This window comes from Ovis aries, chromosome X, assembly GCF_016772045.2.
Source record: "Ovis aries strain OAR_USU_Benz2616 breed Rambouillet chromosome X, ARS-UI_Ramb_v3.0, whole genome shotgun sequence".
In the NCBI taxonomy this organism is placed as follows: Eukaryota; Metazoa; Chordata; class Mammalia; order Artiodactyla; family Bovidae; genus Ovis; species Ovis aries.
The window spans coordinates 82,580,904-82,652,269 of NC_056080.1; the positions used below are offsets into that span (position 1 = coordinate 82,580,904).

The 71,366-nt window shown below is 45.8% G+C and overlaps 3 protein-coding genes and 1 pseudogene across 3 annotated transcripts; all 4 read left to right on the forward strand.

Moving 5' to 3' along the window:
- Positions 1–5,483: 5,483 nt before the first annotated feature.
- LOC114111354 (spermatid nuclear transition protein 3-like) lies at positions 5,484–5,982 on the forward strand. The gene is made up of 2 exons (XM_027963126.3): positions 5,484–5,626; positions 5,808–5,982. The coding sequence occupies exons 1-2, from the start codon at positions 5,510–5,512 to the stop codon at positions 5,979–5,981; spliced, it is 291 nt and encodes a 96-aa protein (XP_027818927.1). The 5' UTR covers positions 5,484–5,509; the 3' UTR covers position 5,982.
- A 10,558-nt stretch (positions 5,983–16,540) lies between these two features.
- On the forward strand, positions 16,541–17,039 carry LOC114111241 (spermatid nuclear transition protein 3). The gene is made up of 2 exons (XM_042242216.2): positions 16,541–16,683; positions 16,865–17,039. The coding sequence occupies exons 1-2, from the start codon at positions 16,567–16,569 to the stop codon at positions 17,036–17,038; spliced, it is 291 nt and encodes a 96-aa protein (XP_042098150.1). The 5' UTR covers positions 16,541–16,566; the 3' UTR covers position 17,039.
- Positions 17,040–27,601: 10,562 nt separating this feature from the next.
- Positions 27,602–28,138, forward strand: LOC121818316 (spermatid nuclear transition protein 3-like; annotated as a pseudogene).
- Positions 28,139–33,150: 5,012 nt separating this feature from the next.
- LOC114108607 (spermatid nuclear transition protein 3-like) lies at positions 33,151–33,690 on the forward strand. The gene is made up of 2 exons (XM_027962786.2): positions 33,151–33,293; positions 33,475–33,690. Exons 1-2 carry the CDS (start codon positions 33,177–33,179, stop codon positions 33,688–33,690), a joined length of 333 nt encoding a protein of 110 aa, XP_027818587.2. The 5' UTR covers positions 33,151–33,176.
- The last annotated feature ends 37,676 nt before the right edge of the window (positions 33,691–71,366 follow it).

The following is a 71,366-nucleotide window of genomic DNA, read 5'->3' on the forward strand; positions in this document are numbered from 1 at the left end:
TGGTTTTGGAGATCAAAAATAAATAAATAAAGTCAGTAACTGTTTCCATTGTTTCCCCATCTATTTTCCATAAAGTGATGGGGAACCAGATGCCATGATCTTACCTTTCTGAAGTTGAGTTTTAAGCCAGTTTTTTCACTCTCCTCTCACTTTCATCAACAGAGTCTTTAGTTGTTCTTCACTTTCTACCATAAGTGTGGTGTCATCTGCATATCTGAGATTATTCAAATTCCTCCAAGCAATCTTGATTCCAGCTTATGCTTCATCCAGCCTAGCATTTTGCATGATGTATTCTGCATAAAAGTTAAAAAAGTAGGGTGACAATAAAAAGCTTTGACATTCTCTTTCTCAATTTGGAGCCAGTTTGTTGTACAATACTGGGGGTTAATTAATATCATTTAAGGGGGAAATAAACATTACACCAAAGAATTTGTTTATTTTTGCAATTAAATAACACAAATCCAGACTAATGTGAGAAGGAACTTTATTTGAAATGATAATGGTGATAGGGCCATCGCCTAGACAACAAAAGTAATGCTGAAAATTCTCCAAGATAATCTTCAACAATACATAGACCAAGAACATTCAGATGTTTAAGCTGCATTGAGAAAAGGCAGAGGGGCAAGAGATCCAATTGCCAACATTGGTTGGTTCATAGAAAAAGCAAGAGAAATGCAGAAAAAACATCTACTTCTGCTTTGCTGACTATGCCACAGCATTTGACTGGGTGGATCACATCAAATTGTGGACAATACTTAAAGAGATCAGTATAACAATGTAACTTACCTGACTCTTGAGAAACCTGTATGCAGGTCAAGAAACAACAGTTAGAACTGGACATGGAACAATGACTGGTTCCAAACTGGGAAAGGAGTACATCAAGGCTGTACATTGTAACCTTGCTTACCTAACTTATATTCACAGTACATCAAGCTAAAAGTCAGATTGGATGAATAACAAGATGGAATGAAGATTTCCAGGAAAAATATTAATAAATTCAGATGCAGACAACACCATGCTTAAGGCAGAAAGCATAAAGAAACTAAAGACCATCTTGATGAGGGTGAAAGAGGAGAGTGAGAAAGCTAACTTAAATTAACATCCAAAAAATCAAGGTCGTGGCATACGGTCCAATCATGTTATGGCAAATAGAGGGGGAAACAGTGGAAAGAGGGACAGACTTTATTTTCGTGGGCTTCAACATCACAGCAGATGCTGACTGCAGCCATGAAGTTAAAAGTCACTTGCTCCATGGAAGAAAAGCCATGACTGACCCAGAAAGCATATCAAAAAGCAGAGACATCAATTTGCTGCCAAAGGTCCATATGTCAAAGCGAAGGTTTTTTCAGTAGCCATATATGGATGAGATTGTTAGACCGTAAAGAAAGCTGAGGACTGAAGAATTGATGCTTTTGAACTGTGGTGGTAGAGAAGACTCTTGAGAGTCCCTTGGCCTGCAAGGAAAGCAAACCAGTCAACCCTAACGGAAATCAATCCTGATTATTCACTAGAAGGACTGATGTTGTAGCTGAAACTCCAGTACTTTGTCCACCTGATGCAAAGAACTGACTCATTGGAAAAGATTCTGATGCTGTCAAGGAATGAAGGCCAGAGGAGAAGGAGATGACAGAGGATGAGATGGTTGGATGGCATCAGGGATTCGATGGACTTGAGTTTCAGCAAGCTCTGGGAGTTGGTGATGGACAGGGAAGCCTGGTGTGCTGCAGTCCATGGGGTTGCACAGAGTCATGTAGGGAGCCACGTTAGGCATTACTGACAAAATGGAGGCATGGCTTCAAGCCCATCTGTTCTTCACGAAGGCACAGACCCAGGATGAAGGAGTTAGGACTTGTGATTCTGACTTGTCTTTTCCTTTCCTTGGCTGAGTTGACTGAAAAGGAATATTAAGGTGCTTAATGTTCTTGAGAGGAGCACGAGAAGGCAGAAAGCCTTGTCTGCAGCTGTGCTCAGAGAAAAATTCAGAAAGTTAATCACTGATATTTGTTCAAGGACTTTTACAAAAGAGTGTTCCAGGATGAGCAAATAGGTCAGCTTGAGGCCACGGGAGGGATTGCTATCTGAAGCCTATTTGTGAGGAAAATGTTTATGGCAAAGGCATTTACTGAATTTAGAGCTTAGAAATAATTAAATAGTTAGAAGTTAAAGATTTAAGGAACGTTGTAATGTTAGCATATTTTATTAGAGCTTATAGAGGTTAGGAAATTTAAAGATACTAATAGCTAGAAGCCTTTTTAAGAGATAGTGAGCTCAGGATGTTAGGGGCAAATAGGATTTAGAAAGATAAGAAACAAACTGAGGAATGCAGCATGAGTTACAATATAATCACAAGTTAAATATAGGACACATTAAGAGGAACTAGACAATAGATCGTAAAGCTGAGTCCGAGAGAATCGCTGAAACAGGAACTCTGTTTGAAGAGCAACAATGATTTATGGATATAATAAATCAGGGTGAGGGGGAACTGAAAATGTCAAACTTCTGACCTAATGCTTTTGTAAAAGGATAAAAGAAAACCTCAAACGTGAAATAAATGTGCAGTCCAAGAAAACTGAGAGGCTGCGACGCTACTCGCCGACACCATCCCTCCCTTCAGATGGAATCCCTGGCTGCTGGAGCTGGACTCTGGCCGAGTCGGACACAACTGAACGACTGAAAAGAACTGATTGCAATAGGGAGAATGTTTTGAACACACGTTCTTAACATGTCTCAAAATGGAACAGAAAAAGATATTTCCTTAACATGAAAGGATAAGCAGGGTGAGCAACAACTCTGTGTGTGTTTGTGTATCTCTGTGTGTGTATGTGTGTGTGTGTGTGTGTGTGTGTGTGTGTGTGTGTGAGATGGGGCAAGAGGTGGGGATGGATGAACAGACAGCATGATGGATCAGTGTGACAGGAAGTGTTTCTTTCTGTAGTGAGCTGATTCTTAGAATGAGCTGTTAAGGGAGCCAGAAAGGTCTGACCCTTAGTGCTTGCTCAAGCTTGGGGGAAAGCTGAAGTTCAGAGGAGAGAAGGTTGGCTAAAGCTTAGCCAAGCCAAATGAGTGGGTATATTATGGATGACTGTGAGCACTTGGCCAGACTCTGCTGTTGTTTAAGAGAGGCAAAGTCAGCCCTTAGACAGTATTGTTGTTACCACAATTGCAAGTCCATGTGCTTGATGCAGAATGAGGCCCATCAAAACCAAATGTTTGAGTTTGGGACAGTGAAAGGTTTCTTACAGATTCATACAAGGATGAGGGTGGCTCTTGCCCTAAGAACCCAAAGTTACTGAACGTTTTCAGTAAGTATGTTTAAAAGCAAAGTTTAGAGAAAGTTGTGGTAAGTGGTTTCAGACTTCGTGGTGTCACACCCTTTGTGCTTAAGGTTAGGTCATGGTCAGGTAATGATGTTCCTAAATATCTCGACCAGATGAATGTCATTTTCTGTCCTGACCGGAGAGGGCAAAGTCTCAAGGAACACCTTTCACCGTGATATGTCCCATCCTGGTTAAACAGAAACAGGTTTCCATTGGCAGCTCCTTCAGGGCAAGGTTCCCATATTCGACCCAGCTCTCATCCTTGATGGAGCCAGGTAGCCAACACAATAGGTCCTGTCTCCTCAAGCTGTCCACCTGAGGAGACCAGTTCTCACAGCCTGAGACCCAGAAAGATGGCCACCTGCTATTAAGTTGCAGAGACAGGGATGGGGGAGAGGTTCAAGGTTCCTCACGGCCTGGGCCAAGGCTAGTGGGGGGACTTAGTGAGGGCTCTGAATCACTAAAGGATGTAGTCCCCAGTCTATTCCCTGGGACCATCCAGCTCACCCACTGGCGCAACGTTGGGTCATCTCCAGGCCCTCCACAAGAATGCCAGAATCTCTCTTCTCTCACTTTCCACCTGATGACCACCACACCACCCTTACTTAATCACTTCCCCAATGAATGGTCCCTCGTTGACAGTAACTGTGGGCAGGGTCCACTGTGGTGCTGATCAATAGCTGAGCAGGACAATGAATGGCCACTCCTTGACAGTTGGCTGCTTGTAAATGGGGCCATCTGAGGCACCAAGCAAGGCTGAGCCACACCTGCTGCCTAGGAACAGGGTGCGTTGAAAAGAAGCACACCAATGGCTAACTGCATAGGGCTGTGCTCACTCTGCTCTGTTACACTGTGCATAGAAGAAGAATCACTGTGAGGTTAAGGTTTGTCAAAGTAGTTCTCAAGGTGGGCTGGCTTTCACATTCTTGGTGGCTTTGAAATATTAGCTATGCTATATGCGGCACATGTGATCATGTGGCAGCTGTTGCAGGGGCATATACATGAGCACTGCTGACAGGCATGCCTGGGAATACAAGGAAAAGAATGATGTACAAAAGTTAAAGAAGCCTGTGAAATCAAATCCTGATTTGGAACAGAGTCCATTAAACAGAGTAAAGCACACTGGACCCAACATATCCTTCGGTAACAGAGCAGCATGAGCACAGCCCTTAGCAGGTAGCCATTGCTGTGCCTGATGACTCCATATCCTGTTACTAAGCAACCGGTCTTGCCTAGCAATTGGACAGTGCAACCCTGGGCCCTGCCCATAAGCAACCAACTATCAATGAGGTACCTACTGGTACTTCTCTTGCTCAGCTATTGGTCAGCTCCACAGTGGGCCCTATCTGATGATCACTGTTAATGTGGGCCCACTGGGGAAGTGATTCACTCAAGAGTTAGGGGCACAGTGGAAAACGGACTCTCGCCTTTGGGCACCTTCCTTTCCTTTTCTTCATTTTTGTGTAAATCGGGAATGTCTTTCTGGTGGATGGGGCAAGGTGAGTTTCCCTCCTCAATATGAGAGTTGAAGTGTCCCCAGCAATCTTAGTGGAGGAGGCATTTAACACTTTCTTTGCTCTGAAGTGTAATCTTATGGAGACGGTGTATAGATCTTGGGGCAACGGACTGAAGATTCACCAAGCCTTGGGGTCTCTAAAGCTCACTGGAGTAGAAAAAACTTCCAACCTGTTCTCAATTACCTGCTTGCTCTTAAGTTCCTTAAGCCCCTCAAGAACCCCCGATAGGAAGAGGGTGGTCTAAAGATGAAGTGACTAGAGGACTCTGAAGTGCTGAAATGGGATGAAAAGTGTTTGGCAGAGGTTCATACAGGGATGGAGGGGGCAGGAGTGTTGAAGGGGGACATCCAAGTCAAAGAATAAAGGGCACTGAAGGAAAGTCTGAGGGTCACGAGAAGAAACACCATGCCCCTGAATCACCACTCCCCAGAATCAGACACACAGAGGGGTCAAGGGTGGGAAAGTTGTATCATGGCCTCCCTCAGCACCCACTAACCCATGTTGATGGGCACCGTGGTACATTGTGATGTCTAAGACCCCCAAAGCCACCATTGGCTGGGGGAGTGCCTAGCTGACCAATCAGAGTGAAGGGTGTGGCTCCTCATTGTCCTGCGAAGGTATATATAGGGAGGTCAGAGGCAGAGATTCTGGGTTAGGCCACTTCATGGTGTCATCATGGCTAAGGGAACCAGGAAGCCACGGCAGCCAAGAAGAGTTGCAGTGCGGTTTGCTTCGAGGAAGAAAGGAAGAAAGAAGACCCTCTGGCAACGGAGATACAGAGGCAGCGTGAAGGTAAGATGATTCCATCGACACTCCCCAGGTTCTCCATTGACTTTGGTGCCCAAGACCTCTACACTGCCCTTGCCTGGCGCAAAAGTCCTCATCAGGCCACCTCCCTTTTCATGAAGTCTCCTTTCCAACTCAGTTGTTATACTCTTTCCTCAAAACTCATACCCTTCTCTTGTCTTTCAAGGCACGAAATATGACCATGAGGGTCAGAAGACCTCTAAAAGGAACCTTGAGAAAGAAAATCCGATCGCACGCCACTCCGTCGAAGAAGGTGAAGAACACAAGAGAACCAAACTGTTTTCTCCGTTCCTGTGCACGTGAGAAACTGAACCAAGCCGAAAAAGGTACCAAAATATGAGTCAGAGTCAACGAAGGGGCAGAATCAAAAGAGAAGATAAGCTCAGCCACCCAAGAATGAGAGACCCTGGAGAAGTACAACCTGGGCAGCCAGTAACTGAATAGAAAAGGTCAGACAGTTTAGAATTGTGTCTCCAGTGGTCTGCTTTCTTAGAAATGGTTAAGCAGGAAAAGGCTGACTCTCACACTAACATAGTAAACTGATGGCTGCAGTTAAAATAAACATCAAAGGGTGAAAAGATGATATTTGTGTGTGTGTGAATTTTCTGATGGGAAGGGAGGGAGGGAAGAAAAGAGGTGGGCACCTGAGTGGGGAGGGGTGCGAGGTCCCGAGAGATTGGGGGACAGACCCTGAGGTCCCCAGTTAGCCAGAGAGGAGAGGCCTGGACTGGGTCAGGAGTCTGCACTGAAGATGGCTAACCCCGCTTATCAATTGATCTCAGCGGCAAGGAGTAGTGGTGTGGTGTTACTGCCATTGTTTAGGGTGTGGAATGACATGAGGGTCTAGATTGCCAGAACCCAGATGGGAAGAGGGTTTCACATGGGGATGGTGAGTGTCATACTTCCCCTGAGAGAGGCAGGCAGAAATCACATCCTGGCCACTTACGTCATAATGGGCTTTGTTGCATCACTCACCTTTGCTGTCAGCTAAAGGTGCTCAGGAGGCCCAAAATGAATGCTGATCCAACTAAAACCCACAACCAGCACTCCCAAAGATTAAAATAATGTTTGGAGGGAACAGACCAAATATCAATTAGGCCACTGTTTTCCTAAGAAATTGGTGGGAGCAGTGTGTTCCCACGGGCAGGGCAGTGGAGCTGGCCCAAATCCCGGTGCAGATGACAAACAGGATCACCACACACAGATCATTTTTTTGGGTGGTGGGCACCATGCAGTTTGTGGGATCTTAGTTCCCTGACCAGGGATTGAACCGGTTCCCCTTCTAGTGAAAGCATGGAGTCCTAACCCCTGGACAGCCAGAGAAGTCAGAACAGAGACTTTTGATACAAGTATTAACATAAGACTGAGTACAAGCTGGTCTTATATTGATCATCATCCCCTAGTATTTCTAAATAACTACAGTCGTAAACATTCTTCCCCCCAAAAAACTTTTGTAGTCCAAGCTCTGCAAGTTTTTGTGGTTTAAATATAAGAGTATGGGGTATCTACTTTGAAGGCAAATTGGAAGTGGTCAAACAAGAGATGGCAAGGGTGAACGTCGACATTCTAGGGATCAGCGAACAAAAATGGACTGGAAAGGGTGGACTTACCTCAGATGACCATTATATCTACTACTGCGGGCAGGAACTCCTCAGAAGACATGGAGTAGCCATCCTAGTCAACAAAAGAGTCCGAAATGTAGTACTTGGACGCAATCTCAAAAACGACAGAATGATCTCTGTTCGTCTCCAAGGCAAACCATTCAATATCACAGTTATGCAAGTCTAGGCCCCAAGCAGGAACGCTGAAGAAACTGAAGTTGAACGGTTTTATGAAGACCTACAAGACCTTTTAGAACTAACACCCCCCAAAGATGTCCTTTTCAATATAGGGGTCTGGAATGCAAAAGTAGGAAGTCAAGAAACACCTGGAGTAACAGGCAAATTTGGCCTTGGAATGCAGAACGAAGCAGGGCAAAGGCTAATAGAGTTTCGGCAAGAAAATGCACTGGTCATAACAAATACACTCTTCCAACAACACAAGTAAGACTCTACACATGGACATCACCAGATGGTCAACAGTGAAATCAGATTGATTATATCCTTTGCCACCAAAGATGGAGAAGCTCTATACAGTCAACAAAAACAAGACCAGGAGCAGACCGTGGCTCAGGTCATGAACTCCTTATTACCAAATCCAGACTCAAATTGAAGAAAATAGGAAAACCACTAGACCATTCAGGTATGACTTAAATCAAATCCCTTATGATTATGCAGTGGAAGTGAGAAATAGATTTAAGGGCCCAGGTCTGATAGATAGAATGCCTGATGAACTATGGAATGAGGTTCATGACATTGTACAGGAGACAGGGATCAAGACCATCCCCATGGAAAAGAAATGCAGAAAAGCACAAGGGCTGTCTGGGGAGGCCTTACAAATAGCTGTGAAAAGAAGAGAAGCAAAAGCAAAGGAGCAAAGCAAAGATATAAGCATCTGAATGCACAGTTGGTGATGGACAGGGAGGCCTGGCGTGCTGTGACTCATGGGGTCACGAAGAGTCGGACACGACTGAGCGACTGAAAAGAACTGATTGCAATAGGGAGAATGTTTTGACCACACGTTCTTAACGTGTCTCAAAATGGAACAGAAAAAGATATTTCGTTAACATGAAAGAATAAGCAGGGTGAGCAACAGCTCCGTGTGTGTGCATGAGTTTGTGTATCTGTGTGTGTGTGTGTGTGTGTGTGTGTGTGAGATGGGGCAAGAGGTGGGGATGGATGAACAGACAGCATGATGGATCAGTGTGACAGGAAGTGTTTCTTTCTGTAGTGAGCTGATTCTTAGAATGAGCTGTTAAGGGAGCCAGAAAGGTCTGACGCTTAGTGCTTGCTCAAGCTTGGGGGAAAGCTGAAGTTCAGAGGAGAGAAGGTTGGCTAAAGCTTAGCCAAGCCAAATGAGTGGGTATATTATGGATGACTGTGAGCACTTGGCCAGTCTCTGCTGTTGTTTAAGAGAGGCAAAGTCAGCCCTTCGACAGTATTGTTGTTACCACAATTGCAAGTCCATGTGCTTGATGCAGAATGAGTCCCATCAAAATGAAATGTTTGAGTTTGGGACAGGGAAAGGTTGATTACAGATTCATACAAGGATGAGGGTGGCTCTTGCCCTAAGAACCCAAAGTTACTGAACGTTTTCAGTAAGTATGTTTAAAAGCAAAGGTTAGAGAAAGTTGTGGTAAGTGGTTTCAGACTTCGTGGTGTCACACCCTTTGTGCTTAAGGTTAGGTCATGGTCAGGTAATGATGTTCCTAAATATCTCGACCAGATGAATGTCATTTTCTGTCCTGACCGGAGAGGGCAAAGTCTCAAGGAACACCTTTCACCGTGATATGTCCCATCCTGGTTAAACAGAAACAGGTTTCCATTGGCAGCTCCTTCAGGGCAAGGTTCCCATATTCGACCCAGCTCTCATCCTTGATGGAGCCAGGTAGCCAACACAATAGGTCCTGTCTCCTCAAGCTGTCCACCTGAGGAGACCAGTTCTCACAGCCTGAGACCCAGAAAGATGGCCACCTGCCATGAAGTTGCAGAGACAGGGATGGGGAGAGGTTCGCCGCTCCTCACGGCCTGGGCCAAGGCTAGTGGAGGGACTTAGTGAGGGCTCTGAATCACTAAAGGATGTAGTCCCCAGTCTATTCCCTGGGACCATCCAGCTCACCCACTGGCGCAACGTTGGGTCATCTCCAGGCCCTCCACAAGAATGCCAGAATCTCTCTTCTCTCACTTTCCACCTGATGACCACCACACCACCCTTACTTAATCACTTCCCCAATGAATGGTCCCTCATTGACAGTAACTGTGGGCAGGGCCCACTGTGGTGCTGATCAATAGCTGAGCAGGACAATGAATGGCCACTCCTTGACAGTTGGCTGCTTGTAAATGGGGCCATCTGAGGCCCCAAGCAAGGCTGAGCCACACCTGCTGCCTAGGAACAGGGTGCGTTGGAAAGAAGCACACCAATGGCTAACTGCATAGGGCTGTGCTCACTCTGCTCTGTTACACTGTGCATAGAAGAAGAATCACTGTGAGGTTAAGGTTTGTCAAAGTAGTTCTCAAGGTGGGCTGGCTTTCACATTCTTGGTGGCTTTGAAATATTAGCTATGCTATATGCGGCACATGTGATCATGTGGCAGCTGTTGCAGGGGCATATACATGAGCACTGCTGACAGGCATGCCTGGGAATACAAGGAAAAGAATGATGTACAAAAGTTAAAGAAGCCTGTGAAATCAAATCCTGATTTGGAATAGAGTCCATTAAACAGAGTAAAGCACACTGGACCCAACATATCCTTCGGTAACAGAGCAGCATGAGCACAGCCCTTAGCAGGTAGCCATTGCTGTGCCTGATGACTCCATATCCTGTTACTAAGCAACCGGTCTTGCCTAGCAATTGGACAGTGCAACCCTGGGCCCTGCCCATAAGCAACCAACTATCAATGAGGTACCTACTGGTACTTCTCTTGCTCAGCTATTGGTCAGCTCCACAGTGGGCCCTATCTGATGATCACTGTTAATGTGGGCCCACTGGGAAGTGATTCACTCAAGAGTTAGGGGCACAGTGGAAAACGGACTCTCGCCTTTGGGCACCTTCCTTTCCTTTTCTTCATTTTTGTGTAAATCGGGAATGTCTTTCTGGTGGATGGGGCAAGGTGAGTTTCCCTCCTCAATATGAGAGTTGAAGTGTCCCCAGCAATCTTAGTGGAGGAGGCATTTAACACTTTCTTTGCTCTGAAGTGTAATCTTATGGAGACGGTGTATAGATCTTGGGGCAACGGACTGAAGATTCACCAAGCCTTGGGGTCTCTAAAGCTCACTGGAGTAGAAAAAACTTCCAACCTGTTCTCAATTACCTGCTTGCTCTTAAGTTCCTTAAGCCCCTCAAGAACCCCCCGATAGGAAGAGGGTGGTCTAAAGATGAAGTGACTAGAGGACTCTGAAGTGCTGAAATGGGATGAAAAGTGTTTGGCAGAGGTTCATACAGGGATGGAGGGGCAGGAGTGTTGAAGGGGACATCCAAGTCAAAGAATAAAGGGCACTGAAGGAAAGTCTGAGGGTCACGAGAAGAAACACCATGCCCCTGAATCACCACTCCCCAGAATCAGACACACAGAGGGGTCAAGGGTGGGAAAGTTGTATCATGGCCTCCCTCAGCACCCACTAACCCATGTTGATGGGCACCGTGGTACATTGTGATGTCTAAGACCCCAAAGCCACCATTGGCTGGGGGAGTGCCTAGCTGACCAATCAGAGTGAAGGGTGTGGCTCCTCATTGTCCTGCGAAGGTATATATAGGGAGGTCAGAGGCAGAGATTCTGGGTTAGGCCACTTCATGGTGTCATCATGGCTAAGGGAACCAGGAAGCCACGGCAGCCAAGAAGAGTTGCAGTGCGGTTTGCTTCGAGGAAGAAAGGAAGAAAGAAGACCCTCTGGCAACGGAGATACAGAGGCAGCGTGAAGGTAAGATGATTCCATCGACACTCCCCAGGTTCTCCATTGACTTTGGTGCCCAAGACCTCTACACTGCCCTTGCCTGGCGCAAAAGTCCTCATCAGGCCACCTCCCTTTTCATGAAGTCTCCTTTCCAACTCAGTTGTTATACTCTTTCCTCAAAACTCATACCCTTCTCTTGTCTTTCAAGGCACGAAATATGACCATGAGGGTCAGAAGACCTCTAAAAGGAACCTTGAGAAAGAAAATCCGATCGCACGCCACTCCGTCGAAGAAGGTGAAGAACACAAGAGAACCAAACTGTTTTCTCCGTTCCTGTGCACGTGAGAAACTGAACCAAGCCGAAAAAGGTACCAAAATATGAGTCAGAGTCAACGAAGGGGCAGAATCAAAAGAGAAGATAAGCTCAGCCACCCAAGAATGAGAGACCCTGGAGAAGTACAACCTGGGCAGCCAGTAACTGAATAGAAAAGGTCAGACAGTTTAGAATTGTGTCTCCAGTGGTCTGCTTTCTTAGAAATGGTTAAGCAGGAAAGGCTGACTCTCACACTAACATAGTAAACTGATGGCTGCAGTTAAAATAAACATCAAAGGGTGAAAAGATGATATTTGTGTGTGTGTGAATTTTCTGATGGGAAGGGAGGGAGGGAAGAAAGAGGTGGGCACCTGAGTGGGGAGGGGTGCGAGGTCCCGAGAGATTGGGGGACAGACCCTGAGGTCCCCAGTTAGCCAGAGAGGAGAGGCCTGGACTGGGTCAGGAGTCTGCACTGAAGATGGCTAACCCCGCTTATCAATTGATCTCAGCGGCAAGGAGTAGTGGTGTGGTGTTACTGCCATTGTTTAGGGTGTGGAATGACATGAGGGTCTAGATTGCCAGAACCCAGATGGGAAGAGGGTTTCACATGGGGATGGTGAGTGTCATACTTCCCCTGAGAGAGGCAGGCAGAAATCACATCCTGGCCACTTACGTCATAATGGGCTTTGTTGCATCACTCACCTTTGCTGTCAGCTAAAGGTGCTCAGGAGGCCCAAAATGAATGCTGATCCAACTAAAACCCACAACCAGCACTCCCAAAGATTAAAATAATGTTTGGAGGAACAGACCAAATATCAATTAGGCCACTGTTTTCCTAAGAAATTGGTGGGAGCAGTGTGTTCCCACGGGCAGGGCAGTGGAGCTGGCCCAAATCCCGGTGCAGATGACAAACAGGATCACCACACACAGATCATTTTTTTGGGTGGTGGGCACCATGCAGTTTGTGGGATCTTAGTTCCCTGACCAGGGATTGAACCGGTTCCCCTTCTAGTGAAAGCATGGAGTCCTAACCCTGGACAGCCAGAGAAGTCAGAACAGAGACTTTTGATACAAGTATTAACATAAGACTGAGTACAAGCTGGTCTTATATTGATCATCATCCCTAGTATTTCTAAATAACTACAGTCGTAAAACATTCTTCCCCCAAAAACTTTTGTAGTCCAAGCTCTGCAAGTTTTTGTGGTTTAAATATAAGAGTATGGGGTATCTACTTTGAAGGCAAATTGGAAGTGGTCAAACAAGAGATGGCAAGGGTGAACGTCGACATTCTAGGGATCAGCGAACAAAATGGACTGGAAAGGGTGGACTTACCTCAGATGACCATTATATCTACTACTGCGGGCAGGAACTCCTCAGAAGACATGGAGTAGCCATCCTAGTCAACAAAAGAGTCCGAAATGTAGTACTTGGACGCAATCTCAAAAACGACAGAATGATCTCTGTTCGTCTCCAAGGCAAACCATTCAATATCACAGTTATGCAAGTCTAGGCCCCAAGCAGGAACGCTGAAGAAACTGAAGTTGAACGGTTTTATGAAGACCTACAAGACCTTTTAGAACTAACACCCCCAAAGATGTCCTTTTCAATATAGGGGTCTGGAATGCAAAAGTAGGAAGTCAAGAAACACCTGGAGTAACAGGCAAATTTGGCCTTGGAATGCAGAACGAAGCAGGGCAAAGGCTAATAGAGTTTCGGCAAGAAAATGCACTGGTCATAACAAATACACTCTTCCAACAACACAAGTAAGACTCTACACATGGACATCACCAGATGGTCAACAGTGAAATCAGATTGATTATATCCTTTGCCACCAAAGATGGAGAAGCTCTATACAGTCAACAAAAACAAGACCAGGAGCAGACCGTGGCTCAGGTCATGAACTCCTTATTACCAAATCCAGACTCAAATTGAAGAAAATAGGGAAAACCACTAGACCATTCAGGTATGACTTAAATCAAATCCCTTATGATTATGCAGTGGAAGTGAGAAATAGATTTAAGGGCCCAGGTCTGATAGATAGAATGCCTGATGAACTATGGAATGAGGTTCATGACATTGTACAGGAGACAGGGATCAAGACCATCCCCATGGAAAAGAAATGCAGAAAAGCACAAGGGCTGTCTGGGAGGCCTTACAAATAGCTGTGAAAAGAAGAGAAGCAAAAGCAAAGGAGCAAAGCAAAGATATAAGCATCTGAATGCACAGTTGGTGATGGACAGGGAGGCCTGGCGTGCTGTGACTCATGGGGTCACGAAGAGTCGGACACGACTGAGCGACTGAAAAGAACTGATTGCAATAGGGAGAATGTTTTGACCACACGTTCTTAACGTGTCTCAAAATGGAACAGAAAAAGATATTTCGTTAACATGAAAGAATAAGCAGGGTGAGCAACAGCTCCGTGTGTGTGCATGAGTTTGTGTATCTGTGTGTGTGTGTGTGTGTGTGTGTGTGTGTGAGATGGGGCAAGAGGTGGGGATGGATGAACAGACAGCATGATGGATCAGTGTGACAGGAAGTGTTTCTTTCTGTAGTGAGCTGATTCTTAGAATGAGCTGTTAAGGGAGCCAGAAAGGTCTGACGCTTAGTGCTTGCTCAAGCTTGGGGGAAAGCTGAAGTTCAGAGGAGAGAAGGTTGGCTAAAGCTTAGCCAAGCCAAATGAGTGGGTATATTATGGATGACTGTGAGCACTTGGCCAGTCTCTGCTGTTGTTTAAGAGAGGCAAAGTCAGCCCTTCGACAGTATTGTTGTTACCACAATTGCAAGTCCATGTGCTTGATGCAGAATGAGTCCCATCAAAATGAAATGTTTGAGTTTGGGACAGGGAAAGGTTGATTACAGATTCATACAAGGATGAGGGTGGCTCTTGCCCTAAGAACCCAAAGTTACTGAACGTTTTCAGTAAGTATGTTTAAAAGCAAAGGTTAGAGAAAGTTGTGGTAAGTGGTTTCAGACTTCGTGGTGTCACACCCTTTGTGCTTAAGGTTAGGTCATGGTCAGGTAATGATGTTCCTAAATATCTCGACCAGATGAATGTCATTTTCTGTCCTGACCGGAGAGGGCAAAGTCTCAAGGAACACCTTTCACCGTGATATGTCCCATCCTGGTTAAACAGAAACAGGTTTCCATTGGCAGCTCCTTCAGGGCAAGGTTCCCATATTCGACCCAGCTCTCATCCTTGATGGAGCCAGGTAGCCAACACAATAGGTCCTGTCTCCTCAAGCTGTCCACCTGAGGAGACCAGTTCTCACAGCCTGAGACCCAGAAAGATGGCCACCTGCCATGAAGTTGCAGAGACAGGGATGGGGAGAGGTTCGCCGCTCCTCACGGCCTGGGCCAAGGCTAGTGGAGGGACTTAGTGAGGGCTCTGAATCACTAAAGGATGTAGTCCCCAGTCTATTCCCTGGGACCATCCAGCTCACCCACTGGCGCAACGTTGGGTCATCTCCAGGCCCTCCACAAGAATGCCAGAATCTCTCTTCTCTCACTTTCCACCTGATGACCACCACACCACCCTTACTTAATCACTTCCCCAATGAATGGTCCCTCATTGACAGTAACTGTGGGCAGGGCCCACTGTGGTGCTGATCAATAGCTGAGCAGGACAATGAATGGCCACTCCTTGACAGTTGGCTGCTTGTAAATGGGGCCATCTGAGGCCCCAAGCAAGGCTGAGCCACACCTGCTGCCTAGGAACAGGGTGCGTTGGAAAGAAGCACACCAATGGCTAACTGCATAGGGCTGTGCTCACTCTGCTCTGTTACACTGTGCATAGAAGAAGAATCACTGTGAGGTTAAGGTTTGTCAAAGTAGTTCTCAAGGTGGGCTGGCTTTCACATTCTTGGTGGCTTTGAAATATTAGCTATGCTATATGCGGCACATGTGATCATGTGGCAGCTGTTGCAGGGGCATATACATGAGCACTGCTGACAGGCATGCCTGGGAATACAAGGAAAAGAATGATGTACAAAAGTTAAAGAAGCCTGTGAAATCAAATCCTGATTTGGAATAGAGTCCATTAAACAGAGTAAAGCACACTGGACCCAACATATCCTTCGGTAACAGAGCAGCATGAGCACAGCCCTTAGCAGGTAGCCATTGCTGTGCCTGATGACTCCATATCCTGTTACTAAGCAACCGGTCTTGCCTAGCAATTGGACAGTGCAACCCTGGGCCCTGCCCATAAGCAACCAACTATCAATGAGGTACCTACTGGTACTTCTCTTGCTCAGCTATTGGTCAGCTCCACAGTGGGCCCTATCTGATGATCACTGTTAATGTGGGCCCACTGGGAAGTGATTCACTCAAGAGTTAGGGGCACAGTGGAAAACGGACTCTCGCCTTTGGGCACCTTCCTTTCCTTTTCTTCATTTTTGTGTAAATCGGGAATGTCTTTCTGGTGGATGGGGCAAGGTGAGTTTCCCTCCTCAATATGAGAGTTGAAGTGTCCCCAGCAATCTTAGTGGAGGAGGCATTTAACACTTTCTTTGCTCTGAAGTGTAATCTTATGGAGACGGTGTATAGATCTTGGGGCAACGGACTGAAGATTCACCAAGCCTTGGGGTCTCTAAAGCTCACTGGAGTAGAAAAACTTCCAACCTGTTCTCAATTACCTGCTTGCTCTTAAGTTCCTTAAGCCCCTCAAGAACCCCCCGATAGGAAGAGGGTGGTCTAAAGATGAAGTGACTAGAGGACTCTGAAGTGCTGAAATGGGATGAAAAGTGTTTGGCAGAGGTTCATACAGGGATGGAGGGGGCAGGAGTGTTGAAGGGGACATCCAAGTCAAAGAATAAAGGGCACTGAAGGAAAGTCTGAGGGTCACGAGAAGAAACACCATGCCCCTGAATCACCACTCCCCAGAATCAGACACACAGAGGGGTCAAGGGTGGGAAAGTTGTATCATGGCCTCCCTCAGCACCCACTAACCCATGTTGATGGGCACCGTGGTACATTGTGATGTCTAAGACCCCCAAAGCCACCATTGGCTGGGGGAGTGCCTAGCTGACCAATCAGAGTGAAGGGTGTGGCTCCTCATTGTCCTGCGAAGGTATATATAGGGAGGTCAGAGGCAGAGATTCTGGGTTAGGCCACTTCATGGTGTCATCATGGCTAAGGGAACCAGGAAGCCACGGCAGCCAAGAAGAGTTGCAGTGCGGTTTGCTTCGAGGAAGAAAGGAAGAAAGAAGACCCTCTGGCAACGGAGATACAGAGGCAGCGTGAAGGTAAGATGATTCCATCGACACTCCCCAGGTTCTCCATTGACTTTGGTGCCCAAGACCTCTACACTGCCCTTGCCTGGCGCAAAAGTCCTCATCAGGCCACCTCCCTTTTCATGAAGTCTCCTTTCCAACTCAGTTGTTATACTCTTTCCTCAAAACTCATACCCTTCTCTTGTCTTTCAAGGCACGAAATATGACCATGAGGGTCAGAAGACCTCTAAAAGGAACCTTGAGAAAGAAAATCCGATCGCACGCCACTCCGTCGAAGAAGGTGAAGAACACAAGAGAACCAAACTGTTTTCTCCGTTCCTGTGCACGTGAGAAACTGAACCAAGCCGAAAAAGGTACCAAAATATGAGTCAGAGTCAACGAAGGGGGCAGAATCAAAGAGAAGATAAGCTCAGCCACCCAAGAATGAGAGACCCTGGAGAAGTACAACCTGGGCAGCCAGTAACTGAATAGAAAAGGTCAGACAGTTTAGAATTGTGTCTCCAGTGGTCTGCTTTCTTAGAAATGGTTAAGCAGGAAAAGGCTGACTCTCACACTAACATAGTAAACTGATGGCTGCAGTTAAAATAAACATCAAAGGGTGAAAAGATGATATTTGTGTGTGTGTGAATTTTCTGATGGGAAGGGAGGGAGGGAAGAAAAGAGGTGGGCACCTGAGTGGGGAGGGGTGCGAGGTCCCGAGAGATTGGGGGACAGACCCTGAGGTCCCCAGTTAGCCAGAGAGGAGAGGCCTGGACTGGGTCAGGAGTCTGCACTGAAGATGGCTAACCCCGCTTATCAATTGATCTCAGCGGCAAGGAGTAGTGGTGTGGTGTTACTGCCATTGTTTAGGGTGTGGAATGACATGAGGGTCTAGATTGCCAGAACCCAGATGGGAAGAGGGTTTCACATGGGGATGGTGAGTGTCATACTTCCCCTGAGAGAGGCAGGCAGAAATCACATCCTGGCCACTTACGTCATAATGGGCTTTGTTGCATCACTCACCTTTGCTGTCAGCTAAAGGTGCTCAGGAGGCCCAAAATGAATGCTGATCCAACTAAAACCCACAACCAGCACTCCCAAAGATTAAAATAATGTTTGGAGGGAACAGACCAAATATCAATTAGGCCACTGTTTTCCTAAGAAATTGGTGGGAGCAGTGTGTTCCCACGGGCAGGGCAGTGGAGCTGGCCCAAATCCCGGTGCAGATGACAAACAGGATCACCACACACAGATCATTTTTTTTGGGTGGTGGGCACCATGCAGTTTGTGGGATCTTAGTTCCCTGACCAGGGATTGAACCGGTTCCCCTTCTAGTGAAAGCATGGAGTCCTAACCCCTGGACAGCCAGAGAAGTCAGAACAGAGACTTTTGATACAAGTATTAACATAAGACTGAGTACAAGCTGGTCTTATATTGATCATCATCCCCTAGTATTTCTAAATAACTACAGTCGTAAAACATTCTTCCCCCCAAAAAACTTTTGTAGTCCAAGCTCTGCAAGTTTTTGTGGTTTAAATATAAGAGTATGGGGTATCTACTTTGAAGGCAAATTGGAAGTGGTCAAACAAGAGATGGCAAGGGTGAACGTCGACATTCTAGGGATCAGCGAACAAAAATGGACTGGAAAGGGTGGACTTACCTCAGATGACCATTATATCTACTACTGCGGGCAGGAACTCCTCAGAAGACATGGAGTAGCCATCCTAGTCAACAAAAGAGTCCGAAATGTAGTACTTGGACGCAATCTCAAAAACGACAGAATGATCTCTGTTCGTCTCCAAGGCAAACCATTCAATATCACAGTTATGCAAGTCTAGGCCCCAAGCAGGAACGCTGAAGAAACTGAAGTTGAACGGTTTTATGAAGACCTACAAGACCTTTTAGAACTAACACCCCCAAAGATGTCCTTTTCAATATAGGGGTCTGGAATGCAAAAGTAGGAAGTCAAGAAACACCTGGAGTAACAGGCAAATTTGGCCTTGGAATGCAGAACGAAGCAGGGCAAAGGCTAATAGAGTTTCGGCAAGAAAATGCACTGGTCATAACAAATACACTCTTCCAACAACACAAGTAAGACTCTACACATGGACATCACCAGATGGTCAACAGTGAAATCAGATTGATTATATCCTTTGCCACCAAAGATGGAGAAGCTCTATACAGTCAACAAAAACAAGACCAGGAGCAGACCGTGGCTCAGGTCATGAACTCCTTATTACCAAATCCAGACTCAAATTGAAGAAAATAGGGAAAACCACTAGACCATTCAGGTATGACTTAAATCAAATCCCTTATGATTATGCAGTGGAAGTGAGAAATAGATTTAAGGGCCCAGGTCTGATAGATAGAATGCCTGATGAACTATGGAATGAGGTTCATGACATTGTACAGGAGACAGGGATCAAGACCATCCCCATGGAAAAGAAATGCAGAAAAGCACAAGGGCTGTCTGGGAGGCCTTACAAATAGCTGTGAAAAGAAGAGAAGCAAAAAGCAAAGGAGCAAAGCAAAGATATAAGCATCTGAATGCACAGTTGGTGATGGACAGGGAGGCCTGGCGTGCTGTGACTCATGGGGTCACGAAGAGTCGGACACGACTGAGCGACTGAAAAGAACTGATTGCAATAGGGAGAATGTTTTGACCACACGTTCTTAACGTGTCTCAAAATGGAACAGAAAAAGATATTTCGTTAACATGAAAGAATAAGCAGGGTGAGCAACAGCTCCGTGTGTGTGCATGAGTTTGTGTATCTGTGTGTGTGTGTGTGTGTGTGTGTGTGTGAGATGGGGCAAGAGGTGGGGATGGATGAACAGACAGCATGATGGATCAGTGTGACAGGAAGTGTTTCTTTCTGTAGTGAGCTGATTCTTAGAATGAGCTGTTAAGGGAGCCAGAAAGGTCTGACGCTTAGTGCTTGCTCAAGCTTGGGGGAAAGCTGAAGTTCAGAGGAGAGAAGGTTGGCTAAAGCTTAGCCAAGCCAAATGAGTGGGTATATTATGGATGACTGTGAGCACTTGGCCAGTCTCTGCTGTTGTTTAAGAGAGGCAAAGTCAGCCCTTCGACAGTATTGTTGTTACCACAATTGCAAGTCCATGTGCTTGATGCAGAATGAGTCCCATCAAAATGAAATGTTTGAGTTTGGGACAGGGAAAGGTTGATTACAGATTCATACAAGGATGAGGGTGGCTCTTGCCCTAAGAACCCAAAAGTTACTGAACGTTTTCAGTAAGTATGTTTAAAAGCAAAGGTTAGAGAAAGTTGTGGTAAGTGGTTTCAGACTTCGTGGTGTCACACCCTTTGTGCTTAAGGTTAGGTCATGGTCAGGTAATGATGTTCCTAAATATCTCGACCAGATGAATGTCATTTTCTGTCCTGACCGGAGAGGGCAAAGTCTCAAGGAACACCTTTCACCGTGATATGTCCCATCCTGGTTAAACAGAAACAGGTTTCCATTGGCAGCTCCTTCAGGGCAAGGTTCCCATATTCGACCCAGCTCTCATCCTTGATGGAGCCAGGTAGCCAACACAATAGGTCCTGTCTCCTCAAGCTGTCCACCTGAGGAGACCAGTTCTCACAGCCTGAGACCCAGAAAGATGGCCACCTGCCATGAAGTTGCAGAGACAGGGATGGGGAGAGGTTCGCCGCTCCTCACGGCCTGGGCCAAGGCTAGTGGAGGGACTTAGTGAGGGCTCTGAATCACTAAAGGATGTAGTCCCCAGTCTATTCCCTGGGACCATCCAGCTCACCCACTGGCGCAACGTTGGGTCATCTCCAGGCCCTCCACAAGAATGCCAGAATCTCTCTTCTCTCACTTTCCACCTGATGACCACCACACCACCCTTACTTAATCACTTCCCCAATGAATGGTCCCTCATTGACAGTAACTGTGGGCAGGGCCCACTGTGGTGCTGATCAATAGCTGAGCAGGACAATGAATGGCCACTCCTTGACAGTTGGCTGCTTGTAAATGGGGCCATCTGAGGCCCCAAGCAAGGCTGAGCCACACCTGCTGCCTAGGAACAGGGTGCGTTGGAAAGAAGCACACCAATGGCTAACTGCATAGGGCTGTGCTCACTCTGCTCTGTTACACTGTGCATAGAAGAAGAATCACTGTGAGGTTAAGGTTTGTCAAAGTAGTTCTCAAGGTGGGCTGGCTTTCACATTCTTGGTGGCTTTGAAATATTAGCTATGCTATATGCGGCACATGTGATCATGTGGCAGCTGTTGCAGGGGCATATACATGAGCACTGCTGACAGGCATGCCTGGGAATACAAGGAAAAGAATGATGTACAAAAGTTAAAGAAGCCTGTGAAATCAAATCCTGATTTGGAATAGAGTCCATTAAACAGAGTAAAGCACACTGGACCCAACATATCCTTCGGTAACAGAGCAGCATGAGCACAGCCCTTAGCAGGTAGCCATTGCTGTGCCTGATGACTCCATATCCTGTTACTAAGCAACCGGTCTTGCCTAGCAATTGGACAGTGCAACCCTGGGCCCTGCCCATAAGCAACCAACTATCAATGAGGTACCTACTGGTACTTCTCTTGCTCAGCTATTGGTCAGCTCCACAGTGGGCCCTATCTGATGATCACTGTTAATGTGGGCCCACTGGGAAGTGATTCACTCAAGAGTTAGGGGCACAGTGGAAAACGGACTCTCGCCTTTGGGCACCTTCCTTTCCTTTTCTTCATTTTTGTGTAAATCGGGAATGTCTTTCTGGTGGATGGGGCAAGGTGAGTTTCCCTCCTCAATATGAGAGTTGAAGTGTCCCCAGCAATCTTAGTGGAGGAGGCATTTAACACTTTCTTTGCTCTGAAGTGTAATCTTATGGAGACGGTGTATAGATCTTGGGGCAACGGACTGAAGATTCACCAAGCCTTGGGGTCTCTAAAGCTCACTGGAGTAGAAAAAACTTCCAACCTGTTCTCAATTACCTGCTTGCTCTTAAGTTCCTTAAGCCCCTCAAGAACCCCCCGATAGGAAGAGGGTGGTCTAAAGATGAAGTGACTAGAGGACTCTGAAGTGCTGAAATGGGATGAAAAGTGTTTGGCAGAGGTTCATACAGGGATGGAGGGGCAGGAGTGTTGAAGGGGACATCCAAGTCAAAGAATAAAGGGCACTGAAGGAAAGTCTGAGGGTCACGAGAAGAAACACCATGCCCTGAATCACCACTCCCAGAATCAGACACACAGAGGGGTCAAGGGTGGGAAAGTTGTATCATGGCCTCCCTCAGCACCCACTAACCCATGTTGATGGGCACCGTGGTACATTGTGATGTCTAAGACCCCCAAAGCCACCATTGGCTGGGGGAGTGCCTAGCTGACCAATCAGAGTGAAGGGTGTGGCTCCTCATTGTCCTGCGAAGGTATATATAGGGAGGTCAGAGGCAGAGATTCTGGGTTAGGCCACTTCATGGTGTCATCATGGCTAAGGGAACCAGGAAGCCACGGCAGCCAAGAAGAGTTGCAGTGCGGTTTGCTTCGAGGAAGAAAGGAAGAAAGAAGACCCTCTGGCAACGGAGATACAGAGGCAGCGTGAAGGTAAGATGATTCCATCGACACTCCCCAGGTTCTCCATTGACTTTGGTGCCCAAGACCTCTACACTGCCCTTGCCTGGCGCAAAAGTCCTCATCAGGCCACCTCCCTTTTCATGAAGTCTCCTTTCCAACTCAGTTGTTATACTCTTTCCTCAAAACTCATACCCTTCTCTTGTCTTTCAAGGCACGAAATATGACCATGAGGGTCAGAAGACCTCTAAAAGGAACCTTGAGAAAGAAAATCCGATCGCACGCCACTCCGTCGAAGAAGGTGAAGAACACAAGAGAACCAAACTGTTTCTCCGTTCCTGTGCACGTGAGAAACTGAACCAAGCCGAAAAAGGTACCAAAATATGAGTCAGAGTCAACGAAGGGGCAGAATCAAAGAGAAGATAAGCTCAGCCACCCAAGAATGAGAGACCCTGGAGAAGTACAACCTGGGCAGCCAGTAACTGAATAGAAAAGGTCAGACAGTTTAGAATTGTGTCTCCAGTGGTCTGCTTTCTTAGAAATGGTTAAGCAGGAAAGGCTGACTCTCACACTAACATAGTAAACTGATGGCTGCAGTTAAAATAAACATCAAAGGGTGAAAAGATGATATTTGTGTGTGTGTGAATTTTCTGATGGGAAGGGAGGGAGGGAAGAAAAGAGGTGGGCACCTGAGTGGGGAGGGGTGCGAGGTCCCGAGAGATTGGGGGACAGACCCTGAGGTCCCCAGTTAGCCAGAGAGGAGAGGCCTGGACTGGGTCAGGAGTCTGCACTGAAGATGGCTAACCCCGCTTATCAATTGATCTCAGCGGCAAGGAGTAGTGGTGTGGTGTTACTGCCATTGTTTAGGGTGTGGAATGACATGAGGGTCTAGATTGCCAGAACCCAGATGGGAAGAGGGTTTCACATGGGGATGGTGAGTGTCATACTTCCCCTGAGAGAGGCAGGCAGAAATCACATCCTGGCCACTTACGTCATAATGGGCTTTGTTGCATCACTCACCTTTGCTGTCAGCTAAAGGTGCTCAGGAGGCCCAAAATGCTGATCCAACTAAAACCCACAACCAGCACTCCCAAAGATTAAAATAATGTTTGGAGGGAACAGACCAAATATCAATTAGGCCACTGTTTTCCTAAGAAATTGGTGGGAGCAGTGTGTTCCCACGGGCAGGGCAGTGGAGCTGGCCCAAATCCCGGTGCAGATGACAAACAGGATCACCACACACAGATCATTTTTTTGGGTGGTGGGCACCATGCAGTTTGTGGGATCTTAGTTCCCTGACCAGGGATTGAACCGGTTCCCCTTCTAGTGAAAGCATGGAGTCCTAACCCCTGGACAACCAGAGAAGTCAGAACAGAGACTTTTGATACAAGTATTAACATAAGACTGAGTACAAGCTGGTCTTATATTGATCATCATCCCCTAGTATTTCTAAATAACTACAGTCATAAAACATTCTTCCCCCCAAAAAACTTTTGTAGTCCAAGCTCTGCAAGTTTTTGTGGTTTAAATATAAGAGTATGGGGTATCTACTTTGAAGGCAAATTGGAAGTGGTCAAACAAGAGATGGCAAGGGTGAACGTCGACATTCTAGGGATCAGCGAACGAAAATGGACTGGAAAGGGTGGACTTACCTCAGATGACCATTATATCTACTACTGCGGGCAGGAACTCCTCAGAAGACATGGAGTAGCCATCCTAGTCAACAAAAGAGTCCGAAATGTAGTACTTGGACGCAATCTCAAAAACGACAGAATGATCTCTGTTCGTCTCCAAGGCAAACCATTCAATATCACAGTTATGCAAGTCTAGGCCCCAAGCAGGAACGCTGAAGAAACTGAAGTTGAACGGTTTTATGAAGACCTACAAGACCTTTTAGAACTAACACCCCCAAAGATGTCCTTTTCAATATAGGGGTCTGGAATGCAAAAGTAGGAAGTCAAGAAACACCTGGAGTAACAGGCAAATTTGGCCTTGGAATGCAGAACGAAGCAGGGCAAAGGCTAATAGAGTTTCGGCAAGAAAATGCACTGGTCATAACAAATACACTCTTCCAACAACACAAGTAAGACTCTACACATGGACATCACCAGATGGTCAACAGTGAAATCAGATTGATTATATCCTTTGCCACCAAAGATGGAGAAGCTCTATACAGTCAACAAAAACAAGACCAGGAGCAGACCGTGGCTCAGGTCATGAACTCCTTATTACCAAATCCAGACTCAAATTGAAGAAAATAGGGAAAACCACTAGACCATTCAGGTATGACTTAAATCAAATCCCTTATGATTATGCAGTGGAAGTGAGAAATAGATTTAAGGGCCCAGGTCTGATAGATAGAATGCCTGATGAACTATGGAATGAGGTTCATGACATTGTACAGGAGACAGGGATCAAGACCATCCCCATGGAAAAGAAATGCAGAAAAGCACAAGGGCTGTCTGGGGAGGCCTTACAAATAGCTGTGAAAAGAAGAGAAGCAAAAAGCAAAGGAGCAAAGCAAAGATATAAGCATCTGAATGCACAGTTGGTGATGGACAGGGAGGCCTGGCGTGCTGTGACTCATGGGGTCACGAAGAGTCGGACACGACTGAGCGACTGAAAAGAACTGATTGCAATAGGGAGAATGTTTTGACCACACGTTCTTAACGTGTCTCAAAATGGAACAGAAAAAGATATTTCGTTAACATGAAAGAATAAGCAGGGTGAGCAACAGCTCCGTGTGTGTGCATGAGTTTGTGTATCTGTGTGTGTGTGTGTGTGTGTGTGTGTGTGTGAGATGGGGCAAGAGGTGGGGATGGATGAACAGACAGCATGATGGATCAGTGTGACAGGAAGTGTTTCTTTCTGTAGTGAGCTGATTCTTAGAATGAGCTGTTAAGGGAGCCAGAAAGGTCTGACGCTTAGTGCTTGCTCAAGCTTGGGGAAAGCTGAAGTTCAGAGGAGAGAAGGTTGGCTAAAGCTTAGCCAAGCCAAATGAGTGGGTATATTATGGATGACTGTGAGCACTTGGCCAGTCTCTGCTGTTGTTTAAGAGAGGCAAAGTCAGCCCTTCGACAGTATTGTTGTTACCACAATTGCAAGTCCATGTGCTTGATGCAGAATGAGTCCCATCAAAATGAAATGTTTGAGTTTGGGACAGGGAAAGGTTGATTACAGATTCATACAAGGATGAGGGTGGCTCTTGCCCTAAGAACCCAAAGTTACTGAACGTTTTCAGTAAGTATGTTTAAAAGCAAAGGTTAGAGAAAGTTGTGGTAAGTGGTTTCAGACTTCGTGGTGTCACACCCTTTGTGCTTAAGGTTAGGTCATGGTCAGGTAATGATGTTCCTAAATATCTCGACCAGATGAATGTCATTTCTGTCCTGACCGGAGAGGGCAAAGTCTCAAGGAACACCTTTCACCGTGATATGTCCCATCCTGGTTAAACAGAAACAGGTTTCCATTGGCAGCTCCTTCAGGGCAAGGTTCCCATATTCGACCCAGCTCTCATCCTTGATGGAGCCAGGTAGCCAACACAATAGGTCCTGTCTCCTCAAGCTGTCCACCTGAGGAGACCAGTTCTCACAGCCTGAGACCCAGAAAGATGGCCACCTGCCATGAAGTTGCAGAGACAGGGATGGGGGAGAGGTTCGCCGCTCCTCACGGCCTGGGCCAAGGCTAGTGGAGGGACTTAGTGAGGGCTCTGAATCACTAAAGGATGTAGTCCCCAGTCTATTCCCTGGGACCATCCAGCTCACCCACTGGCGCAACGTTGGGTCATCTCCAGGCCCTCCACAAGAATGCCAGAATCTCTCTTCTCTCACTTTCCACCTGATGACCACCACACCACCCTTACTTAATCACTTCCCCAATGAATGGTCCCTCATTGACAGTAACTGTGGGCAGGGCCCACTGTGGTGCTGATCAATAGCTGAGCAGGACAATGAATGGCCACTCCTTGACAGTTGGCTGCTTGTAAATGGGGCCATCTGAGGCCCCAAGCAAGGCTGAGCCACACCTGCTGCCTAGGAACAGGGTGCATTGGAAAGAAGCACACCAATGGCTAACTGCATAGGGCTGTGCTCACTCTGCTCTGTTACACTGTGCATAGAAGAAGAATCACTGTGAGGTTAAGGTTTGTCAAAGTAGTTCTCAAGGTGGGCTGGCTTTCACATTCTTGGTGGCTTTGAAATATTAGCTATGCTATATGCGGCACATGTGATCATGTGGCAGCTGTTGCAGGGGCATATACATGAGCACTGCTGACAGGCATGCCTGGGAATACAAGGAAAAGAATGATGTACAAAAGTTAAAGAAGCCTGTGAAATCAAATCCTGATTTGGAATAGAGTCCATTAAACAGAGTAAAGCACACTGGACCCAACATATCCTTCGGTAACAGAGCAGCATGAGCACAGCCCTTAGCAGGTAGCCATTGCTGTGCCTGATGACTCCATATCCTGTTACTAAGCAACCGGTCTTGCCTAGCAATTGGACAGTGCAACCCTGGGCCCTGCCCATAAGCAACCAACTATCAATGAGGTACCTACTGGTACTTCTCTTGCTCAGCTATTGGTCAGCTCCACAGTGGGCCCTATCTGATGATCACTGTTAATGTGGGCCCACTGGGGAAGTGATTCACTCAAGAGTTAGGGGCACAGTGGAAAACGGACTCTCGCCTTTGGGCACCTTCCTTTCCTTTTCTTCATTTTTGTGTAAATCGGGAATGTCTTTCTGGTGGATGGGGCAAGGTGAGTTTCCCTCCTCAATATGAGAGTTGAAGTGTCCCCAGCAATCTTAGTGGAGGAGGCATTTAACACTTTCTTTGCTCTGAAGTGTAATCTTATGGAGACGGTGTATAGATCTTGGGGCAACGGACTGAAGATTCACCAAGCCTTGGGGTCTCTAAAGCTCACTGGAGTAGAAAAACTTCCAACCTGTTCTCAATTACCTGCTTGCTCTTAAGTTCCTTAAGCCCCTCAAGAACCCCCCGATAGGAAGAGGGTGGTCTAAAGATGAAGTGACTAGAGGACTCTGAAGTGCTGAAATGGGATGAAAAGTGTTTGGCAGAGGTTCATACAGGGATGGAGGGGCAGGAGTGTTGAAGGGGACATCCAAGTCAAAGAATAAAGGGCACTGAAGGAAAGTCTGAGGGTCACGAGAAGAAACACCATGCCCCTGAATCACCACTCCCCAGAATCAGACACACAGAGGGGTCAAGGGTGGGAAAGTTGTATCATGGCCTCCCTCAGCACCCACTAACCCATGTTGATGGGCACCGTGGTACATTGTGATGTCTAAGACCCCCAAAGCCACCATTGGCTGGGGGAGTGCCTAGCCGACCAATCAGAGTGAAGGGTGTGGCTCCTCATTGTCCTGCGAAGGTATATATAGGGAGGTCAGAGGCAGAGATTCTGGGTTAGGCCACTTCATGGTGTCATCATGGCTAAGGGAACCAGGAAGCCACGGCAGCCAAGAAGAGTTGCAGTGCGGTTTGCTTCGAGGAAGAAAGGAAGAAAGAAGACCCTCTGGCAACGGAGATACAGAGGCAGCGTGAAGGTAAGATGATTCCATCGACACTCCCCAGGTTCTCCATTGACTTTGGTGCCCAAGACCTCTACACTGCCCTTGCCTGGCGCAAAAGTCCTCATCAGGCCACCTCCCTTTCATGAAGTCTCCTTTCCAACTCAGTTGTTATACTCTTTCCTCAAAACTCATACCCTTCTCTTGTCTTTCAAGGCACGAAATATGACCATGAGGGTCAGAAGACCTCTAAAAGGAACCTTGAGAAAGAAAATCCGATCGCACGCCACTCCGTCGAAGAAGGTGAAGAACACAAGAGAACCAAACTGTTTCTCCGTTCCTGTGCACGTGAGAAACTGAACCAAGCCGAAAAAGGTACCAAAATATGAGTCAGAGTCAACGAAGGGGGCAGAATCAAAAGAGAAGATAAGCTCAGCCACCCAAGAATGAGAGACCCTGGAGAAGTACAACCTGGGCAGCCAGTAACTGAATAGAAAAGGTCAGACAGTTTAGAATTGTGTCTCCAGTGGTCTGCTTTCTTAGAAATGGTTAAGCAGGAAAAGGCTGACTCTCACACTAACCTAGTAAACTGATGGCTGCAGTTAAAATAAACATCAAAGGGTGAAAAGATGATATTTGTGTGTGTGTGAATTTTCTGATGGGAAGGGAGGGAGGGAAGAAAAGAGGTGGGCACCTGAGTGGGGAGGGGTGCGAGGTCCCGAGAGATTGGCGGACAGACCCTGAGGTCCCCAGTTAGCCAGTGAGGAGAGGCCTGGACTGGGTCAGGAGTCTACAGTGAAGATGGCTAACCCCGCTTATCAATTGATCTCAGAGGCAAGGAGTAGTGGTGTGGTGTTACTGCCGTTGTTTGGGGTGTGGAATGACATGAGGGTCTAGATTGCCAGAACCCAGATGGGAAGAGGGTTTCACATGGGGATGGTGAATGTCATACTTCCCCTGAGAGAGGCAGGCAGAAATCACATCCCGGCCACTTACGTCATAATGGGCTTTGTTGCATCACTCACCTTTGCTGTCAGCTAAAGGTGCTCAGGAGGCCCAAAATGCTGATCCAACTAAAACCCACAACCAGCACTCTCAAAGATTAAAATAATGTTTGGAGGGAACAGACCAAATATCACTCAGGCCACTGTTTTCCTAAGAAATTGGTGGGAGCAGTGTGTTCCCACGGGCAGGGCAGTGGAGCTGGCCCAAATCCCGGTGCAGATGACAAACAGGATCACCACACACAGATCATTTTTTTGGGTGGTGGGCACCATGCAGTTTGTGGGATCTTAGTTCCCTGACCAGGGATTGAACCGGTTCCCCTTCTAGTGAAAGCATGGAGTCCTAACCCCTGGACAGCCAGAGAAGTCAGGACAGAGACTTTTGATACAAGTATTAACATAAGACTGAGTACAAGCTGGTCTTATATTGATCATCATCCCCTAGTATTTCTAAATAACTACAGTTGTAAAACATTCTTCCCCCCAAAAATCTTTTGTAGTCCAAGCTCTGCAAGTTTTTGTGGTTTAAATATAAGAGTATGGGGTATCTACTTTGAAGGCAAATTGGAAGTGGTCAAACAAGAGATGGCAAGGGTGAACGTCGACATTCTAGGGATCAGCGAACGAAAATGGACTGGAAAGGGTGGACTTACCTCAGATGACCATTATATCTACTACTGCGGGCAGGAACTCCTCAGAAGACATGGAGTAGCCATCCTAGTCAACAAAAGAGTCCGAAATGTAGTACTTGGACGCAATCTCAAAAACGACAGAATGATCTCTGTTCGTCTCCAAGGCAAACCATTCAATATCACAGTTATGCAAGTCTAGGCCCCAAGCAGGAACGCTGAAGAAACTGAAGTTGAACGGTTTTATGAAGACCTACAAGACCTTTTAGAACTAACACCCCCAAAGATGTCCTTTTCAATATAGGGGTCTGGAATGCAAAAGTAGGAAGTCAAGAAACACCTGGAGTAACAGGCAAATTTGGCCTTGGAATGCAGAACGAAGCAGGGCAAAGGCTAATAGAGTTTCGGCAAGAAAATGCACTGGTCATAACAAATACACTCTTCCAACAACACAAGTAAGACTCTACACATGGACATCACCAGATGGTCAACAGTGAAATCAGATTGATTATATCCTTTGCCACCAAAGATGGAGAAGCTCTATACAGTCAACAAAAACAAGACCAGGAGCAGACCGTGGCTCAGGTCATGAACTCCTTATTACCAAATCCAGACTCAAATTGAAGAAAATAGGGAAAACCACTAGACCATTCAGGTATGACTTAAATCAAATCCCTTATGATTATGCAGTGGAAGTGAGAAATAGATTTAAGGGCCCAGGTCTGATAGATAGAATGCCTGATGAACTATGGAATGAGGTTCATGACATTGTACAGGAGACAGGGATCAAGACCATCCCCATGGAAAAGAAATGCAGAAAAGCACAAGGGCTGTCTGGGGAGGCCTTACAAATAGCTGTGAAAAGAAGAGAAGCAAAAAGCAAAGGAGCAAAGCAAAGATATAAGCATCTGAATGCACAGTTGGTGATGGACAGGGAGGCCTGGCGTGCTGTGACTCATGGGGTCACGAAGAGTCGGACACGACTGAGCGACTGAAAAGAACTGATTGCAATAGGGAGAATGTTTTGACCACACGTTCTTAACGTGTCTCAAAATGGAACAGAAAAAGATATTTCGTTAACATGAAAGAATAAGCAGGGTGAGCAACAGCTCCGTGTGTGTGCATGAGTTTGTGTATCTGTGTGTGTGTGTGTGTGTGTGTGTGTGTGTGTGTGTGTGTGTGTGTGAGATGGGGCAAGAGGTGGGGATGGATGAACAGACAGCATGATGGATCAGTGTGACAGGAAGTGTTTCTTTCTGTAGTGAGCTGATTCTTAGAATGAGCTGTTAAGGGAGCCAGAAAGGTCTGACGCTTAGTGCTTGCTCAAGCTTGGGGGAAAGCTGAAGTTCAGAGGAGAGAAGGTTGGCTAAAGCTTAGCCAAGCCAAATGAGTGGGTATATTATGGATGACTGTGAGCACTTGGCCAGTCTCTGCTGTTGTTTAAGAGAGGCAAAGTCAGCCCTTCGACAGTATTGTTGTTACCACAATTGCAAGTCCATGTGCTTGATGCAGAATGAGTCCCATCAAAATGAAATGTTTGAGTTTGGGACAGGGAAAGGTTGATTACAGATTCATACAAGGATGAGGGTGGCTCTTGCCCTAAGAACCCAAAGTTACTGAACGTTTTCAGTAAGTATGTTTAAAAGCAAAGGTTAGAGAAAGTTGTGGTAAGTGGTTTCAGACTTCGTGGTGTCACACCCTTTGTGCTTAAGGTTAGGTCATGGTCAGGTAATGATGTTCCTAAATATCTCGACCAGATGAATGTCATTTTCTGTCCTGACCGGAGAGGGCAAAGTCTCAAGGAACACCTTTCACCGTGATATGTCCCATCCTGGTTAAACAGAAACAGGTTTCCATTGGCAGCTCCTTCAGGGCAAGGTTCCCATATTCGACCCAGCTCTCATCCTTGATGGAGCCAGGTAGCCAACACAATAGGTCCTGTCTCCTCAAGCTGTCCACCTGAGGAGACCAGTTCTCACAGCCTGAGACCCAGAAAGATGGCCACCTGCCATGAAGTTGCAGAGACAGGGATGGGGGAGAGGTTCGCCGCTCCTCACGGCCTGGGCCAAGGCTAGTGGAGGGACTTAGTGAGGGCTCTGAATCACTAAAGGATGTAGTCCCCAGTCTATTCCCTGGGACCATCCAGCTCACCCACTGGCGCAACGTTGGGTCATCTCCAGGCCCTCCACAAGAATGCCAGAATCTCTCTTCTCTCACTTTCCACCTGATGACCACCACACCACCCTTACTTAATCACTTCCCCAATGAATGGTCCCTCATTGACAGTAACTGTGGGCAGGGCCCACTGTGGTGCTGATCAATAGCTGAGCAGGACAATGAATGGCCACTCCTTGACAGTTGGCTGCTTGTAAATGGGGCCATCTGAGGCCCCAAGCAAGGCTGAGCCACACCTGCTGCCTAGGAACAGGGTGCGTTGAAAAGAAGCACACCAATGGCTAACTGCATAGGGCTGTGCTCACTCTGCTCTGTTACACTGTGCATAGAAGAAGAATCACTGTGAGGTTAAGGTTTGTCAAAGTAGTTCTCAAGGTGGGCTGGCTTTCATATTCTTGGTGGCTTTGAAATATTAGCTATGCTATATGCGGCACATGTGATCATGTGGCAGCTGTTGGAGGGGCATATAGATGAGCACTGCTGACAGGCATGCCTGGGAATACAAGGAAAAGAATGATGTACAAAAGTTAAAGAAGCCTGTGAAATCAAATCCTGATTTGGAACAGACCCATTAAACTGAGTAAAGCACACTGGACCCAACGTATCCTTCGGTAACAGAGCAGCATGAGCACAGCCCTTAGCAGGTAGCCATTGCTGTGCCTGGTGACTCCATATCCTGTTACTAAGCAACCGGTCTTGCCTAGCAATTGGACAGTGCAACCCTGCGCCCTGCCCATAAGCAACCAACTATCAATGAGGTACCTACTGGTACTTCTCTTGCTCAGCTATTGGTCAGCTCCATAGTGGGCCCTATCTGATGATCACTGTTAATGTGGGCCCACTGGGGAAGTGATTCACTCGAGAGTTAGGGGCACAGTGGAAAACGGACTCTTGCCTTTGGGCACCTTCCTTTCCTTTTCTTCATTTTTGCGTAAATCGGGAATGTCTTTCTGGTAGATGGGGCAAGGTGAGTTTCCCTCCTCAATATGAGAGTTGAAGTGTCCCCAGCAATCTTATTGGAGGAGGCATTTAACACTTTCTTTGCTCTGAAGTGTAATCTTATGGAGACGGTGTATAGATCTTGGGGCAACGGACTGAAGATTCACCAAGCCTTGGGGTCTCTAAAGCTCACTGGAGTAGACAAAACTTCCAACCTGTTCTCAATTACCTGCTCGCTCTTAAGTTCCTTAAGCCCCTCAAGAACCCCCGATACAATGAGGGTGGTCTAAAGATGAAGTGACTAGAGGACTCTGAAGTGCTGAAATGGGATGAAAAGTGTTTGGCAGAGGTTCATACAGGGATGGAGGGGGCAGGAGTGTTGAAGGGGGACATCCAAGTCAAAGAATAAAGGGCACTGAAGGAAAGTCTGAGGGTCACGAGAAGAAACACCATGCCCCTGAATCACCACTCCTCAGAATCAGACACACAGAGGGGTCAAGGGTGGGAAAGTTATATCATGGCCTCCCTCAGCACCCACTAACCCATGTTGATGGACACCGTGGTACATTGTGATGTCTAAGACCCCCAAAGCCACCATTGGCTGGGGGAGTGCCTAGCTGACCAATCAGAGTGAAGGGTGTGGCTCCTCATTGTCCTGGGAAGGTATATATAGGGAGGTCAGAGGCAGAGATTCTGGGTTAGGCCACTTCATGGTGTCATCATGGCTAAGGGAACCAGGAAGCCACGGCAGCCAAGAAGAGTTGCAGTGCGGTTTGCTTCGAGGATGAAAGGAAGAAAGAAGACCCTCTGGCAACGGAGATACAGAGGCAGCGTGAAGGTAAGATGATTCCATCGACACTCCGCAGGTTCTCCATTGACTTTGGTGCCCAAGACCTCTACACTGCCCTTGCCTGGCGCAAAAGTCCTCATCAGGCCACCTCCCTTTTCATGAAGTCTCCTTTCCAACTCAGTTGTTATACTCTTTCCTCAAAACTCATACCCTTCTCTTGTCTTTCAAGGCACGAAATATGACCATGAGGGTCAGAAGACCTCTAAAAGGAACCTTGAGAAAGAAAATCCGATCGTACGCCACTCCGTCGAAGAAGGTGAAGAAAACAAGAGAACCAAACTGTTTTCTCCGTTCCCGTGTACGTGAGAAACTGAACCAAAGCCGAAAGAGGTACCGAAATATGCGTCAGAGTCAAAGAAGGGGGCAGAATCAAAAGAGAAGATAAGCTCAGCCACCCCAGAATGAGAGACCCTGGGGAAGTACAACCTGGGCAGCCAGTAACTGAATAGAAAAGGTCAGACAGTTTAGAATTGTGTCTCCAGTGGTCTGCTTTCTTAGAAATGGTTAAGCAGGAAAAGGCTGACTCTCACACTAACCTAGTAAACTGATGGCTGCGATTAAAATAAACATCAAAGGGTGAAAAGATGATATTTGTGTGTGTGTGAATTTTCTGATGGGAAGGGAGGGAGGGAAGAAAAGAGGTGGGCACCTGAGTGGGGAGGGGTGCGAGGTCCCGAGAGATTGGCGGACAGACCCTGAGGTCCCCAGTTAGCCAGTGAGGAGAGGCCTGGACTGGGTCAGGAGTCTACAGTGAAGATGGCTAACCCCGCTTATCAATTGATCTCAGAGGCAAGGAGTAGTGGTGTGGTGTTACTGCCGTTGTTTGGGGTGTGGAATGACATGAGGGTCTAGATTGCCAGAACCCAGATGGGAAGAGGGTTTCACATGGGGATGGTGAATGTCATACTTCCCCTGAGAGAGGCAGGCAGTAATCACATCCCGGCCACTTACGTCATAATGGGCTTTGTTGCATCACTCACCTTTGCTGTCAGCTAAAGGTGCTCAGGAGGCCCAAAATGCTGATCCAACTAAAACCCACAACCAGCACTCTCAAAGATTAAAATAATGTTTGGAGGGAACAGACCAAATATCACTCAGGCCACTGTTTTCCTAAGAAATTGGTGGGAGCAGTGTGTTCCCACGGGCAGGGCAGTGGAGCTGGCCCAAATCCCGGTGCAGATGACAAACAGGATCACCACACACAGATCATTTTTTTGGGTGGTGGGCACCATGCAGTTTGTGGGATCTTAGTTCCCTGACCAGGGATTGAACCGGTTCCCCTTCTAGTGAAAGCATGGAGTCCTAACCCCTGGACAGCCAGAGAAGTCAGGACAGAGACTTTTGATACAAGTATTAACATAAGACTGAGTAAAAGCTGGTCTTATATTGATCATCATCCCCTAGTATTTCTAAATAACTACAGCCATAAAACATTCTTCCCCAATAAAGTCTTTTGTTAGTCTAAGCTCTACAAGGTTTTGTGGTTTAAAAATAAGAGTGTGGGATATTATTTGATGTTAATTTTCATTTTGAAATGTTTAAATAAGTTCAAGTAGTCAATCTAATATGGAGTTGTATAAGGCAGAGTCTCTACCAGAGGAATCCCGTGTGTCTTCAGAAAACATTCTAGAAACAATGAAAAGACAGAGTTTTACCATCAGCATCAATAGAGTTGATTTCAGATGTTAAGTTAATGATATGGCATCTTTTATTTGGATTGCAGCTCCCTGATTAAATCTTTCTGGCCCTTTAACTCCTGAGAGACACAGATGATGATTCATAGTCAGTCACTGAATGTGATTTAAAATCATTAAGAGTGAAGGAGACCCCGAGTTTGTGGTCCTTTCAAAGGAAGTGGGAGAACTATCATTCCTGCCTGCTGAAAATTAATCAGTTAAAGCAGCTACCACGATGAAATGGACAGAGAGACCTTATGTCTACCTATAGGTCGGTGCTGTGATTCCAGATCTGTGTATATTATTCACCATTTAACACTAGCACACTTTAATGCCCTGTTGTGGGACTTACTGAAATACTTACTGTTCAGTTCAGTTCAGTCACTCAGTTGTCTCCAAATCTTTGCAACCCCATGAATCCCAGCCCGCCAGGCCTCCCCATCCATCACCAACTCCCAGAGTTTACTCAGTCTCATGTCCATTGAGTCAGTGATGCCATCCAGCCATCTCATCCTCGGTCATCCCCTTCTCCTCCTGCCCCCAATCCTTCCCAGCATCAGAGTCTTTTCACATGAGTCAACCCTTCGCATGAGGTGGCCAAATTAGTGGAGTTTCAGTTTTAGCATCATTCCTTCCAAAGAAATCCCAGGGCTGATCTCCTTCAGAATGGACTGGTTGGAACTCCTTGCAGTCCAAGGGACTCTCAAGAGTCTTCTCCAACACCACAGTTCAAAAGCATCAGTTCTTTGGTGCTCAGCTTTCTTCACAGTCCAACTCTCACATCCATACATGACCACAGGAAAAACCATAGCCTTGACTAGATGGACCTTAGTTGGCACAGTAATGTCTCTGCTTTTGAATATGCTATCTAGGTTGGTCATAACTCTTCTTCCAAGGAGTAAGCATCTTTTAATTTCATGGCTGCAGTCACCATCTGCAGTGATTTTGGAGCCCCCCAAAATATAGTCTGACACTGTTTCCACTGTTTCCCCATAACTTGCTGTTAGCAGAAGGTAACAGATTGCTAGGCCTGAAGAGCTGAAAGTGAAAGTTGCTCAGTTGTGTCCGACTGTTGGTGACTCCAATTCTCCAGGCCAGAATACTGGAGTGGTTATCCTTTCCTTACTCCAGGGGATCTTCCCAACCCTGGGATCAAATCCAGGTCTCCCACATTGCAGGCGGATTCTTCAGCAGCTGAGCCACAAGGGAAGCCAAGGAATACTGGAGTGGGTAGCTGATCCCTTCTCCAGCACATCTTCCCTACCCAAGAATTGAACTGATGTCTCCAGCTTTGCAGGCAGAATCTTTCCCAGCTGAGTTATCAGGAAAGTCCTGAGGTGGACCAAAAGTGGATGTTAGAGGCCCTTGTTTCCCTAAAGTGCCACTGGTATATATTTTAATATCCATGGATATACTGCCACCTTGCAGAGAGAAGTGAGGATGCATAGAGTTTAAAAAGGATCCAAAGACACTTAGGGTTAAAAGAGAAAAACAAATAATAAGTCATGAGTTGAGAAAGGGTATGTCCAAGTAGATCAACAACAATAAATCAATATCAGACGCCTGTAACTCTCCTGGAAAAGGAGGGTATATTGTGATTCAGACATGTCAAGTCCTATTGCAAAAGCTGTGTTTTATTGGAGGGGGTTTTGCTCATTAGCACTTTCAAAGAGTAGTAGAAACTCTTTATACTTCCACTTATACAGGTTCCCTATGAATAGATGCCAACTGACCTCTCTAGCTGTGTCCATAACAACCTCTATTGACTAACACAATGATTTCCCCAAGACCTTCTACTTTCCTCTATGCCTGTGTCCATCTTATCTTCTGTGACGCAGAAACTAGCAACCATCTGAGGCCAGCCTAATGGTCACCTCCAAAGGAAATTTTCTTTATCATTCTCTTGAGTATTAATTTTTTCACGTTCTCTAATCAGTTGCAGTTTATTACATGCAGCTTGTATAATAGATTTTTGAGTATGTATCTTATCAGACATGCATGCCAGAGAGGTAAACGGATTAGAAATCAACAGTGTGGTGACATAAAATATGATCAGTAGTTGGATTATCTAAGACTGTAAGGGAGAGAATCACTCTCTTTTGCCAAGTATGTCTAAAAATCTGTTTGAAAATATAGTAAAATCCATAAAGTAGAGAGTGGATCAGAAGTCAAAGGAGCTTAAAAGAGAAGCTTATTTTATCCGTAGTCAAGAGGAACTCTATGTCTTTATATTAAGACCACCCAATTGCATGACACCAAATGCAAAAGCCAAAGCAGTGTCCATGGATTCATGATAAGAGCACAATACTGCTGGCCCAGAGGCTTCTCTGGCTTGGCAGAGGTCAAGAGCAAATCTATATGCCAAGAGTCAGAACCCATCTGCCCAGGATCACATCCACATATCAGCCAGAATCAAGTGGGAGTCCCCAAACTTTACATGCTCCTGGTCAAGTCCCTCACCCCAGTGCCTTTCCTATAGGCCTGTCACTCATTTCTGCCTTGAGATGGTCATGATTAAATTTCACCTCGCCATCTCTTCAATTAATTGCCGTGGGCAAGTAGAAATCTGAATGCAGAAGTTTGAAATTGAACCCTTACCTTATACCATATAAAAAACTAAACTCAGAGTTGATTAAAGATTTAAATGCAAGATCTGAAACTACAAATCAACTAGAAGAAAACATCCTGGAGAAGTTGTAAACATTGGTCTTAGATGTGATTTTAGGTATGTGACACCAAAAGCATAGGCAACAAAAGCAAAAATAGAAAAGTAGGACTACTTCAAACGATTAAACTGCCTCCCCCAAAGAACATCAAAAACACATCCACATGGAAGCCAAACTGATGGTTACCAAATGGGAAGTTGTGGGGGAGGGATACATTGGGAGTTGGGGATTAACATATATATAGACACCAGTATTTATAAAATAGATAACCAACAAGGACCTACTACAAAACCACAGACAACTCTGTGAGACATTCTGTAACAACATAAATGGAAAAAGAATTTGTAAAGGAATAGCCATATGTATGCGCCTGGGCAAGCTCCGTTGCTTCAGATGTGCCCTACTCTTTGTGACTCTATGGACTGTAGCCTGCTAGGCTCCTCTGTCCATGAGATTCTCCAGGCAAGAATACTGGAGTGGCTTGTCATGACCCTCTGAGTATATCTTCCCAACCCAGGGATTGAACCCACATCTCCTTCATTGCAGGCTGATTCTTTAACAACTTAGTCAAGTGGGAAGCCCAAATACATGTATATGTAAAGCTGAATCACTTTGATGTACACCTAAAACACAACATGGTAAATCAAAGATACTCGAATTAAAAAAAAGAAAAAAAAAGTATACATCATCATGTAGAACAATTAGTTCAAAAAACTAATCGGAAAATGCAGAAAGATTCTTAAACCTACTCTCAAAGAAAGATTGACAGGGAATAGGATAGAAAGGGAAAATGATCATTCAAGTCCTGACCTGTGCCCATGGGAGAGGACTCAGAATATAAGGGAGACTACACGGTTGGAGATATGCCCTGGGTGTGAGTGGTTCGAGCCATATATTGGACACACAAGTCCTGGGGTCTGACACAGGGAAGAGAAACACCCTTAGCTGGCTGCAGGGCCATGTGGACTAAGAGGAGGTCTGTGGGAAGCCTGGCCTCACCCTCCAGGAGCATGTGCTCAGGGGCTTGCTCCCAAGCCACAATGAAGAGGACAGATTGAGACCGCATTTGTGGATGCCTGTTTTCCCCACAACTGCCCACCCCTACACATGCCCTGCTTACTTCGTGTGGCTGCTCTGCACTGGAGCAGGGGCTTCCATGATGAGGCAGAGAGCTGGGATGTTGTTAACAGAGGGGCATCTGGCCCAGGGCGGCATCTGGGTGGGAGAGCCGGGGCCATGCTCATGGAGGGCACTTACATAGGCAGCGTATCAGGAGAAGTCCTGATCTCTGATGGAGGCCCGACTGCCACAGCAGATGACCCAGTACATGCCCAGAGCCCATGAGGGCCTCACCTGCCCAATAGCACCCCTCTTCAACAGGGCAGGGATAGCAAAGGCTTGGGGAAGTGATCAGCTGTGAGGGACCAAGAGGTCTAAGACCAGAAGCTATGTTTAAGCAGGGCAAGAGATGGTACTGCTGATGCTGTCACAGATGGTGAGTTGGAGGTAGCCTGGACCTCTGTAAGCAGCCAGCCTGTAGATTTGCTCCTTTCTTTTTCCTAACCAGAACATGCTCCTCTTGTCCCTCTGTGGCAAGGGTTGCAGTGCTGGGAGAGGAGAGTGTACATACTTGAGAGGACATAGCCATATCTGGCCTGACTTTCAGGGCTTCTGCTCCAGAAATTTGAGACCCCACCCTACCCCCAATAGGACAGTGAAAGCCACTGAGAAAAAGAAGTCTGTGCCTCATATCTGTCTTCAGACCTGGCAGTGCCAATCTTCCCAGGCTATAGCTCCTGGCACACCCTAAGGAAAGGCATGACTTGTCAATCTAATCCTGCCCCACCCCACTCCCAGCTGAATATGGTACAGACTGTACGGTGATGCTCCCCCTTACAACCCTTCAAGACCATAATAGATAACTAATGCACTTAAAATCAGAGAGGCAGGGGCAAATGGGTAGACAGGACTGGTCTCCATTGAAAGACTGAGAGAAAGTCAGTTCAGTCGGTCAGTTGTGTGTGATTCTTTGCGACCCCATGAACCACAGCATGCCAGGCCTCCCTGTCCATCACCAACTCCCGGAGTCCACTCAAACCCATGTCCATTGAGTTGGTGATGCCTTCTAACCATCTTATCCTCTGTTGTCCCCTTCTTCTCCTGCCCTCAATCTTTCCCAGCATCAGGGTCTTTTCCAATGAGTTAGCTCTTCTCATCCATCAGGTGGCCAAATTTTTGGAGTTTCAGTTTCAACATCAGTCTTTCCAATGAACACCCAGGGCAGATACCCTTGCGTATGGACTTGTTGGATCTTCTTGCGGTCCAAGGGACTCTCAAGAGTCTTCTCCAACACCACAGTTCAAAAGTATTAATTCTGTGGCACTCAGCATTCTTTATAGCCCAACTCTCACATCCATAAATGACCACTGGAAAAACCATAGCCTTGATTAGACAGACCTTTGTTGGCAAAGTAATGTCTCTGCTTTTTATTTTTTATTGTTAATATAAATTTATTTATTTTAACTGGAGGCTAATTACTTTACAATATTGTATTGGTTTTGCCATACATCAACATCTGGAAGTTCACGGTTCACATGTTACTGAAGCCTGGTTTGGAGAATTTTGAGAAATACTTTACCAGCATGTGAGATGAGTGCAATTGTACTGTAGTTTGAACCTCTGACCAAACAACTAAATAACAGATAAATAATTAACTAGGTAAAGAGTCCAAATTTAGTAATAATCATGCTAACTGAACTAGAAAAACCAGGCAAACATAGCGAAAATTCTAACAAGAAAACAGAACATATAAAAAAAAAGCCAGACAGAACTTAAGAATACATTAACAGAAAGTAAAAACAAACAGGAATTAACAGCAGACCTGACAATAACACAAGAGTAAATAATAATGGAAATCACCAATCAGAATAGCTAAAAATAAACCTCCCCCTCAAAAAAAAAAAAAAAAAGAGAACAATTTAGGAGACCTATGGATAACATTAAGCTAATTAGCATTCTTATTATAGGTGTCTCAAAAGAACAAAAGAGAGAAAAGATGGTAAATTGTATTTGATGAAATTATGGCTGAAAACTTCCCAAACCAGAAGATAGTACAGAAATCAAATGGGGTACCAAATAAAATAAACCAAAACAAACCCAAATTAAGATACAGTATAATTAAAACAGCAGGAGTTAGAAATAAAGAGAATTTCTAAAGGCAGCAAGAGAAATCACAGAATCACATAAAAGGGAAACCCCGTAAGGCTCTCTGCTAAATTTTGTATAGATACCTTGAAGGCCAGAGTGTCTGGCATTATATATTGATATTTAAAGTGTTGAAAGAGAAATGCTTACAACCTGAATATCTACCCAGTAAGATTATCATTCAGAATTGAAAGAGAGAGAAAGTGCTTCTCAGGCAAGCAAAAATTAAGAGTTTATCAATACTAAACTAACCCTGAAATAAATGTTAGAGGATCTTCTCTAAATAGAAAAGAAAAAAGAATTTGTGGGAGAGGAAGAATTCCACTAGTTAAGACACTAGCCAAGATATGAAAGCAAACCAAATGCTCATCAACAGATAATTGAATAGAGAAGCGGTATTATATACACAGATGCATGCACACACACGCACACAGAATGGGATATTACTCAGTCACAAAAAAGAATGAAAATTTGCTATTTGCAACACTCTGGATGGACTTTTGAGGAAATGTCCTTAGTAAAATAAGTCAAATTAGAGAAAGAGAATGACAAATACTCTGTAATATCATCTGCATGTAGAATCTAAAAATGGAACAAACTAGAGAATGTAACAAAGAAGAAGCTGGCTTAAAACTCAACAGTGAAAAAAACAGGAAGATCATGGCATCTGGTCTCATCCCTTCATGGCAAATAGATGGGGAAACAATGGAAACAGTGACAGAATTTATTTTCTTGGGCTCACAATCACTCAATATGGTGTCTGCAGCCATGCAACTAAAAGACACATGCTCCTTAGAAGAAAAAATAGAAGAAACCTAGACAGCATAGTAAAAAGCAGAGACATTACTTTGCCAACAAAGCTCCATAAGTCAAAGTTATGGCTTTTCCAGTAGTCATGTATGGATGCAAGAGTTGCAGCATAAAGAAAGCTGAGCACCAAAGAAATGATGGTTTTGAACTGTGGTGTTGAGGAAGACTCTTCAGAGTCCCTTGGACAGCAAGGAGATCCAACCAGTCCATCCTAAGGGAAATCAGGCTTGAATATTCATTGGAAGGACCGAAGCTGAAGCTGAAGCTCTAGTACTTTGGCCAACTGATGCAAGGAACTGACTGATTGGAAAAGACCCTGATGCTGGAAAGCCTGAAGTCTGAGGAGAAGGGGACAACAGAGGATGAGATGGTTGATTGGCATCACTGACTTGATGGACGTGAGTTTGAGCAATCTCTGTGAGTTGGTGATGGACAGGAAAGCCTGATGTGCTGCAGTCCACGGGGTCACAGAGTCCAACACAACTGAATGACTGAACTGAACTGGTAGTGATACGGAGAATACTTTGACCACAAGTTCTTCACATGTCTCAAAATAGAACAGAAAATGATGTTTCTTTTACACGGAAGGATAGCCAGGGCAAGCAGGAACCCTGTGTGTGTGTGTGTGTGTGTGTGTGTGTGTGTGTGTGTGTGTGTGTGTGTGTTTGTGAGATGGGACAATTGGTGGGAATGGATGAGCAGACAGTATGATGGAGCAGTTTAACAGGAAGTGTTTCCCTCTGTAGTGAGATGATTCTCAGAATGAGCTCTTAAGGGAGACATAAAATTCTGAATCTTAGTGCTTTCTCAAGTTTGGGGAAAAGCTGACGTTCAGAGGAGAGAAGTTTGGCTAAAGATGAGTCAAGCCAAGTCAGTGGGTATTTTATGGCTAACTGTGAGCACTTGGCCAGTCTCTTCACCATTACTTTGCACATATTACTTTACTTTTTCATTTCTTTGCCAACAATGGTTCATCTAGTCAAAGCTATGATTTTTCCAGTTGTCGTGTATGGATGTGAGAGTTGGGCTATAAAGAAAGCTGAGTACCAAAGAAGTGATGCTTTTGAACTGTGGTGTTGGAGAAGACTTTAGGGTCTCTTGGACTGCAAGGAGATCCAACCAGTCAATCCTAAAGGAAATCAGTCCTGAATATTCATTGGAAGGACTGGTGCTGAAGCTGAAACTCCAATAATTTGGCCCCCTTATGCAAAGACCTGATTCATTTGAAAAGACCCTGATGCTGGGAAATACTGAAGCCAGGAGGAGAAGCAGATGACAGATGATGAGATGGTTAGATGGCATCACCGACCCAATGGACATGAGTTTGAGCAAGCTCTGGGAGCTGGTGATGGACAGGAAAGCCTGGTGTGCTGCAGTCCATGGTGTCGCAAAGAGTCAGAGACAACTGAGCGACTGAACTGAACTGAACTGAACTGGCCAGTCTCTGCTGTTATTTAAGAGAGGCAAAGTCTGTCCTTAGACACAATTGTTGTTACTGAAATCACAAGTCCATGTGCCTGGCACAGAATGAGACCCATGAAAACTGAACAGTAGAGTTTGGAAGAGGGAAAGGTTTATTGCAGATGCATACACGGAGCAGGGTGGCTCATGCCCTAAGATCCCAAAGCTTCAGCAAGTCCCTTTAAAAGCAAAAGTGAGAGTGGGGTGTAGTTAGTTGTTGAAGACTTTGGTGTCAGATCTTTTGTTCCTAAGGTCAGGTCATGGTCAGGTAATGATGTTCCTGTAAATCTCTACCAGCTGAATGTTGTTCTCTGTCTTGACAACAAAGGGAAGTCTCAAGCCACAGCTTTCACCCAGCAATATCCCAGTCCTGGTTAAGAGGAATCAGATCTCAGTCGGCAGCTCCTTCAGGGCCACTTCCCACATTCTGCCCAGCTATCATGCCTGACAGATGCAGGCGCCCTACCCAATAGGTCCTCAGTCTCCTCAGACCGTCCAAAAGGGGAGATCAGTTCTCAAAGACTGAGACCCAGAAAGATGGCCACTGCTAGTAGGTTGCAGAGAGAGGTATGGGGGAGAGATTCACTGCTCCTCAAGGCCTGGGCCAAGGCTAGTGGAGGGACTTAGTGAGGGCTCTGGAGCACTACAGGTTGTAGTCTCCAGTCTGTTCCTTGGGCCCTCCAGCTCACCCATTGGCCCAAGGTTGGGTGATCTTCAGCCCCTCCAGAAGAATGCCTGAATCTGCCTCTTCTCTCACTCTCCATCTGATGACCACCTCACCACCCTTACTTAATCACTTCTCCAATGGTCCCTCATTGACAGTAACTGTGGGCAGGGCCCACTGTGGTGCTGATCAATAGCTGTGCAGGACAACAAATGGTCACTCATTGATAATTGGATGCTTGTGGATTGGGCTCTCTGCGGCACTAAGCAGTGATTCCACAAGACCTGTTGCCTAGTAACAGGGTGCCAAGAAATGAGGCACAGCAATGGCTTTCTTCTGAGGACTGTGCTCATCCTGTTCTATTACATTGTGAATAGAATAAAAATCACTTTGAGTTCAAGGTCTGTGAAAGTAGTTTTCAAGGTTGCCTGGCCTCCACATTCTTGATGCCTTTGACATATTAGCTGTACTATACACTGAGCATGTGGTCAAGTGACAGTTGTTGGAGAGGCTTAGAGATAAAAACTGGTGACAGGTATGCCTGGGAATACAATGAAAAGAATGATGAGCAAATGTTAATTGTGTGAAACCAAAATCTGAAGTTGGAATGGAGTTAATCAAAAATATTCCAGCACACTGGACCCAAAGTGTCCTTATGTAACAGAGTAGCATGAGCATAGCACTTAGAAGTGAAATGAAGTGAAGTGAAATCTCTCAGTCGAGTCTGACTCATGGTGACCCCATGGACTGTGCCTACCAGGCTCCTCCATCCATGGGACTTTTCAGGCAACAATACTGGAGTGGGTTGCCATTTCCTTCTCCAGGGGATCTTCCCGTCCCAGGGATTGGACCCAGGTCTCCCACATTTTAGGCAGACGCTTTACTGTCTGAGCCACCAAGGGAAGTAGCCACTGCTGTGCCTTATTACTCCGCGCATCCTGTTCCTAGGCAACAGGTCTTTCTCCGCCATTGGTCAGTGCTTCCATGGGCCCCACCCACAGGCAACCAACTACCAATGAGGTACCTACTGGTACTTGTCCTCCTCAGCTGTTGGTCAGTACCACAGTGAGCCCTGCTACTGATAACTGTCAATGAGGGGCCATAGGGAAAGTGATTCAGTCAAGAATCAGTCGTGTGAGGTGACTGGTGGTGACTGACTCTTGCCGTTGAACCACTTACAATTTTTTACAATAATGAGGATATATTTCTGGTAGTGGAGCAAGTTGAAGTTTCCTACTCAATATGAGAGTTAAAGCATCCCCAAAAATATTAGTGGTGGAGACGTTTGAGACTTTCTTTGCTCTGATGAGTAATCTTATGGAGACTGTGTATTGACTGTGGGGCAACAGACTGAGGATTCACCAAGTCTGAGGGTCTCTAAAGCTCATCAGAGTAGATAAAACATCCAACCTGTTCTTATTTCGTTTTTTCCACTGTACATGCTTGTTCTTAAGTGCCTTATGCCCTGCAAGAATCCTGAACAGGCAGAGAGTGGTCTAGAGATGAAGTGACCAGAGGACTCTGAAAGGCTGAAGTGCGATGGAAAGGGTGTGGCAGAGGTTCATAGAGGGATGGAGGATGCAGTAGTGTTTTATGGTGACACATAAATCAAAGGCTAAAAGGAACTGAAGGGAAATTTGAAGGTCGTGAGAAGAAGGAAGGAGGAGAAGGTGCAGGGAAATGGGAAGGTGGCAACCCATTCCAGTACTCTTGCCTGGAAAATCCCATGGACGAAGGAGCCTGGTAGGCTGCAGTCCATGGGGCTGCTAAGAGCCAGGCACGACTGAGCGACTTTACTTTCACTTTTCACTTTCATGCATTGGAGAAGGAAATGGCAACCCACTCCAGTGTTCTTGCCTGGAGAATCCCAGGGACGGGGGAGCCTGGAGGGCTGCCGTCTATGGGGTCACACAGAGTCGGACACAACTGAAGCGACTTAGCAGCAGCAGCAGCAGCAGGTATTTGGTAAGTTAGTAGGCAGCTAGCCCATGTTTCTGAGGCCACTGGAATTCTAAATTGTCTTTAGCAAAAACTTTTGCCAGTTTTTAAAGATTTTGAACTGAATTAAAGCCATAATGGTAGAGCAGAGAAAGAAAAGGGAGCAAACAGAATAGAGTAAGGATTTACCCACAGGATTTGAGTCAGGAGGTTGAAGGGCCTGCTAGGGTAAAGCAATTGGAGATTAATTCCCTATTGAATTAAACTCCAAGAGGATAATAGGAAGACAATTAAGGGAGGAGGCTGGGCCCTGCCCAGACTACTATCTCTCATTCCTGAAGAAATCAAGAGACCTCCCTTTGCCACACACACACACAGAAAAGTCTCCTTGCAAGCTGAAAGGGGAACAATGTCAAGGGATGCTGTCTCTATCCCGATGCCTTTTGGGTAAAATCCACTTGGTTAAGAGATGTGTGAAGACACATGAGAGGACCCTGAGATATGCCAAAATGGACTGTGAACCAGGCAAATCAGAATGATTGACCCAAAGGAAACCCAGAAGCAATGCCTCATAAAAGTAATTCAAACTACCATGAGGGCACAAACTCAGGAACTCTCCCTCTGTGTCTGCCTTTGTGCTTATCCATACGTACTCTATGCTTTTCCTGTTAATAAATACTTCACTTGTTTTACTACTTTTTGTCTTTATGGGAATTCTTTTCTTCTAAGCCTAAGGGCCAGGCCCTTGTCACTGACCACTGATCTAGTGGCTAGGATCTGGTACTCTCACATCTGTGACCCGGCCTCAATCTCTAGCTGAGAACCAAAGCCCCACTTCAAGTTATTGCAGGCCCAGGCTACCAGAGATCAGATTTATTAATCAAATCAGAGATAAGACCTTAAAGGAGCCTGGAAAAAGTCCTTCTCGATTATTCCTTTGTACAGTCCCTGTCTGAAGTGCCAAAAATATTTCCTCCCCCAATTCCCCTTAGGTGAGTCAAGGAAAACTACTAGAGTCTTCATACTGAAGAGTAGAGAAAGTTTCCTGTTCAAGAGTTAAGGAATGAGTCCTCACTCAAAATGCCGAAGAAAAACTTAATTATTCAAAAGTATTAAAATAATTCCTTATTGTGCTGTAACAGACTTGACTTCCAGAGCACTGCTTCGATTCCCAAATTCATGAACAAGAGAGTTCAAAGGATCTGCAAGGTGCAGTTAGTTATCTGGCCAGGAATGACAGAGTCCCATATGGAAAGTCCAATCCTGATCCAACTCCTGGCCATACGAAACTGTCAAAAAACACAAAAAAAATCTAGACTTAAGTCAGAAAGACTTCAGTCAAAATGACCATTGCAATAGGGAAAATCCACTGACCACAAAAGCTGTAGGCATCTCAAAATCAAACAGAAAAGGGTTTAAAAAAAAAAATAGAGGGATAAGTAGGACTAACAGTAACTTTGCTGGAGTGTGAGGGGATTGTGGGGGTGAGAAGGCAGCATGAGTAGGGCAGTTTAACAGGAAATGATTGTTGTGTGTACAGCCAGCAGTGAGCTGCATCTTCAGTTCAGCTCAGTCGCTCAGTCATGTCCGACTCCTTGGGACCCCATGAATCGCAGCACGCCAGGCCTCCCTGTCCATCACCATCTCCCGGAGTTCACTCAGATTCACGTCCACTGAGTCCGTGATGCCATTCAGCCACCTTATCCTCTGTCGTCCCCTTCTCCTCCTGCCCCCAATCCCTCCCAGCATCAGAGTCTTTTCCAATGAGTCAACACTTCGCATAAAGCGGCCAAAGTACTGGAGCTTCAGCTTTAGCATCATTCCTTCCAAAGAAATCCCAGGGCTGATCTCTTTTAGAATGGACTGGTTGGATCTCCTTGTAGTCCAATGGACTCTCAAGAGTTTTCTCCAATCGCACAGTTCAAAAGCTTCAATTCTTCGGCACTCAGCCTTCTTCAGAGTCCAACACTCACATCCATACATGACCACAGGAAAAACCATAGCCTTGACTCGACGGACCTTAGTCAGCAAAGTAATGTCTCTGCTTTTGAATATGCTGTCTAGGTTGCTCATAACTTTTCTTCCAAGGAGTAAGCGTCTTTTAACTTCATGGCTGCAATCACCATCTGCAGTGATTTTGGAGCCCCCAAAATAAAGTCTGACACTGTTTCTACTGTTTACCCATCTATTTCCCATGAAATGATGGGACCAGATGCCATGATCTTCATTTTCTGAATGTTGAACTTTAAGCCAACTTTTTCACTCTCCTCTTTCACTTTCATCAAGAGGCTTTTTAGTTCCTCTTCACTTTCTGCCATAAGGGTGGTGGCGTCTGCATATCTGAGGTGATTGATATTTCTCCCGGCGATCTTGATTCCAGCTTGTGTCTCTTCCAGTCCAGCGTTTCTCATGATGTAGTCTGCATAGAAGTTAAATAAGCAGGGTGACAATATACAGCCTTCACGGACTCCTTTTCCTATTTGGAACCAGTCTGTTGTTCCATGTCCAGTTCTAACTGTTGCTTCCTGACCTACATACAGATTTCTCAAGAGGCAGGTCAGGTGGTCTTGTATTTTCAACTCTTTTAGAATTTTCCACAGTTTATTGTGATCCACACAGTCAAAGGCTTTGGCATAGTCAATAAAGCAGAAATAGATGTTTTTCTGGAACTCTCTTGCTTTTTCCATGATCCAGTGAATGTTGGCAATTTGATTTCTGGTTCCTCTGCCTTTTCTAAAACAAGCTTGAACATCAGGGAGTTCACGGTTCATGTATTGCTGAAGCCTGGCTTGGAGAATTTTGACCATTACTTTACTAACATGTGAGATGAGTGCAATTGTGCAGTAGTTTGAGCATTCTCTTGCATTGCCTTTCTTTGGAATTGGAATGAAAACTGATCTTGTCCAGTCCTGTGGCCACTGCTGAGTTTTCCAAATATCCTGGCATATTGAGTGCAGCACTTTCACAACATCATCTTTCAGGATTTGAAACAGTTCAGCTGGAATTCCATCACCTCTGCTAGCTTTGTTCATACTGTTGCTTTCTAAGGCCCACTTGACTTCACATTCCAAGATGTCTGGCTCTAGATTAGTGATCCCAACATCATGGTTATCTGGGTCGTGAAGATGTTTTTGTCAGTTCTTCTGTGTATTCTTCCACCTCGTCTTAATATCTTCTGCTTCTGTTAGGTTCATACTATTTCTGTCCTTTATCGAGCCCATCTTTGCATGAAATGTTCCCTTGGTACCTCTAATTTTCTTGAAGAGATCTCTAGTCTTTCCCATTCTGTTGTTTTCCTCTATTTCTTTGCATTGATCGCTGAAGAAGGCTTTCTTATCTCTTCTTGCTCTTCTTTGCAACTCTGCATTCAGATGCTTATATCTTTCCTTTTCTCATATGGTTTTCGCCTCTCTTCTTTTCACAGCTATTTGTAAGGCCTCCCCAGACAGCCATTGTGCTTTTTTGTATTTCTTTTCCATGGGGATGGTCTTGATCCCTGTCTCCTGTACAATGTCACGAACCTCATTCCATACTTCATCAGGCACTCTATTTATCAGAACTAGGCCCTTAAATCTATTTCTCACTTCCACTGTATAATCATAAGGGATTTGATTTAGATCATACCTGAATGGTCTAGCCATTTTCACTACTTTCTTCAATTTGAGTCTGGATTTGGTAATAAGGAGTTCATGACCTGAGCCACAGTCAGCTCCTGGTCTTGTTTTCGTTGACTGTATAGAGCTTCTCCATCTTTGGCTGCAAAGAATATAATCAATCTGATTTTGGTGTTGACCGTCTGGTGATGTCCATGTGTAGAGTCTTCTCTTGTGTTGTTGGAAGAGGGTGTTTGCTCTGACCAGTGCATTTTCTTGGCAAAACTCTATTAGTCTTTGCCCTGCTTCATTCCCCATTCTAAGGCCAAATTTGCCTGTTATTCCAGGTGTTTCTTGACTTCCTACTTTTACATTCCAGTCCCCTATAATGAAAAGGACATCTTTTTGGGGTGTTAGTTCTAAAAGGTCTTGTAGGTCTTCATGAAACCTTTCAACTTCAGTTTCTTCAGTGTTACTGGTCGGGGCGTAGACTTGGATAACTGTGGTATTGAATGGTTTGCCTTGGAGACGAACAGAGATCATTCTGTCATTTTTGAGATTGCATCCGAGTACTGCATTTCAGACTCTTGTTGACCATGATGTCTAGTCCATTTCTTCTGAGGGATTCTTGCCCGCATTAGTAGATATAATGGTCATCTGAGTGAAATTCAGGCACAGGAGGGCCTAGAGGAGCTACCCCACATTGAAGGTTAGGAACATTGGCGGTAAGGAGATACCCCTCGTCCAAGGTAAGGAGCAGCAGCTGTGCTTTGCTGGAACAGCCGTGAAGAGATACCCCACGCCCAAGGTAAGAGAAACCCAAGTAAGATGGTAGGTGTTGTAAGAGAGCATCAGAGGGCACACACACTGAAACCATACTCACAGAAAACTAGTCAATCTAATCACACTAGGACCACAGCCTTGTCTAACTCAGTGAAACCAAGCCATGCCTGTGGAGCAACCCAAGACAGGCGGGTCATGGTGGAGAGGTCTGACAAAATGTGGTCCACTGGAGAAGGGAGGGCAAGCCACTTCAGTATTCTTGCCTTCAGAGCCCCATGAACAGTACGAAAAGGCAAAATGATAGGATACTGAAAGAGGAACTCCCCAGGTCATTAGGTGCCCAATATGCTACTGGAGATCAGTGGAGAAATAACTCCAGAAAGAATGAAGGGATGGAGCCAAAGCAAAAACAATACCTAGTTGTGGATGTGACTGGTGATAGAAGCAAGATCCGATGCTGTAAAGAGCAATATTGTATAGGAACCTGGAATGTCAGGGCCATGAATCGGGTCAAATTGGAAGTGGTCAAACAAGAGATGGCAAGGGTGAACGTTGACATTCTAGGAATCAGCATACTAAAATGGACTGGAATGGGTGAATTTAACTCAGAGTTGCATCTTAGTGCTTGCTTAAGCTTGAGGGTGAGCCAAAATGTGGGGTTTGTGGCGAGAAGCCTGATAAACATTTGGTCAAACCTGTGGATGAAAACTTGCCTGCCACAGATGTGGGAGGGGGTTCATGATTGGGTACTCATGTACACCCGTGGCAGATTCATGTCAATGTATGGCAAAACCAATACAGTATTGTAAAGTAAAATAAAGTAAAAATAAATTTTTTTAAAAAAAGATTAGGATAATTTGTTCCTTGAAAGGCTAATAAAACCATCTTATAAAGTATTAAAAAAAAAAAAAAAGATGCAGCCGCCATTAAGCCAGCAGCCAACCCCTCCCAACCCTGTGCACCCTGAGGGGATTCAAGAGGGAGAAAAGCATGATTCTGGCCTTAGATAGTTAAGATGCATATCAAAAGAATGATTTCAATGACTTCAATGAGCCCAGACTCTTGCATCTTCCTATACACAGAAAAGTGCTACATTTATTAACTTGAGATGTCTGGTTTTCTTTAATTAACAGTCATCTTTTGATGTTCTGGCTACCTAGTTTTCATTGCACAATTCCCATATATCCTGGCTCCTCCCTTACCTCTTTGGAGCAGTCCCTTACAGCCATCTCAGAGGATGTCTCTGGGGCTTCAATCCTGTTTTGTCCAGCAAATAAAACATAATTCTCAACTTCTATGTTGTGGATTTTTTTAGTAGACAAACCAATGGGTAAGTTCTGAGTAACTAACTGTGTGAGCCATTACTGCTTTGAAAAATCTTTCTGACATCCCACTTTGCCTCTCACTTCATGTTGGTAATGGAGAGGAAAAATTAAAATTTACATAACCTCCTGCTTGTTCTGCTTCTGTAACTCAGCTTGCTCCTTGCAAAGTCTGGATCATGTAGGTCATGTAGTCTCAGAAAGTGGGGACTTGCAATACTAGGAACTGGAATTTATCTCACTCACCCTTGTCCTGCTCTTTGTAATCGCCCAGCTTCTTGTGAACCTGCCTAATGATGCTGAAGAAGGAATTCATAGGGCCTGGAATCCATCTTAGGCCTGCTCATGCTGATCATGCTCGGCCACCTTTCCAATGGACTCTGAACTCTGTATTTAGTGCCTATGAAAACAACAACAGAAGGATAAGACCCCCACCAGACAGGGGAACCTTGAAGATCGTATCTAGGTTACTCATCGCCTAAGAGAAAACATACACTAATCACTCCTTCCTCCAGACAGGCCATAAATTTCTCTGTATCAATCGGAGTGTAACCTCGGGTTTATTGATTATTGGCCAACTGTTTGTTTGAGCACATGAGCACATAGCACGTGAATGATGGGGTTATTGGGATTGTATTTTCCTTGGTTTATGTAAGTCTCAAGGAATTTGGAATGGTGGGTTCAGACACATACACATGGGGTATAAAAGATTTTCACAAATGCTGGCCGGGGTCCTTGGCTAAGAGGAGACTCCACCTTGGGCCCATCGGTGTAATAAACTGCACTCCACTATCTGCATTGTCCTTCTGAGTGAGTTTGTTTCCCGGAATGCGTGTCTACAACATTTGGTGCATGGGCCAGGAAACTCCTCACTTTGAGGAGACAGGTCTCATTTGAGGCCACCCTGAGGCTTTGTGGCTTGAATCTCCTAGAGGGGGGAAGGCGCCTCACCCCTCTGGAAGAATTCAGCCTTTCAATGCCCAGTTTCTTCTCTTTGGCACGTAGTGAACGGCAGCATGGGAACTGAGTGCTCAGGTGAGGAGGAACCCACCTGGCAGGGGTGGAAGAGGGGCCTGATCACCCCCCCTGGGAGGGACTAGAAGGGGCACGGGCCCACAGGGGCCTGGAATAGGCAGGCAGCAGCGATTGCTTGGTACACAGGTCAACGCGCGTGCTACATTTTAGGAAGGAAATTTGTGAAGGTCATTTAGGAGGTATGTCCATGCCGTCTCAGGGAAAATTATTACCAGCGATCGCCAGGGGATTTTTAGGATAGGAAACTGGCCCTTGTATGCTTGTATTCTGTCCTCCCCCAGGAGGTGTCCCGCCTGCTGTGAAATTCTTGACCCCCTCGGAACTGTTAGGCTGGAAGGAAGGGGATACACAAGTGAGTATGAATTGGCTTTCCCAGAGATGGCCTGGGACATGGTATATTTAACCCATCTGTGTTTTCATCCACACCTGATCAAGCCCACCAAGGCAGAATGGACTTTAAGGGAGAAACCGTCTTGGACCACGTGGTTTCTGGTTTGGCTGTGCTGACCGGCAGGTGAAGGCATGCCTATTCCCCTTCTCCCTCTGGGATCTGGCAGGTAAGGCTCTTCTGACCCCAGTTAAGAAGGAGGCAGAATGGCAATTTGAGTGTCATTGAGTGAAAATATCAGAAGTACATAGGGTACTGAGAACTTCATAGACAGAATGAAAAGGAAAAGTAGAAGAAGGTCCGAGAAGGTAAGCAAGATGGGAGGAAGTGAATCTAAGGCAACTGTATTGGAGTGCATGATTAAAAATTTTAAGAAGGGATTAGGAGGAGACTATGGGGTGAAGATGAAGCCTAACCGCCTCCACATTCTCTGTGAGGCTGAGTGGCCCCCTATGGGAGTAGGCTGGCCACCAGAGAACACCATGAACTTAAAGATAGTGGAAGCAGTCTATGCAGTAGGAGAGCCGGGACACCTGGATCAATATCCATATATTGACTCACAGCTAGGGTCAGCTCAAGACCCTCCTACTTGGACAAGGTTCTGTATCCAGAAGGGAAAGGGAAAAATATTAATGGCACAAAAATTGACTGATGATAAAAAAGGAAATTCTACAGGATTTGGACGGGTCAACCTGACCCTTCCTCCATACTGGATGATGACACTCCTTCCTCAGTGCTCCACTAGGATCAGAGGCCGCCTTAATGCCCAGTCCAGGGCCAGGTGAAGTCCTGCAGCAGCCACTGCTCCTCTGCCAGCTCTTCCCGAGGTCGTAGAGCCGCCACCTCGGCAGGCTCTGATCCCAGTGAAAGAAGCTTCTGGCCAGCACTTCCAGGATCCAGCTCCAGCTGAACTGCCCAAGCTATACCTGTCTCTCCTGTGAGTATTGACAAGAAGGGGAGGGAGACGTTGGAATTAAGCAGAGACTGTGCTTTGCCAGAAAACCAGAGGGAACGGAAGAGAACAGACAAGAGATTTGCAATGCTAGCTGCTGCTCTGGGAAAGTCTATCTCGGGCCCTCCAGAAAACCTCCTCTGCCCCAGGGATAGGACAGTCCTTCAACCGGTCCCAACGGAGACCCCAGGCCCCGTTACAGTCAAACCAGTGTGCCTGGTGCGAAGCTTTTGGCCACTGGAAGAATGAATGCCCTAAGGCAAGGAAGGAAGAGGAAGCTCCCGTAGGTGTGGGGCTTGCTGGCTTGGAAATTAAATAGGGCTGCTGGGGCTCAGAGATATCAGGTCCCTGAGAGCCCATGGTAACCTTAAAAGTGGGGGACCAAAACATTGACTTCACGGAGGATACAGGAGCAGAACTGTCAGTAGTAACACAACCTGTGGCACCACTGTCCAAAGAGACTACCGCTGTAACTGGGGTATCAGGAGAAGAGATGATTAAATCGTTTTGCCAGCCCAGAAAATGTCAGATAGGGGGGCACTAAGTGATTCATGAATTCCTCTACATTCCTGAGTGCTCTCTCTCAATACCACCCCAAGATGAGTGGAGGTTGCATGAGCCTCTGAAGGAAGAAGCAGGTGGGCCGGAAAAGCATGAGGGAGAGCTAACTCAATTATTCCCTGAGGTCTGGGCGAAAGACAAACCCTCTCCACCCCACCCCCGCCCAGGCTGGCTAGACATCAAGCCCCAGTGATAACAGAACTCAAATCAGGCACCATCCCGGTTAGAAAGTGCCAGTACCCATTACCGACAGAGGCCTGGGCCGGCATACTGCCCTACATCAATAGACTGAAACAAGCGGGCATTCTAGTAGAGTGCCAGTCAGCTTGGAATATGCTGATCCTGCCAGTCAAAAAGGAAGGAGGACAGGACTATGGGCCTATACAGGATCTCAGGCTAGTCAACCAGGCTACTGTGACTTTACACCCCACTGTTCCTTACTTAGCCTCTGTACTTAGCCCACTCTTACTTAGCCCACTGTACCTTACTTAGCCTCCTCCTGCTGAGGACTAAAGTTTATACTTGCCTAGATCTCAAGGATGCCTTCTTCTGTGTATGCCTTGCCCCAGCATCAGAGCCCATCTTTGCCTTTGAATGGGAAGATCCAGTCGGGGGCACCAAGCAACAGCTCATCTGGACTCCCCCACAAGGGTTTAAGAACTCCCCAGCCATCTTTGGGGAAGCCTTGGCTTCTGACCTGAACTCATTCCATCCGGAAGCGTATGGATGTTGGCTCCTACAATATGGGGATGACCTGCTGTTGGCCACCAAGACCAAGGAAAAATGCTGGAAAGGGACAAAAGCACTGCTCGAGCTGCTGATGGAAGCAGGTTACCGGTTGTCAAAGACGGCACAGATCTGCAAGGGGGAGGTAAGGTATCTGGGGTTTGTTTTAAAGAAAGACACAAGGTTCCAGACCCTAGTTGGGTCCTATATACTGATGGCACTAGCCTGATAAAACAAGGACAACGGCTGTCAGGTTAGCCAAAGTGGAAGGGGCCATCAAGACTGAAAAGGGATGATGGGAATTGCCAAGTGGCAAATTATTGGTACCAGAGGAGCTGGCACACAATCTGGTAAGCCAAACACACCAAGCGACCCACCTAGGCCATGCTGCCTGCTCACAGGTTAATACTGCCTCTCGGGTATTCAGACAAAAACCTCCGGGTATTCAGCTGAAAGGCACGCTGCCCTTTGAACACCCAGGAGTGGACTTCACTGAAATGAACCTCACCGACACTACTGTTACCTGCTGATCATGGTATGTACATTCTTGGGATGGGTAGAAGCTTTTCCTACCTGAACTGAAAGAGCATCAGAAGTAGCCCGGTGCCTGCTTAGGAAATCGTTCCCAGATTTGGACTTTCTACCAGCATTGGTTCAGACAATGACCCGGCTTTTGTAGCTGATTTAGTACAAGTAAGCAAAACTTTAAACATCAAATGGAAACCACACACTGCATATAGGCCCAGAGTTCTAAGATGGTGGAATGAACCAACCAGACATTAAAGAGACTCTCCAAGTGGATCATAGAGACTGACTGCTCCTGGGTGGACTTGCTTCCGATGGCTCTGCTCAGACTCAGGATGACCCCACAGTCCCAAGGCTATTCTCCATACGAAATTGTGAATGGGAGGCCCCCTCCCATAATAAAACAGGTGTCAACAAATTTGCCTCAGGTAAGGGGATTTCCCAGCAGATGGAATTGGGTAAGGTAATAAATCGGGTAACTAAGTTTGTACAGATTCATGAGTTTACACTTGGTGACCAAGTATGGGTCAAAGATTGGAAACAAGATTTGCTAGCCCCTTGGTGAAAGGGCCCTCATGTTATTCTAACTACCCCTACTGCAGTTAAAGTTGCAGGTTTTGTCCCTTGGATCCATCATACGAGGGTGAAGAGAACATACCACGCAGACCCAAAAAACGCTGAATGGACTGCACAGAGGGACCCTGCTGACCCTTGAGAGACTAAGACCATCCCTAAGAAGAAGGAAAAGAAGATCCTGGATGAGCCCCTTCAGGATGAAGCTGCACAATCACCTCCTGCTGCTTGGCCTCATCAACGTGATTTTGAATTTAACTTCTGTTTCAACTCAGGACAATGTTTTCATCTCATGGGCACATTCCTACGCAGACTTCCACAACACTTCCAACTGCTGGGTATGTAGGGCTATGCCTCTGTCAGTGATGGATGGATTTCCTTGGTGGGTGTCACCAGTCTGCCAAGGAGATTTTAAACCACTCTGCTCTTTTCTGGGATGACAAAAAGAGACTTTCCTCTCTCTTGCCAATCATAACCTCTCCTCGCTCTCTTGGTGTAAGACCTACAGTCAATAGATTCGGGTCATGGGGTTACATTTGATGTAAATGCCAGTGTAACAAAAGCCTAACCTACTTGTTGTAAATCTACCCCTGTAGCCACGGTAAATCTACATTATTTACATGCTAGGTGGACAAGATCTATGTTTCGATGATATGAGTATATTGCTGCCTTATTCGTACCCTCTATAGGGACAACAGATATCATGATTAAAGTAGAGGCTTTGACTAATTTCACAAAACAGGCCCTCCTAGATAGAACAAAAGCCATCCAAGCCTTAAATGAAGAGCAAATCCAAATGAGAAAAGCAGTAATTCATAATAGAATGGCTTTGGACATACTCACAGCTGCTCAAGGTTGAATGTTAAGCATACATTCCTGACTTATCTGGCAATGTATCGACTGCTTTAGATGACATGAAAAACCAGGGAAAAAGCAATATCAAATGAAAACATTCCTTTCTGGATTTTGGCTCTATCTTAGATGACGGGTGATTGGTGGAAAACTATATTTACCACTGTTGTAGTTGTCTTGATAGTTCTGCTTTGTGCACCCTGAATTTTGCAATATATTATGAACTCTGTAACCCGAAGCTTGATGTAATTCTCCCAAATTGGTAGTTGGAGAGACAGGGTGCAATATATCCCTATGAGTGATGCTCATAATATGAGTTAAGAGCATCAAGAGAGGGGAATGAAGAAGGAATTCATAGGGCCTGGACTCCACCTTAGGCCTGTTCATGCTGATCTGCTTGACTACCTTTCCAATGGACTCTGAACTCTGTATTTAGTGCCTATGAAAACAACAACAGAAGGATAAGACCCCCTCCAGACAGGGGAACCTTGAAGATCGTATCTAGGTTACTCATCGCCTAAGAGAAAACATACACTAATCACCCCTTCCTCCAGACAGGCCATAAATTTTTCTGTTTCAATCGGAGTGTAACCTCGGGTTTATTGGTCATTGATTGGCTAATTGTTTGACTGTTTGAGCACATGAGCACATAGCACGTGAATGATGGAGTTATTGGGATTGTATTTTCCTCGGCTTCCCTGGTGACTTAGAGGTTAAAGCATCTGCCTCCAATGTGGGAGACCCGGGTTAGATCCCTGGGTTGGGAAGACCCCCTGGAGAAGGAAATGGCAACCCACTCCAGTATTCTTGCCTGGAGAATCCCATGGATGGAGGAGCCTGGTAGGCTACAGTCCACGGGGCCACAAAGAGTCGGACACGACTGAGCGACTTCACTTTCACTTTCACTTGGTTTATGTAAGTGTCAACGAATTTGGAGTGGTGGGTTCAGACATGTACACGTGGGGTATAAAAGATTTTCACAAATGCTGGTCGGGGTCCTTGGCTGAGAGGAGACTCTGCCTTGGGCCTGTTGGTGTAATAAACTGCACTCCACTATCTGCATTGTCCTTCTAAGTGAGTTTGTTTCCCGGAACTTGCTGCTACAACAATGCCTGTCTAGGTCAGGCATCCCCCTCCCCATCTTGACCACTGTTCCCACACACATGAAACCCCTTAGTTTAAACCATCCTGTTAACAGGCAGTGTTGCCCACTATAGTCTGTCTATAAAAAACCCTATAACCCCTTTGTTCAGGGCTCAGAGCTGGAATGTTGACTCCTCTGGGCCCACCGGCATAATAAATCTGAGTTCTCCAACTCTCCAAGTGTGGTGCTTGGTTTCTCGATTACTGGTTTCTGAAACAGTATTGCTCAGAATGATAAAAATATCAACTTTAGAAAGTCAAAGCCTCAGGATAGCCAAGTTTCCAGTGTAACCATCACTTCAGCTTCTCAGGCTTCAGAGTTCCCTGGCCAAACTTCAATGAGATCCTAACCTTTTCAAATATCACAGACATGTTTACCCAGAGCTCTTTCTGCTACTGCCTTAGAATAACTACATAATGATGATCCATAGCTTTAAATAAGCAGCTATTTCACAACCGTTTTTTCTGAGATAATCTCAGTTCCCTACACAACACAGACACTGTCACTAAAATTTCAGGGGGAGTTATAATCACTTTCCAGCAAGGGAATGAGATCATGGTGTCCCCAACTTTTACTCAGGGCTCAAATGGCTGCTTTCCATACCTGTTGACTGTGGCCAGTGGAGCCACTATCCCCACAGGAAATGGCACTTGGTTAGTCACATTTTTTTTTTTTTTCTGAGATAGTTCTTATATTGCTAAAAAGAACTGTACCTGGATACAACAGTATTGCTTACTGGTGTGCAACACAGTTTACAATTATACAGGGGAGATTTGATTTTTTGACAGAAGCAGAGGCAGGAGCCGCCCTTTTCTACCCGCTTCAGGACAACCTGGCATGCCTCCGTGGACAAACAACCTCACCTGCCAATTCAGCAAACAAAGGATGTTTTGGCCAGCCAGTCAGCAGCCGCTGAAACCATCCCTGAAGGTGCACCTTGAAGAGCCCGGGGTGGGAAACACCATGATTCTGTCCCTAGATAGCTGAGATGAACATCAAAGGAATGATTTCCATGAGCCCATGCTTTTGAATCTTTCCATAGAAAGAAAAGCGCTAAGTTACTCAACCAGGGATGTTTGTTTTGTGCTTAGCGGTAACATTTTCTTGTTCCATTACATGTTTTCTTTTTTTCCACCAAAAACTCCTATATACCCTGGTTCCTCCCTTACCTCTTTGAACAGTTCCTCAGAGCCCTCTGGGAGGCTGTTTCCTGGGCTCTAGTACAGTCCAAACATAACTCACAACTTTCAGGTTGTGTGTTTTTCTTCAGTCTACACCTCCTCCATATTCACCACCACGGTCCTGTCTGAAGTCTTTTTGCGCTGACTGAAAATCCTGAACTTCACAAAACTCTCACCCTTAGGATTATGCGTGTTGGTCTGTGAGCTCCAGACCAAAGGCCTCGGCCTCGCGCTGTGGGAACTACATCACCCAGAAGGGGCTGCACCTGAGCATAGTTGAACCAATGAGGAAGCAGGGGAGGGACGTTTCTGTGCCTTACAGGGGGCCATTTCGGGGCTGGGCTTCTGACCAGGTCTTCCAGGCAGTTACTTTATCTGTTCTTGGCTTGGTTCCAGGGCGTAGAGGTTCCCAAGGAGTGTCACAGCCAAGGTGGTGGAAGACAAAGCATGGTCCACATTGCACAGAGGCGGGTCTTGGCAGTATCGCGGCCTGTGTCCTGGACTGGGAACTACAAAGCCAGATTCGCTGCCCTTGTCGCCTGCCTCTGCCAGCTCTGGTGATGGCCTCTGCGCTGATGGACCCGTGCAGGTGAGTGCTGCCATTCCCAGATCATCACCCAAATCCTAAAGCCCCTAGATGAAAGTGCCTGCTCAGGGCACTGAAGTGCAGGTGACCGTGTCCAGGACAGAGCGTTGCTCGTGAGTGATGTCCCCTCCTGACAGCCAGTGAGGAAAGATGTGGGACAGCTGCAAGCAGAGGGACCAGCATGTGCAAAGGCTTGGCTGTGCGACTGAGTCCAGGGCATCTGGCAAACCTAGGATCCGTGTGCCATCTGCAAGGAACTGAGCGTGAGGGGAGGAGTCACATCTGGAACCTTCATTCCTAGGGCTTTGTAGGCCCTGGGGAGTTGTGACCAGAAAAGGGACACAATCTGAGTTAATATTTTCAGTTTCCCAAGGGTTGATCAGGGAAGATAGGGAGGTGGAGGGAGCAGGGATGAGGTTGGAGGCAGGGAAACCAAAGAGGAAGCTGCTGGCAGTTTGGCTGGGCCAGGCCAGAGTGATGGCGGGGAAGAGAGCCAAGCCTTCAGGGTTCCCTGGTGTATCAGATACTATGAAGGAAGAAGGAAGGGAGTGAAGGACCATCCTAAGATTGTTTTCTATTTGTTTTCTTTTTCTTTCTCTTCCATTATCCCCCCTCCCCCCCCCCCCCCGCTGTACTTCTCAGAGAATGGAGATGGAGAAGTTGGGTGGAGGGAGCTGGTTGTGCGTTGGAGGAAGGTCAGAGGTTGACTTTGCATGTGGTGATTCTGAGATGTTCAAAAGTGTGTGTGTCTGTGTATGTCACATAGACATCTGGACAAGCATGTCTGCAGTTTTAGCAGGGGCCTAGGCTGGAGATGTTCAGATAACTTTAGATGTGGACCTGGGCACAGCCAGGGGATCAGATTTAGGGGAGGGAATCTTAAGGTTATTTCAAGTGGGCCTGAAATGACAGAGGGAGGGGCTGGAGGTTAGATACCTCAGGTGGGCAGCCCCAAAACGGCCACCAGGAGGGAGGGGCCCTCAGTCTGAGTGCTTCGGACTGTTACCTGAGGGAAGAGAGGCCCATGTGCGTCAGGAGCCAGAGCTAGGGAATGGCCTATGTTCATTGCCATGTGGACTCAGCAAGACGTTGAATTTAATCCCTGGGAATGAGAGAAGCATCAGCCAGGCCAGACCAGTGTGTCAGCTCCTCCACCACAACAAGCCCCTTGGCAGGAGGAGTGATCCAGTGTTCTGACGGAAATTTCTTTGAGCAGGTTGACCTTTGGGGATGGACATGCACAAGGCCAGCTGCAGTGCTAAAACAGCTAGCGTCGCACTGGCCTGTTCAGACCCATTCTCCAGAATTTACTTATGAAATAATTGCTTCTTTGTACATTTCTCTAAAGAAAAAACACACAGAAGATATATAAAGCTTATGGATTTACCTAGTCAAATGTAGGCAAATTCTTACTAACAGTTGGAAAAGTTACCGTACCTATAAACATTTAAATAAAATCAAAAGTCTGAAATACCACATTCATTTAAATGCTTAAAAAGCAAGAAAGCCACCCACATTTTCAGAAGTTCTTTACCTTCTTTACACCAAAAACATTCACCAAAGTGCTAATCTTGTGGAAAATAAAAGCTGGTATTTAGCACTTGCCATGTACATGTTTCAGACCAACAACAGCCCTATAAGATGGGTACTGGTTTTATACCCATTAGACAGAGGAGGACTTTGAGGCACAGTCCTCAAAGAGGACTGGGAGGTTGAGTCCTTATGCAAGTTCCTGCAGCTGTAATCTGAAGCAAGTGTCCCTTTGGATGTAAACATACACCAGTCTCAGTCATTTCCTTTACTCTCACCACAGCCCTGATGGCCATCAGGATGTACCCCTCCCTACTTTTTTCCCATTAGTTGTCCACATGGCTTCATCCTTTGGCTCACTCCAATGTCTCCTCCTTGGAAAAACCTTCCTTGGTTCAGTTCAGTTGCTCATTCATGATTGACTCTTTGGGACCCCATGGACTGCAGCACCACAGGCTTCCCTGTCCTTCACCATCTCCCAGAGCTTACTCAAACTCACGTCCATTGAGTCAGTGATGCCATCCAGCCAGCTCATTCTCTGTCATCCCCTTCTCCTCCTGCCTCCAATCTTTCCCAGCATCAGGGTCTTTTCAAATGAGTCAGGTCTTCACATAAGGTGGCCAAAGTATTGGAGTTTCAGCTTCAGCATCTGCCTTTAAAATGAATATTTAGGACTGATATCCTTTAGGATTGACTGGTTGGATCTCCTTACAGTCTGAGGGACCCTCAAGAGTCTTCTCCAACACCACAGTTCAAAAGCATCTATTCCTTGGCACTCAGCTTTCTGTATAGTCCAACTCTCACATCCATACATGACTACTGAAAAAACCAGAGTTTTGACTAGACAAATCTTTGTTGGCAAATAATGTCTCTGCTTTTTAATATGCTGTCTAGGTTGTTCTTCCAAGGAGCAAGTGTCTTTTAATTTCATGGCTTCAGTCACCATATGCAGTAATTTTGGAGCCCAAGAAAATAAAGTCTGTCACTGCTTCCATTGTTTCCCCATCTACTTGCCATGAAGTGATAGGACCGCATGTCATGATCTTAGTTTTCTCAATGTTGAGTTTTAAGCCAACTCTTTCAATCTCCTCTTTCACTTTCATCAAGAAGTTCTTTAGTTCTTCTTCACTTTCTGCCATAAGGGTGGTGTCATCTGCATATCTGAGGTTATTGATATTTCTCCTGGCAGTCTTGATTCCAACTTGTGCTTCACCCAGCCCTGCATTTCACATGATTACCCTGGTTACCCTGTAGAAAATTGCCCCCAGTCTTTACTGCCTTACTCTTATTCTCTTGTCATCAGGATTCTCTGGGTCATTTGCTTAGTTCCCAAGGATGATCTGTCTCTGACTCTGGAGTGTGAGCTCCTATTCAGGAAAACCATGGTCTGAACCAGGTGCTCAGTCCGTAATTGATGCTGTGTCCTGGGGGACCACCTCTGACCATGCCTCCTTCTCTTCTCCCCTTGCCCTGTGCCTCCCAGGCACCCAGAGCTGAATGTGCCAAGCTCTTCCCCTCATCCCAGGCTGTGCCATTGGAGTTCTCTTTACCTGGGACACCATCACCAGATCTCGCACTGGAACCCTCTCACATCCTTCCAGGCTCAGTTCAAATGTCACCTCTTTGAAGAGAGTTCTAGCTAAAATAGCCCCTGTTCCACTTGCCCCCATTTTGGAATTGTGTGTGTGTGAATGTACGTGTGCATGCAGGGAATTTGGCATGACAAAAGCAAAAATATAGGTTTAGTTGTGCTTGTTCAGGTTGCTGAGGGAGTAAATAGGGAAAATATTAATAACAGAACAACCTTAAGAGTTGGCCTTCATTGTGCTTAACCACAATCACAGAAAACTAACTAATCTGATCACATGGACCACAAGCTTGTCTAACTCAATGAAACGATGAGCCATGCGGTGACGGGCCACACAAGATGAACGGGTCATGGTGGAGAATTCTGACAAAACGTGATCTACTGGAGAAGGGAATGGCAAACTACTTCAGTATTCTTGCCTTGATAATCCCATGAACAGTATGAAAAGGCAAAAAGATAGGACACTGAAAGATGAACTCCCCAGGTCGGCAGGTGCCCAATATGCTACTGGAGATCAATGGAGAAATAACCCCAGAAATAATGAAGACATGGAGCCAAAGGAAAAACAACACCCAGTTGTGGATGTGACTAGTGATGGAAGTAAAGTCCGATGTTGTAAAGAACAACATTGCATAGGAACCTGGGATATTAGGTGTATGAATCAAGGCAAATTGGAAGTGGTCAAACAGATGGCAAGAGTGAACATTGACATTTTAGGAATCAGCAAACTAAAATGGATTGGAATGGGTGAATTTACCTCAGATGACCATTTATCTACTATTGTGGGCAAGAATCCCTTAGAAGAAATGGAATAGCCATCATAGTCAACAAAAGAATCTGAAATGCAGTACTTGGATGCAATCTCAAAAATGACAGAATGATCTCTGTTCGTTTCCAAGGCAAACCATTCAGTATCACAGTAATCCAAGTCTATGCCCTGACTGGTATGGTGAAGAAGTTGAAGTTGAATGGTTCTATGAAGACCTACAAGACCTTCTAAAACTAACACCTAAAAAAGATGTCCTTTTCATTATAGGGGAAGGAATGCAAACGTAGGAAGTTAAGAAATACCTGGAATAATGGGCAAATTTGGCCTTGGAGTACAGAATGAAGCATGGCAAAGTCTAATAGAGTTTTGCCTAGGGAATACACTGGTCATAGCAAACACACTCTTCCAACAACACAGGAGACGACTCTACACATGGACATCTGCTGCTGCTGCTAAGTCACTTCAGTCGTGTCCGACTCTGTGCAACCCCATACAGGGCAGCCCACCAGGCTCCCCCGTCCCTGGGATTCTCCAGGCAAGAACACTGGTGTGGGTTGCCATTTCCTTCTCCAACGCATGAAAGTGAAAAGTGAAAGTGAAGTCGCTCAGTCGTGTCTGACTAGTAGCTACTCCATGGACTGCAGCCTACCAGGCTCCTCTGTCCATGGGATTTTCTAGGCAAGAGTACTGGAGTGGAGTGCCATTGCCTTCTCTGCACATGGACATCACCAGATGTCAATACCAGAATCAGACTGATTATATTCTTTGCAGTCAAAGATGGAGAAGCTCTATACAGTCAACAAAAACAAGACCAGGAGCTGACTGTGGCTCAGATCATGAATTCCTTATAGTCAAATTCAGACTTGAAGAAAGTAGGGAAAACCACTGGACCATTCAGATGGGACCTAAATCAAATTCCTTATGATTATACAGTGGAAGTGACAACTAGATTCAAGGGATTAGACCAGATAGACAGAGTGCCTGAAGAACTACGGACTGAGGATCATGACATTGTACAGGAGACAGGGATCAAGACCACCCCCAAGAAAAAGAAATGCGAAAAGGCAAAATGATTATCTGGAGGGCATACAAATAGCTATGAAAAGAAGAGAAGTGAAAGGCAAAGGAAAAAGGAAAGATACACCTATTTGAATGCAGAGTTCCAAAGAACAGCAAGGAGAGATAAGAAAGCATTTTTCAATGATCAGTGCAAATAAATAGACAAAAACCATAAAATGTGAACAACTAGAGATCTCTTCAAGAAAATTACAGATTGCCAGGGAACTTTTCATGCAAAGATGGGCAGAATAAAGGACAGAAATAGAATGGACCTAACAGAAGCAGAAGATATTAAGAAGAGGTGCAAGAATACACAGAAGAACTGTACAAAAAAGATATCCACAAACCAGATAATCACGATGGTGTGATCACTCAGCTAGAGCCAGACATTCTGGAATGTGAAGTCAAGTGGGCTTTAGGAAGCATCACTGCAAGCAAAGTTAGTGGAACTGATGGAATCCCAGTCGAGCTATTTCAAATCCTAAAGGATGATGCTGTGAAAGTGCTACACTCAATATATTAGCAAATTTGGAAAACTCAGCAGTGGCCGCAGGACTGGAAAAGGTCAGTTTTCATTTCAATCCCTAAGAAAGACAATGCCAAAGAATGCTCAAACTACCACACAATTGTGCTCATCTCACGTGATAGCAAAGTGATGCTCAAAATTCTCCAAGCCAGGCTTCAACAGTACATGAACCGTGAACTTCCAGATGTTCAAGATGGATTTAGGAAAGGCAGAGGAACCAGAGATCAAATTGCCAACAGCCGTTGGATCATCGAAAAAGCAAGAGAGTTACAGAAAGTGATGTACTTCTGCTTTATTGAATATTCCAAAGCCTTTGACTGTGTGGATCATAAAAATCTGTGGAAAATTCTTCAACAGATAGGAATACCAGACCACCTGACCTGCCTCTTGAGAAATCTGTATGCAGGTCAGGAAGCAACAGTTAGAACTAGACATGGAACAACGGACTGGTTCCAAATCTGGAAAGGAGTACATCAAGGTTGTATATTGTCACCCTGCTTATTTAACTTATATGCAGAGTACATCAGGAGAAATTGTGGACTGGATGAAGCACAAGCTGGAATCTAGATTGCCTGGAGAAATATCAATAACCTCAGATATGTAGATGTCACCACACTTATGGCAGAAATTGAAGAAGAGCTAAAGAGCCTATTGATAAAAGTGAGAGGAGAGTGAAAAAGTTGACTTAAAACTCAACATTCAGAAAACTAAAATCACGGTGCAAGTCCCATCACTTCATGGCATAGAGATGGGGAAACAGTGGAAACAGTGGCTGACTTTATTTTCAGGGGCTCCAAAATCATTGCATATGGTGACTGCAGCCATGAAATTAAAAGATACTTGCTCCTTGGAAGAAAAGCTACGGCAAACCTAGACAGCATATCTAAAAGCAGAGACATTACTGTGCCAACAAAGTCCATCTAGTCAGAGTTATGTTTTCCAGTTATCATGTATGGATGTGAAAGTTGGACTATAAAGAAAGCTGAGCATGGAAGAATTGATTCTTTTGAACTGTGGTGTTGGAGAAGACTCTTGAGAGTCCCTCGGACAGCAAGAAGATCCCAAGGAGTCCATTGTAAAGGAAATCAGTCCTGAATATTCATTGGAAGGACTGATGTTGAAGCTGAAATTCCAATATTTTGGTCATCTCATATGAAGAACTGGCTCCTTTAAAAAGACCCTGACTCTGGGAAAGATTGACAGCAGGAGGACAAGGGAATGATAGAGGATGAGATGGTTGGATGGCATCACCGACTTAATGGACATGAATTTGAGTAAACTCGGGATTTGGTGATGGACTGGAAGCCTGTTGTGCTGCAGTCCACGGGGTCACACAGAGTCTGACATGACTGAGTGACTGAACTGAAGTGAGCGCTTATTATCCACCAAGGTACAATGACTTCCTCGTTTAACTCTCATCTGCTTAGGATTAGTTTTTCTTATCATCCTTACTTTACAGAACAGAAACTTTGAGTCTTAGAAAAATTACCTGTTGAAGGTCACACAGCTCTTCATTGGCAGAAATTCAAAATCCGTATGTCAGTCAAGAGAGCCTCCACTCTAACCATGATAATACCCACTGCGGGCTGGGGAGGCCTCAGGGCAACACTTAAAGTCCACATTGCCGGCCGGGTTTGGGCTTAGGTATGAGGATGGTATAGTGGGCCTTCCAGGCAGAGAGTACCACATGGGCAAAGGCAGGGATATGTATTGTTTGAGGAGGCAGAAGAGGGCCTGTGCGGGTTGCTGAATGGAGTTTAACTGCTCCCTCCATCTGCTGAGATGTGTCTCTGAAGGTAGATTGTGAGATGGTGTCCTGGATATTCATCCCACCTTTTGGTGCTGGCAGAGGATGGGGGTTACACACACTGGCTCTGAACCAGAGAGACCTGTCTGAGTTCAGATCACTGCTTATTTGACACTTGACTCTGTTTGACTTCTGGTTGACTGTCCCTGAGCCTCAGCACACTGACTGTGACATTGGCATGCTGACAGTATTTGCCTCATGGGTAATCCAAGTACAAAAACACACACCAAGCACCGACAGACTTGTGCTTGGCATCCCAGGGTTCACTTGATAACCACTGTCTCTTTCATACTCACAGCAACCTGGCAGTGGGAACGATGAGGGTATGGATGGAGAAATCACTGCTCAGGGAAATGCAGTGATGTCCCCAAGGCCACACAGCTGGCAAGGGTCAGGTTGAAGAAGCTGTGTTCAGACTTAGGAGTCTGGCTCCAGTGCTGGGGACACGTCATCAGTTGGATGTGGCACAAAAAGTACTCAGCACAGATCCAGGGCCCTAGGAGTTACACACCCCCATGGGATTCAGAGCTAGGGTCCTTCTAGATTGTTCCAGTGACTGAGTGACAGACTCTAGCCTCATTCTGTTAGCCACAAGGGTGACATCCCTGCCTCTCTTTGACTTTCTGGGGATCAGTGACCTTTGAGGATATGGCCATGTCCTTCATTTCAAGTTCCTGGCCTAGAAGACCTAGCCCCAAGGACCCCATAGCAGGAGGTGATGCTGCAGAGCTGGAAGACCTGCTTTGACTGAGTAGGTCCTCCTCCACACCTCCTGAGGGAACATGCAGCTTCCTCCACTCTGCCTCATGCTCCAGGCGGGTTACCCCTCCCTCCCTCCTATAGTTCCTGGCCTGTTTGGCTCTCACATCCTGCCTGGTCTCCCTGTGTCTCTACCACGGACTGATGGGGCTAGAATCAAGTCCCCTTCAAAATGATTCAAAACTAAGGGAGGATTTATTACTAGAAGAAGGAAATAGGGTACAGTGCAGTATATTCCAGAAACCAAGGGCCAAATGTCTAGCTGGGCCCAGGAAAGACTGAAATCAAGAATTGAATGGAACAGTGATTTGCCTTGGCCTTGAGGTCTATCACTAGGGCTTCTCTCTGGGTTACTCGTGGTACTCTTAGGTGGGTGGCTCTTTCTCCTGCAGTGAATTTGAGGCAGGATTTGGCTATCCAAGTTCTAACTCTGAGGCCCCTGGATTTCTTGCCTCCACTTTTATTTATTTATTTTTTTACTAGTTCATGAAATGCCCATGAGCTCTGGCAGTCACCATATTAGCCACTCACACTGGCCCCCATTTTCCCAGAACTGAATCCTCCCACTCACAGTCCTTCATCTCTATGGCCCACTTTCTCCAAAGCTGCTGGCCTCATGGCAGGCTCAGAGCTGTTTCTTCCTTGGATAGCATTCAGGAGCCTGGGTTTTGCAGCCATGCTGCCTGGTGCTCAATCCCAGTCATGAGCTCTGTGACTCTGGACAAATGACTTAACCTTCCTGTGCCTTAGTAATGTCTTTGTTAAAATGGGGTAATATGTTATCTATTTCACATGGCTGTTGACAGGGCTAATAAATTAATGTATGAAAAGGCTTAGAACACAGCCTGATGTTCACTGACAGCAGATGGACAGTTCTGATCCCTATTGCAATAATCATCAACTATGATTGACGTTGTCATCATGCCTAGACTTGGTACCTTCCGAAGCCACGTTGTGTAGTTGTGTGGATCAACATCACAGAGGCCAGCCACAGCCATACCTGGGCTCGCATCTGGACTCGGCCACTCATCATTTCTGGACATGCCTTGTTGACAAATCAGTTCATGCCCCTGAGCCTCTGTGCCTTCATTCATGAAATGGTGCCTATTCCAGCACCTGTTTCCTGAGAAAAACCAGGAAAATCATTTAATACAGGGCCTACAGCAGGAAGGACCTATGCAAGCCTTGGCTCAATGACTCAGTGATTCATACCTTGATCTGAAATGACGAGACTCCATGTGTTAGCCATGTAACTTCTCCAGATGAGTCCACAATTGGAACTAAGGTTAATGAATGCACTGAAGGTACAGCACAGAGTCCCTGAGATGTGGTAGCAACTCATAATGTTCGTTTTGGTGCCAATAGGATTGGAATTCCCATGGTCAACCTGGCTCCATCAAGGAGCCTTGCCCTGAAGGAGCTGCCAATGGAAACCTGTTTCTGTTTGACCAGGATGGGACATTTCATGGTGAAAGGTGTTCCTTGAGACTTTGCCCTCTCTGGTCAGGACAGAGAATGACATTCATCTGATAGAGATATTTAGGAACATCATTACCTGACCATGACCTAACCTTAAGCACAACGGGTGTGACACCACGAAGTCTGAAACAACTTACCACAACTTTCTCTAACCTTTGCTTTTAAACATACTTACTGAAAACGTTCAGTAACTTTGGGTTCTTAGGGCAAGAGCCACCCTCATCCTTGTATGAATCTGTAATCAACCTTTCCCTGTCCCAAACTCAAACATTTGGTTTTGATGGGCCTCATTCTGCATCAAGCACATGGACTTGCAATTGTGGTAACAACAATACTGTCTAAGGGCTGACTTTGCCTCTCTGAAACAACAGCAGAGACTGGCCAAGTGCTCACAGTCATCCATAATATACCCACTCATTTGGCTTGGCTAAGCTTTAGCCAACCTTCTCTCCTCTGAACTTCAGCTTTCCCCCAAGCTTGAGCAAGCACTAAGCGTCAGACCTTCCTGGCTCCCTTAACAGCTCATTCTAAGAATCAGCTCACTACAGAAAGAAACACTTCCTGTCACACTGCTCCATCATGCTGTCTGTTCATCCGTCCCCACCTCTTGCCCCATCTGTCACACACACACACACACACACACACACACACACACACACACACACACACACACAGATACACAAACTCAAACACACACACAGAGTTGTTGCTCACCCTGCTTATCCTTTCACATTAAAGAAATATCTTTTTCTATTCCATTTTGAGACATGTTAAGAACGTGTGTTCAAAACATTCTCCCTATTGCAATCAGTTCTTTTCAGTCGTTCAGTTGTGTCTGACTCTGCCAGAGTCCAGCTCCAGCAGCCAGGGTTCAATCTGAAGGGAGGGATGGTGTTGGCGAGTAACGATGCAGCTGCTCAGTTTCCTTGGACTGCACATTTATTTCAAGTTTAAGGTTTTCTTTTACACTTTTACGAAAGCATTAGGTCAGAAGTTTGACATTTTCAGTTCCCCCTCACCCAGATGGATTATCTCCATAAATCATTTTTGCTCTTCAAACAGAGTTCCTGCTTCAGCGATTCTCTCGGACTCAGCTTTACCATCTATTATCTACTTCCTCTTCATGTGTCCTATAGTTCACTTGTGATTATATTGTAACTCATGCTACATTCCTCAGTTTGTTTCTTATCTTTCTAAATCCTATTTGCCCCTAACATCCTGAGCTCACTATCTCTTAAAAAGGCTTCTAGCTATTAGTATCATTAATTTCCTCACCTCTATAAGCTATAATAAAACATGCTAACATTACAACATTCCTTAAATCTTTAACTTCTAACTATGTAGTTATTTCTAAGCTCTAAATTCAGTAAATGCCTTTGCCATAAACATTTTCCTCACAAATAGGCTTCAGATAGCAATCCCTCCCGTGGCCTCAAGCTGACCTCTTTGCTCATCCTGGAACACTCTTTTGTAAAAGTCCTTGAACAAATGTCAAAGATTATCTTTATGAATTTTTCTCTGAGCACAGCTGCAGACAAGGCTTTCTGCCTTCTCGTGCTCCTCTCAAGAACATTAAGAACCTTAATATTCCTTTTTAGTCAACTCAGCCAAGGAGATGAAAGAACAAGTCAGAATCACAAGGCCCAACTCCTTCATCCCAGGTCCGTGCTTGTTGGGAAAAGAGAGGGGTTTGGGGCCGTGCCTCCATTTTGTCAGTGACGCCTGACGTAGCTCCCGACATGACTCTGTGCAACCCCATGGACTGCAGCACACCAGGCTTCCCTATCCATCACCAACTCCCAGAGCTTGCTGAAGCTCAAGTCCATCGAATCCCTGATGCCATCCAACCATCTCATCCTCTGTCATCTCCTTCTCCTCTGACTTTCATTCCTTGCCAGCATCAG

Coding starts and splice junctions, on each gene's coding strand:
- LOC114111354 (XM_027963126.3), top strand. CDS start 5,510: ATGGCTAAGGGAACCAGGAAGCCACGGCAGCCAAGAAGAGTTGCAGTG. Junction 5,627..5,807: donor GATACAGAGGCAGCGTGAAG/GTAAGATGATTC, acceptor TTGTCTTTCAAG/GCACGAAATATGACCATGAG.
- LOC114111241 (XM_042242216.2), top strand. CDS start 16,567: ATGGCTAAGGGAACCAGGAAGCCACGGCAGCCAAGAAGAGTTGCAGTG. Junction 16,684..16,864: donor GATACAGAGGCAGCGTGAAG/GTAAGATGATTC, acceptor TTGTCTTTCAAG/GCACGAAATATGACCATGAG.
- LOC114108607 (XM_027962786.2), top strand. CDS start 33,177: ATGGCTAAGGGAACCAGGAAGCCACGGCAGCCAAGAAGAGTTGCAGTG. Junction 33,294..33,474: donor GATACAGAGGCAGCGTGAAG/GTAAGATGATTC, acceptor TTGTCTTTCAAG/GCACGAAATATGACCATGAG.